Here is a 72,089-nt window from a genome sequence, read left to right on the forward strand (position 1 = left end):
GGAACGGGCAATAAGGCATTGGAATGGAAGCACACAGCACAGTGTCTTCCATCTGGCATTCTGACGATCGTTCCTCCCCAATGGGAGGGATTAAAACTTCACGTTGTGCGGATGCAAAACTCATCCTGGCTTGATCACAAAAACTTGAGGGTCCTCTCTGGTGCACATCTCTAGGAATTTTTGGACGCGCTCCCAAATTCCTATCTTCAGTTGAGGTAGCCTCCGGAACCGTCCTGGATGTCGATGTCGTCACGGATGGATATATCCCACTCGTGGCGTGCGCTGAATTAGTCGCAGACATCAGGGGGGCTTTGGGATGCGCAGCTCCTATTTGTTGAGCCGATGGTGCCTGCAAACCATCACCTAAAATGGTTGCCAAAGTCTCTATCACACTTGCAACCTTACGCTCAACATGAGAGTCTCTTAAATTTTTAGCAGAAGTCACTGATGTCATCAAGGGAGCTAAAGTCTTTATAGCCTGATCTATGATGGCTTCAACAGCAGGTGGCGCAATGTCAACTTGGCCATGCTGGTTTAACAAAGAAGCAGGAACATTTGAATCAGGCAGTCTGTTATCCCCCATTACCCACTTATGGTCTGAGGTGGGGGTTTTAGGAAAAGATTGAAAGTCTCTTACCGATCCGGTGTTTTGTAGGACTTCGATCTTCTTTCCTTTCACGGCTGAATTCTTTAATAATTCACTAGAATCAGCAGTCGGGTTCTGACTTACTGTGGGCAAACCTAAAAACTGAAGGATTGCCTTCCTAAACTCATCATCCACCTCTGTATTTGTTTTCAAGACCTGAAGTGGCGTTCTTCCAGTCTCTACCTCTTTTGGTGATGATGGTTTATTCACTATCTTAGGCCCTTCAGGAGTTGAGGCCTCTGCTCCAAAACTTATAGCTCCACTATTCTCTAAATCAATTAGAGTTTGGGGGTTTTCAGCCAAAACATTTTTGGCCTGAGCCCCAGACAGTCCAGTTTGTGACTTCATACTTTGTGCTGCTGCTGCTGCCCTAGTCAACATCTATTCAACTGCAGATATTCCAGTCTAGCGCGTTACCACATGAGCGTAAGTTCGTTAAACCATCCTCTGCTACCAACTGTGACGAAATGGGGTTGAGGGGTACCCCGGACCGTGAACCAGCTCATGAGTAAACACACTGAGACTGAAATGATTCTGACAGAGGCGTCTTGTGTAAAAATATAATTTACTTTAAAACATTTAAAAAGCACTATGTCTTTAAGAAAACACATTAAAAACAAAGTCTTATCTGGGTATGTGAAGCAAGGCTATCTCCCTAGATCCCTCTCCACAATACCGAAAACAGTTCACAAAAGAATAAAGCTAGCATGAAGGTAAGCAGCTTCGGCGTCGATACATCATCAAGGCCATCATGATGGGAGCAGCACGAGCTTCACAGCTGAAAGTCACCTGAAGTAAAAACAGTTCAAAAAGCAAACATTGCTTGAAGCTTGTGGGAGGAAGAAGGTCCAGCAACAGCAGTCCCGATGATAGCTTGCGTGCTACAAAACAGCAAAAGGCAAGCATCCGTGGGAGTCTCTCTGTAGCGGCGTCTGGAGTCCTTATCTGCATTCTTCTCCCATCTGCGGCGTTGCAACAAGCTTCCTGCAGGAGCTGTGCATTTAGGCCTAGATCAGACTAGGCCCGGGTAGCAAGCAAAAGGTCCTTGCTTATATAGGGAGTTAACCTGCAATTAACTAGGGCGGGGAAGGCTTGCAGGTAATTGCCAACAGCAGATGGCTTGATTAAAACCATACTGTTTGTGAGTAGGCAGATAGCCACAGCAATCCTGGAAACACTCGTGACACTCCTTTTGTTCGAGTTCAGGTGGACCCGGTTTCTCCCCTCCAGACCTTCCGGCTCTGGGGATCTGCAGAGGCCCCTTCCCCCTCCCTTCCTCCCGCAAACCTCTCAGACTGGCCGTCCCACTGGATCCTTTCTTCTTCAACTGTGGCAGGGACCTCGATCTGGCTGGGGATGATTGACAGTTCCAAGGTATTTTGGGTTGGTTTTGAGGTCGACTGTGGGTGGGGTTTGCTCTGCTGCATAAGAGTTGTGTAAGGGAACTTCACAAATATGCTGAGGACACCTGGTGGCAGGTGATGGGGGAGGAAAACGGCAGGTAAGGAAAAGACCGGATGGAGTGGGAAAGGGGGGGGGCAGAGAGAGAGAGAGCAAGGAATGGCCAGAAGACTTGGGGTCCCTTCTGAAGAGGGAAACCTTCTCCCTGGTTTGACCTCTGAAGCTTTGAGCAGGTCAGGCTGATTCCTCTTCAGTCCTTTGCAGTTCCAGACTCCCCCAAAGGGAAAGGAAGGGGAAGGGGTTTCTCTCCTCTCCCCCTCCTCTTTCCAGGCAGCAACCCAGACGGAATGCAAATTCCTCCTTCATTGGGATCGCCTGGACAGGAGGCCACCCAGAAGTGACTCCTTCTCTTCATTGATGGATGAGACTGACTGGACTCCCCTCTCATGCACAACATCCCTGGAGGGTCAATGCAGAAGAATAAAATATACAACAACCCAACAAAAGGACCCCCAAGTCTTCCCTGGCTATGGGAGGCGGCTCCCCTCTTCTCATCCAGCCCCACCCTCACCCCAACCTCTTCCCAGGGCAGAAACCCTCATCTGTGAAATAAAAGACGTGTGTGTGTGTGTGTGTGTGTGTGTGTGTGTGTGTGTGTGTGTGTCCAGCTGCTTCCAGCCCCAGAGGAGGAATCGGGGGTTCTAAATTGGGGGAGGAAGCTTTGATTTCGGACTTTGGAGGTGGGAAGGACAAGAATCAGAGGGAGCACCAATGGGAATTCTCCCTGCTTGAGCGTCATCAGTCTCCGGGCAGAGTCCTTTGTGGCTTCACCTGGAGGAGGAGGGAGTTCATAGCAGAGAGAGAAGCGGAGAAATGTGTGTGTGTGTATGTGGGGGGGGGATCTGTTCGGTATTTGGGGGGGAAGCAGCTCAAGGGGGTTCATGGCAGCCCTAGACGGGACCCTCCACTTTCTTTGCTCCCTTCAGGAGTCTCAGCCAGGGATTCCCGCTTCCCCCCTTCTTATCCCCCCCCCCAACATTGACATCCACAGCAGCGGTTCTTGAACCCAAAACCGAGCTCTTATTTGCGGTGGGTCCGAAACCCCCACAGACCCTCCGGCAGCCCCTTTGCCAGGAAGGGAGCGAAAGGCAGGAGCTTCCGGGAGGGGCAGGGAGGGACCCCCAGGGGTTGGGGGAGGGGCACTTCCAATCATAAAGTGTGTGTGTGTGTGAAGGCGCCCAAGGACTCCCCAGGCAGCCCTCTCAGAGACCCCCAAGGCCTCGCTGGCTGTGGGGCTGCGCCTCCCCTTCAGTCATCCACTCCACGCCGGATCGGGGGAGGGAGGGCAAAAGGAAGCCCACCCTCCCCTCCAGGGCTGGCATGAGCCCCCCTTGAGCTGCGGCCCCCAAGACTGAAAATATCCCCCTCCCCCTTCCTCCCCTTCCTCCTCAGGCTTCACCTGAACCCCTCCCCCTTTCTTCCCCCCTCCCTCCCCCTTTCTCCGCTCCTCTCACTGCGCCCAACTCTCTGCCCTCAGGTGAAGTCAAGGGAGACTCTGCCCGGAGACCGATGACGCCAAAGAAGGGAGAAATCTCATTGGTCCTTACGCTTTTCTGGGCACGTCCTAGGCAGAAATCTTCATCTGTCAAATGAAACGTGTACGTGTGTGTGTGTGTGTGTGTGTGTGTGTGTGTGTGTGTGTGTGTGTGTGTGTGTGTGTGTGTGTGCGCGCGTGTCCTGGCCAGATGCTTCCGGCCCCAGAGGAGGGATCGGGGGTCTGAACTGGGGGGAGGAAGCGTCGATCTCAGACTTTGAAGGTGGGAAGGGCCAGAACCAGCGGCTGCACCAATGAGAATTCTCCCTGCTTGAGCGTCATCGGTCTCCGGGCAGAGTCCTTTCTGGCTTCACCTGAACCCCTCCCCCTTTCTTCACCCCCTCCCTCCGATTCCGCCTGTGCGGCTGCGGGGCCCGTCGAGCTTCTGGCTCCTTTCCTTTCCTTGCCTTCCCTTCCCTTCCCTTCCCTTCCCTTTCCTTTCCTTTCCTTTCCTTTCCTTTCCTTTCCTTTCTGTCCTTCTTCTATCTGCATTTCCCTTTCCCCTTTCTTTACTACCTTTATTTTCTATTTTATGCCATGATAATCTGAATAAAAAATAATCAAAAGGAGCCTTTTCTTTTAAGAGCGCTTCTTGTTCCACAGCTGGAATATGCAAATTTCCCTTGGAAAACTGGCAAAATGTCTTCCTGACCCACAGAAAGGGGGGGGGGTTCCTTCACATTTGGGGCTGAGGGGCAGAGAATCCGCAAAGCACCATCCCTCTTTGGGGCATCTTCAGCGACATCCCAAAGGTGCTTTTCAAAAGACAGCTGGAATTTTTTGTTTTTTTTCCCCCTTGAATACGTTTCGCTTCTCATCCAAGAAGCTTCTTCGGTTCTGACTGAATGGTGGGGAATGGAAGGATCTCTCCTCCTTGCAGCCGTTTGGTGGTTAGCATTGTGAAGGTCAGCCGTGGGCTCTCTGAGAGGCCTTGAGGCCACCTGGGGGTTCATCTGCACCCTCAGGGTCCCCTGAATCAGAGGGCAAATGGGGGGGGGAACCTCCTTGGAATTGGGGAAAGGACCATGTTGCTGTCTTCGGAGAGAACAAAGTCCACCCTCTGGACAGAGGAGACCCCTGGTTGGAAAGAGGGTCAAAGAGGCCATGTATGTTAAAACAGAACAGCCCCCTCTCAACAGAGGGGGAGGGGGAGGACCCCACCTCTCTCCTGTCTACCAGACCTTCCTGAGGACGTGGGGTTTGGGGCGGCCCAGTCCGTGTGCAAGGAGTCAGCCGGGTCTCTGCAGGTTTCCAGAATTGAGAGGATTTCTCCCAGCCTGACCTGCTTTCTGCCTCCATCCTCCAATGCAGCAGGCAGGAAGAGTCCTTGGTGGGAGGAGGGGACCCCGGAGACCCCCTGGGCTCCTCTTTCCAGGACAAGCTTAACATTGGGGCCCTTTCACCCAATTCCTGCAATGCACAAGGGGCAGAACTCCTGGCTGACCCACAAGTACGACCACCTGGGATCGGTAAAGAGAGGTTTTACAGGAGTGATTGGAGGAAGTCCAGATTGTTCTCCCTGCAACACTGAGAAAATGCCCTGTTTTAACAAGACAAACTGACTGGCATTGATTAAAGACATTAATCCCGTTTATTGTGGCCCATGAAGAATTGTTTTCTCTTTTCAGAGACTTTTCATGGAGTCCCATTTTCTGAAGGAAATTGCAGGCCTTCACCAAATAGTGACAGTTGTCAGCCAGAAGACAAAGTAATAGAATTAATATTTTGTTTGGAAAATCAGAATTTAGGTTTCGAGAGAACCTACCGTATATTCCAGAACAGGACATAATATTATACATGTGTTTGTCTTCCAGTTCTTATAATCTCAATGATCCTTTAGGACAATTTAGGGAGGGCAAATTATAATTTAAAGGAATGGAGGAATAGTGACAATAATGGAAAATGCAATCGGCCAATTAAAATCCAAAGAATAAAATGTGTAGCTATTCCCAGCTTTCCCCCCAAAGTTTGGTCAGAAGAAGTCAAGGAGCAGCTGAGGTCTCCTTAGTGTTACCTGCTTCCATCCTCCAATTCCTCTGCCTTTCAGATGGGGATGGGCAACCAGAGTTTGACGGGCGTCCCCCAAGGTCTCTGCCACCTGATGTGGTTGCAAAGAGGGAAAGTCAAATGTAACTCAGACTTGGGGTGCTTAAAAGCAGAGGGCCAGTCTCTGCCAAAGCTTCTTTCCACGAAGGCTTCTGGGGCTACCGGAGCATTTTTAGGAAACACAGGCTGGGTGAGGGCATCTCAGGGCTTTCTCCAGAAGTGAGGCTTCCTGCTGAAAAAGGCAAAGGGCCAAAGGTGGAGGAGAAGTCATTGTGGGCAAGGAAAGATGAACTGGGACCTCTGTGGCTGTTGAATTTAATTTTAAATGTCTAGTAGGTGACCAGTGACCTGCTGGATCCCCTTTTCAGATCTGCTTCCTTCCCAGGATCTCCCTCAGCTCCTTCAATGAGGTTGGGGGGGGGGCTCCTGCTGTGTTGCTTCTCCTCAAACGCTGGGCAGACCCTCAGAGGGAGCCCTGATGGATGACCCCACGTAGCCCAGTCCACAATCAGCCCAGGAGAGGTTTCAGGACCTTTTGTGTGAAGTCACAATCTTGCATCCAGCTGTGGAGAGATGGGGGGGTGTCCCCTCAGAGACCCCCCAGGAACTGTGGGTCTTTCAAGATGGAGAGTCAGAAGCTGGAAGAGACATCCGGAGAGTCCCAGGAAAAGTCTGTGGAGGGAAAAGGAAAAACTGGGAGTGAAAGACCTTGGAAAGAGGAGCTGAATGACTTGGGGAGGGGGGAAGAGAGGGAGGGAGGGAGGGAGGGAGGGAGAAAGAGAGAGAGAGGAGGAAGGAGGGAAGAGAAAATACAGGGAAGGGAGGCTTAACTGCCTTTATGTCTTTGAACTGGGAAGACTGCAGGAGTTTCTTGCAGGCACTGGAGATAATCTTTGGATCTCTCTGTCAAAGGGAACAAGTGGATCACTCAGCTCCCTCACAACCCACCATCTCCCCTCCCTCTCCTCTCTATCCTGGGTCCTCTAGTTCTAGCCCATTTCTTTTCTTTATAGAACCAACTGGCTTCCCTCAATTTCCCTTTGAGATTTTGAGATTTTGAGGTGGGAGGTTTGGGGCAGCTGGGAAGGAGAGATGCTGTCCGGTAGAAGAATTGGAGGGAAGATCAGATTTCAAAATCTTTTTGGTCCAGAGCTGGAAAATCTCCTTCCCTGAAAGTGCCCAACAGATGGAAAGAGGTCCAGGGGTGAGGGAGGGGGCATTCTTTAAGGGGGGGCATCTGTGGCCCCTGCAGAGCTCCCCATTCCCTCCAATAGACCCCAACACCCTCTGTGGCCCTTTGGAATTTCCTCCCCCCAGAACCCAGATTGGCCCCTGAAGTAACAACTGCGCAAGACCATCCTTAGTTCAGGGGGTTGAATGAGAGATTTTGATCTCTTTTGCACACTCAGGAGATTCCAGAAGTTTAGAGTTCCTTCTGAGCTGACCTGCTTGTCTCTCACTTCTACTTGAAATTGGGGGGAGGGAGAAGAGAGAACCCCAAGATCGTTGAAATAAGCATCAGCTCCTCTTCATAGTTTCCCAGGCAATAACCAGGGTCTCCATGCAGCCAGGCTGGGCTGCCCCAGTTGAGGTGCCCTGGAAACAGGCAGGAGGTCCTGAGTCCAGACTGGGATGGAAGCCCCGAAGTTGCCGTTGACCTGGGAGCCTCTGGATGGAGTTTGGCGCTGGGTCCTCTGGAAATTGGCCGCCCTCTTCAGGTCTCTTGGTTGTCATCCTTAAGCAGATCCTGGCAGTTTAGGGGAGATTGGGGATCATCTTGCATAGGATGGAACCCCAATCTCTTGCTTTTTTAGGCTGGGTGTTTACATTTTTGTTTAATTCACTTGAATTAATACTCCTTATTCAGAATGGAGTACAACAGAACAGAACAGAACAGAACAGAACAGAGAAGAACAGAACAGAACAGGACCTTGGAGGTCCTCAAGACCAACCCCCTGTTCAAGCCGGAGATGCTAAAGGATTCTGTTGTGGAGATGAGAAATTAAGAAACATCCCAATTAGGGCAGACAGAATCAGTTTAATTATTTATTGCAATAAAGGATCAAACCTTTCAAGGGGAGGCTTGAACGCCATATGATTACCTACTCAGAACTTTTATACAGTTTTAAACAAAGGATTCTGTGGAGTCAGCAATTCATATGGTCCTATACATTTATCATTTTTAATTGACATTTCCTAATTACTGAGTTTGCAGAACAGTTATAATAATTCTTCTAAAAAGTTACTGAAGCATATTTTTCAAATTATCTTTTGTTGAAACAACAAAGTGGACATCTCTGTTACTTTGACCTTCAAGGTGTAAATCACGTAGACTGTTCTTATCTGTGACAACTGAGAGGCCTTGAAGTAAGCATCCTGGCAAAGGAATGTCCCTGCTTGTGTTCTGAATATAATTCAAGCAATTTCTCTCTTACAATATTACAAAGAGGGCCCTTCAGTGATTATCTAGCTGGACCCGTGTTTATTTATTATTTTATTTTATTTGTTACCTGTCCCACCATAATTCCAGAGAAAGGCTTGTCCAATCTCTTCTTGAAAACCTCCCTCAATGGAGCAGCCACAACTTCTGGGGTGCAAACTCTTCCCCTGATTATTAGTTCTCACTCCCAGGAAATCTCTCCTGACTTCTAGGTTGCATTTCTCTTCGCTGGGCTTCCACCCGTTGCTTCTCTTCCTGCCTTCAGGGGCTCCGGAGGATGAATGGAGCCCCTCTTCTCCCTGAGAGCCACCCAAGCATTGGGCGATGCTGTCCCATCCCCTGCAGCCCTTCCCTTCCTTAGACCCAACATTCCCCGTCCCTTCATCCGTCACCCCCTGGTTCAGCCTCCAGACCCCCCACCCTCTTTCTCACTCTGCTCTGCCCACTGAGGCCGAGGGGTTTTGGGGTGGGGGAGGGAAGAGGTGCAGGCTGCCCTTGCCCCCCACCTCCATCCTGCAGCCGGTTTAGGAGGAAGCCCGTCCAACCCACCCACCCCTTGCTGTGCTCTTTCTGCCCGGCAGCTGCTGGCTGAGAAGCGAATGGAGGGAGGGGCGAGGGGAGCTGTGCTCAAGGCCAGACCCCCCCTTTCCCCCCTTCCCCCTCTGCCTTTGTCAACGGGGGCTGGGCTGAGGCCTGAGGCCTCACCCCCCCCCACTGATCTTTATTGGGAAGCTGCAGATGGGGGGAGGGGTGATTGGGACAACTTGGCTCTTCTTCACTCCCACAACTGTAGACAGCAACATCTGGAGAAGGAGAGGCTTCCTCTGCCTTGGGGGAGGAGAGAAAAGAGGGCAGCTGCCCAGATTATTTTTTTTGGGGGGGGGAAATCTGCCTTTTGTTCGAGTTGAGGCGGACCCGGTTCCTCCCCCAAGACCTCCTCCCCGCAAATCTGGGGATTTGCAGAGGCCCCTTCACGAGGGCCCTTCAGTCCCAGGAGACCCTCCCTTCCTCTGCCAAACGGCTCAGGCTGGCTGTCCTGCTGGGTCCCTTCCTCTCCAACTGCGGCAGGGACCTCGGTCTGGCCGGGGATGATTGACAGCTCCTGGGTAGTTTGGGTTGGTTGTTGAGGCAGCCTGGCTGGGTGGGGTTTGCTCTGCTGCGTAAGAGCTGCGTAAGGGAACGTGAGAAATACGCTGCGGACACCTGGTGGCAGGTGAGGAGGGAGGAAAAGACGGGAGGGAGGGGGGAAGAGGGGGGAAGGAGGGAGGGAAATCAACCAATGCCCAGAAGCCCAGACAGCTGCATGCGGCCCCTTCTGAAGAGCCTTCGGATTACTTTGATCACTGAAGTTTTGAGCAGGTCAGGCTGATTCTTCTTCAGCTGTTTGTGGTTACAAAATCATTCTCCAGGATGGCCTGGATGAAGCCGTTGGACAGGAGATTAAAGAGAAATGCCACCTTCCCTTTATTGATTTAGGGGAGAGTTGGAGACTCAACCTAGTTTCAGACACACCCAGATGGATGGATGGACAGTAAGGCGCCTCCCTGCCCCCCCCTCTCGCCTTGCCCAAACATAGAGCCATGACGCCCGCCCCTTGCCTGTCCCCCTCCCTTTGCACCCGGGGAAAGTCGGAACAGGGCCCAGCAGCCACACAAAAGCTCCGCTGCCTTTGAAGTCTTTGTGCCGCGCTCACCAACCCCCTCCCCGCTCTTTGGAGAGGAGCCTTTGCCTGCGGTCGCCCCTTCAACCTCCCACCCGTGGAGGACGCATCACTCTGCACCACCAATCAACCGACTCCCATCCGATCAGGGCTCCGGTCTCTGAATAACGGGCGGGAGGGCTGCCATCTCTCTTCTCTCCCGCAATGCTGATGAAGCCTCACCTGGCCCAGATGTTGCCGCCTGTAGTGTGGGGATCGAAGAAGGGCTGAGCTTCCCCATCACCTCCGCAACTTCCCCATGAACAGAGTGTTAGATCAGGCGCAGGAAAAGAAGACGCGACGAGCTCAGGTCCATTCAGTACCTTTTATTCAATAAGAACAGACTGGCGCTGTGCTGCCGGAGCTCTCCTTATATTCGCTCCGGCAGTCGCACCGCCCCCTGACAGCTATTTGAATTTCCCGCCAGTGGATTTGGCCAATCCCCGGCGGATGTCCTTAAAAGGACATAACACTCCTCCCCCCCTAGTTCTTAGTCTGTCCATCAAGTCCATCTAGTACGTAGTCGCGCAGGTACGCAGGACGCCGAACAGTCCTAGATGACCTGCACAGTCCCAGTTGAGCTTCGCTGTCATCCTGGACAGGTGGGGCTCCTGTGTCCACCGGCTCCCTCCCTGGAACCAGACAGGATTCGGCCATCGAGTGTGCAGGCTCTGCCCCTGCACCTCCGGCCGGGTCTCGGACCTCTGTCTGCTGGCGATGCTGGTCTTCCTCCTGGCCTGGGTGATCGACTTCCTGTCGCCGACCGTCGTCGCTGACCGGTGGGGAACTGCTGAAACCCGGTAAGTCCCTGGTATTCCCCTTGATCTTTACCAGGTCGGTGGTGGTGGGATCCGATCGGGGTCTCGGGTCCCTCTGCCTTGGCTGGCTCTGATATGGGTGTCCCTCGGTTGAGGCCAATGACTTCCCTTGGTGACTGCCAGGTCGCGGTGTCACTTGTCTGACCTCGCCGGGGTGATGCAGGCCTCCCTCGCACGGGTGGCAGAGTCCCTCTCTTCTGGGATGGCATTGCCTGGTGAGTCGTTGCTGCATGTGGGTACAAAGATGCTGTTAGCCTCCCTCGCCGGGGTGGTGCAGGCCTCCCTCGCCAGGGTGGTGGAGGCTCTCTTCACAGGGGTGGTGGAGGCCCTCCTCGCAGGGGTGGTTTCGGCCTTCCTCGTCAGGTTGTTGTTTGTTGTTGTTGGGGTGCCGTGGGTCTGCTGTGCTGGGTTGGTGGAGGTCTCCCTCACCGGGGTGGCGTTGGCTGCCCTCGCCGGAATGTTGAGGGGTTCCCTCAGTGGCATGTCCCCGGTCTACCGTCTCGCTGTTGTTGTGTTGGTCTCTGCCCCTGGGGTGACACTGGGTGACCTTGTTGGGGTGCTGCAGGGTGTCTCCTCTGGATGGTCCCCGGTCTACCGCCACACCATTGTTGTTGTGTTGATCGCTGACTCTGGGGTGTCCAAGAGGATTCACCCATTACTCTTGCTACTCCATTAGTGGGGAGGGTTGTGTCTTGATCACAGGGGGGCAAAGGCTGACTGGGATCAGCGATTGGCCCAGAGCCCCCCAGCTGGTGGGATTTGAACCCAGAATCTCTCCGTTCCTAGGCTGCTCCTTGGACCACTAGGCCACCTCAGGCAGCCTCCATGCAGGGAGAGTGAGCAGCCCCCCCAAGCTCCAGGCATGGCTTCCCAGGAGGTCTGGCTCTGTCCGGGTAGGGAAGCGCCCAGGAGCAACCGCCGAGTCGGACCTGACTGCCTTCAACGCAGCGCAGAAGAATCAGACGGGAACGCCTTGAGTGGCAGAGACGGCCTGGACTCCCCGTGGGGGAAGATGGGGCCCAGGAGAGCCGACGTTGAAGACCGACTCACTCCAGAGGGAACTGTGGAGGGCAGCCAAGGGAGTGCAGCCCAGGGGCAAGAAAGGAGGGAGGGGCACTTCCACAGCCCCTGCAAGAAGGCCCCATCCCCTCAGGGGAAGACCAGGGAGGTCACAGCTTTTCTGGGCCACTTTGGCTTTGGTTGTGCTTCAGAGGGAACCCCGTGCCTAGCAAAGGCCCCAATTCCCCCCCCCCCCAGCAGCCTTGCTTGGCGGGCCTCTGGAAGCCAGTTAAGAAGACGGGGCTGCTCCTCCCCTCCCCCTCCTTTTTCTCTCCTTCCTACTTCTCTTTCTTTTGTCACTTTCGCTTTCGGGGCCCTCGTCCTCTCGGCTGGAGCCCCCTCCCCGCCCCTCCCACCTTGCCCCCCCCCAGGAGCCCAATAATTTTGCTCAAATTATAAGCTGTTCTTGGGAGCTGCAAAATATTAAATTCCTCTGAATGACTTTCACAGATTTCTCCTTAGTTAGATTTATTGGGATGAATAATGCAATAATTCCAGTCATTCAACCATTTCCCATTTCAAAATATACTATTTAAATTGGAATAATTACTGCCTTCTTTCAAATAAAAGGAACTTTCACCATTCTTTAAATATTCTAATAGATTACGTCTCATGTTTTTACATTGATTCTGCCTGTGAGCTGCTCCTTTGTGTTGAGGTCTGGCCTCAGAAGAATAATGTAGCACTTGGGGATGAAGATGCAGCCCAGCAGACCAGCACTGGAGGCCAGGATGGAGAAGACCTGCACAGCCACCATGGATTTCCCTTTGGTGCTCAGGTAGGTGGGCACAAAAGTCACCCAGACACTGCAGAAGACCAGCATGCTGAAGGTGATCAGCTTGGCTTCGTTGAAGGCCCCAGGCAGGTTCCTGGCCAGGAAAGCCACCGTGAAGCAGATGGCAGCCAGGAAGCCCATGTAGCTGAGGGTGACGTAGAACATGACAACGGCCCCTTCGTTGCATTGCAGGATGATCTCTCCAGGCTGGGAGTGGAGGTCAGAGTCAGGGAAGGGGGGAGAAACTCCCAGCCAGGTGGAGCAGATGATAATTTGGACAGCAGAAGAAGAAAGGATGATGGAGTTGGCCAAGCTCTTCCCCAACCATCTCTTCACTCGGTTTCCTGGTTTTGTGGCCAGGAAAGCCAGAACCACCGTGATGGTTTTGGCCAAGAGAGAAGAAACGGCAACTGAGAAGATGATGCTGAAAACTGTTTGCCGGAGAAGGCAGGTGGCTTTCCTTGGTTGACCAATGAAGAGAAGAGGAGACAAGAAGCAAAACAGGAGGGAGACCAGGAGGATGTAGGAGAGGTCCCGGTTGTTGGCTTTGACAAGGGGAGTTTCTCGGTATTTAATGAAGATGATCAAAACAAGGCCTGTGGTTAGGAAGAAGAGTAGGGCAAAAGAGACCAGGATGATGCCCAGAAGTTCTTCATAAGACAGGAAAGTTATAACTTTGGGGGTGCATTGGACTCTGTCCTCATTTGGATATTTATCATCTGGACACTTGGTGCATTTTTCTGTATCTGAGAAAAGGAAAAAGCAATATTTCCTCAATATTCTGTCCTTTACATTTCAAGAAATAACTTTTTTGGACAAAACCCGATTCCAGGAATATTTTCCAAGATATGTTGTTTAACCATTCCACAGGAAAAAAAAATGATAATATAATTTTCTAATACTTTTATAGCTAAGGAATATGAAATCAGAGGATTTCTAGTGCATTTTAAATAAACAAAAAAAGAGTTGAGCTTCAATGCATGTTTTAATTTGCACTTTCATCAAAATGCTCTGGATTAATCCATTTCCACCAGGCCTTCCTTTCCTCTGGTGTCACCCACCTTCCTGAGTGGAGAAGGTCCCCTCCGGACAAGGAAGGCAGTCATAGCAGCAAACTGGCTCTCCTTCTCGAGCCCTCTTGACAAATCCAGGATGACAACTTTCCACACATTTGGACTGAGGCAGGGACTGAGCAGAAAAACAAGGAATGCCAAAGAAAATATGTTAGGATCTCCATCCATGGAAAATGGGGGGAGAAATGGACATTAGACAAGTAGATTCTGGGCTTCACTGAGGTAAATATGAAATCTCTGACTCCTTCTAAACAGGTGTAGGAGATGTGACCCTGGAAGGTTCTTCCTTTAGTTCCTCCCTTTTGCTTCTGGCACAACACGTTGGAATAATAAAAGGCTTTTCTACTTAATAAAGTCTGGAAGGATGGAATTGAGAAAAGATTTAAGCATTGTGACAAACGTAAAGGTTCCCCCTCATGACTGTATTAAAATGCATTCCTCCACTCTTCATCTATCTATCTATGTTGATGATGATCATATTAAATTTTTAAATACAGTCATTGTCAAAGATTTATTAAATTATTTTATTTAATAAAGATTTATTTAAGTAGAGTAAAACGTTATTAAAAAGGAAACTTCTGACCAGTAGGGTCTGGAAAGGTTTCTTCTGGACTACAGAAAGCCTTGCAAAGCTGCTCCCCTTTGACACTAGTTCAAAACAGTCTCCCCGTTAAGAGACAAAGCAAAAATTCCTCATAAATTATAGCTGATGATGATACCTAGTTGGGTAATGAAACGCCTGGAAGAAAACAAGCAAGCTCAGAGAGCACCAAGGAGCCCTCATGTCAACCCTGAGCTACCAATATTCTCCTTTATTAAGACTGAAGGTTTCTGCATAGTTTCTAGAACTGTAGTGAGATTGAGGGGAGATCATGAGGTGTCCCTGAAAAAGGTTAAGTCGCAAATCTTTGGCTGCAACAGAGGGGACATGAGTGTGAGTCCTGGGTCAGAAGGAGATATTTCTGAGGCCCATCCAGTTATCCAAGAAAAAGTCCTTTGTGTTGAAGAACTCCAATTAGGAGACTCCAACTGGCATGGAAAGACTGACCCACATTTAATAGTAGTTGAATTTGGAGACTCCTTTTCAAGCAGAGGGACTGAAGATAGCTAACACTCAAGAGAAACAAGGCCATTCATTTTCAGATGAAGAGCCCTCTTAATTATCAAAGGCCAAATCTAAGTAGCATTTCCTGTCACAATCTGTCTCATTACTTCTGATATCAGGAAGACCTTTTCTTTGAACTAAAGTTGTGTTTCAGGTTTCTGGGACAAGGGATTCTCTCACTGGTCACTCTCATTTTACGTGAACTGAAAGCCTTGGACCTCCTTCCTAGGGGCAGAAGGCTAATTGCTCCCCCCCAGTTGGGTCGATAGTACTGAAGGCTCCCAAGTGGTCTATAGAAAGAAAACTATAAGGTTTCTACTGCCCATGTTCAATTCTCAGTGAAGGTCATGGACTCTGGAAACTGGGCTTAGTCCACATGAAATGGGTCCCAAATCTTTAGAAAAAAAGAGGAAAGACCCCAAAATTTCTCCCACCTGGTTGAGCAACTTTAGCTGTGAAAGACCTTTTCGATGGATAGTAAGTCTCTGTCTTTCCAAAGTCCCCATTTGAACTTCGATGGGATCCCCCTTGGGGAGAATCAACCAGCTCACAATAATCAGATCTGCTGCTACATCTCCATTTTGATCCAAGTAGAGTTCTCTCTCAGAAATATTGCAATACTCATTCTTCTGCAGGAAAGGATGGAACTAGAAGGGGAACATCCAGGAAGTTTAAAATCTGAAAGCTTTTTTAAAAAATCCCATTTAGCCTTTACACATTTGAATCTTTTTTCTACAGCTGTCTAACATCAAAATATTCTTATTTAGAAAAATAGGTGTTACTACCTTCATAAATAAAACAAAAGTTCAGCAAATTGCTCAACCATATATTGGCAAAATATATATTAACAAAATATAATTGATGCAATTAATAAGTTATAGGGGACATTCTAGAGCAGATGATAAATAAAATGAATCATAGGAAAAAAAAGATTATTCATAAATGCCTGGAAAACATCAGGTTGATTATGAAAAATGGTTCATTTAGTGACCATTTCAAAGTTACAACGGCACTGAAAAAAGTGCCATAGTAGTTTTTCCCAGGATCCTGGCAGCATCCCCAGGTGATCAGGATCTGAATTCTTGGAATCCACTTATGATAGTTGCAGAGTTTTAGGGTCGCCTGATCTCCTTTCGTGACTTCTGACAAGCAAAATCAACAGGGAAGCCAGATACACTTAACAACCATGTTACTGATTTAACAACTGCAGTGATTCACTTAACAAGAAAAGGCAAGAAAGCTCATAAAATAGGGCAAAACTTACTTAATGACCGTCTTGCTTAGCAACAGAAATGCTAAACTCAACTGTGGTCGTAAATCCCATTCTGCCTCTTCCAATAACTGGAAGAAGTTGCACAGAAGCTCCAGATCTCCTCCATGTTGCTCCAGAGGAAGGAGGGGAAATGGGGCAATGAGCTCAGTCAGAAGGGAGGAGATTCTGGCTGAAGGAGAGGAAAAAGACCCTGAAAAGAGGAGCCATTTCAGAGCTGAGCCCTCAAAGCAGAGAAGTTCAGCCTCCCCTTCACTGAGGTGGCAAAGACTGAGCAGCCGTCAGTCAGAGAAGCTTTGACTGGGACTCCTGCAGAGAGGAGAGGTTGGGCTAGATGGTCTCAAAGTGTCCTTCAAAGTTATAAAGGTAAAATTCAACTATGCTAATCACAAACCCATAAAGACATGAGTGTATTTAAAAATGCATACATCCTTTTAAAATTAACTGCGGTTAAAACCAAAATCTATCTGTGGTGGGGCCTGGTGCTTAGAAGATGATGTCTTCAGCAATCAGATTGGCCCAACCGTTAATCTTCTGAAGCCCAATGTGGTTGAGAAGGTTCCCCTCCTTCTCCTTTGGGTTCCTTCTCTGAAGGATCTAAGAGTGATGGATCCATATTGTTAGAAATAGGAAAGCAGCAATAAAGCAAGGAAGGCAATCTGGTACCCAAAAGGAGCAAAAGTTTATCAAATCATCTGCAATTAGCACAGCCCCCCAAACCCCCCAAAGCTGTGTGTTCTCCCCACTTCTCTTCTCTCCGTATACCAATGACTGCATCTCTAAGGATCCATCTGTTAAACTACTGAAGTTCGCAGGTGACACAACAGTGATCGGCCTCATTCGAGACAATGATGAATCCGCATACAGACGGGAGGTTGAACAACTAGCCTCGTGGTGCGACCGGAACAATCTGGAACTGAAGACACTCAAAACCATAGAAATGGTGGTAGACTTTAGGAGAAACCCTCCCATACTTCCACCTCTCACAATACTAGACAACACAGTATCCACAGTAGAGACCTTCAAATTTCTAGGTTCTACCATATCACAAGATCTAAAATCTTGTGTATCTTTGATGGTATCTTTGATACCATCGACCATGGTATCATGCTGCACCGGCTGGAAGAGTTGGGGGTGGGAGGCACCGTGTTGCGGTGGTTCTCCTCCTTTCTCTCCGACCGGTCGCAGTTTGTGTTGGCAGGGGGGCAGAGGTCGACCTCGAGGCCTCTCATTTGTGGAGTGCCGCAGGGATCGGTCCTCTCGCCCCTTCTGTTCAACATTTATGTGAAGCCGCTGGGTGAGATCATCCGTGGCTTTGGGGTGAGATACCACCAGTACGCTGATGACACCCAGCTGTACATCTCCACCCCAGGCCACCCCAACGATGCCCTTGAAGTGATGTCCCAGTGCCTGGAGGCTGTACGGGTCTGGATGGGGAGGAACAGGCTCAAGCTCAACCCTTCCAAGACTGAGTGGCTGTGGCTCCCGGCATCCCGATATAGTCAGTTGACTCCATCACTGACTATTGGGGGCGAGTCATTGGCCCCCACAGAGAGGGCTCGCAATCTGGGAGTCCTCCTGGATATGCAGCTGTCCTTGGAGGAACATCTGACGGCTGTAACCAGGGGGACCTTTTGTCAGGTTCGCCTGATTCGCCAGTTGCGGCCCTTTCTTGATCGGGATTCCCTGTGCACAGTCACTCATGCCCTCGTCACCTCTCGCCTTGACTACTGCAACGCTCTCTACATGGGGCTCCCCTTGAGGAGCACCCGGAGGCTCCAGCTGGTCCAGAACGCAGCAGCGCGGGTAGTGACGGGAGCAGCATGGCGCTCCCATGTAACACCGCTCCTGCGCGAGCTGCACTGGCTCCCAGTTGTCTTCCGGGTGCGCTTCAAGGTGTTGGTTATCACCTTTAAAGCGCTCCATGGCATAGGGCCTAGCTATCTGCGAGACCGCCTGCTGCTACCGACGACCTCCCAGCGACCCGTGCGCTCCCACAGAGAGGGCCTCCTCGGGGTGCCATCAGCCAAACAATGCAGGCTGGTGACCCCCAGGGGGAGGGCCTTCTCTGTGGGGGCACCCACCCTCTGGAATCAGCTCCCCCCAGAGATAAGGAGAATCCAAGACCTCAGTGCCTTCCGTCGCGCCCTTAAAACCCATTTATTTAAACAAGCCGGGCTGGCTTAAGATGAAATTTTTAACTGTTTTTAAATGTTTTAAACGTTTTTAATTGGTAAATGAGTTTTAATTGGGCCAAATTTATATATCTTTTAATTGTTTTTAATATTTGTTCTGCATGTTTTTTTTAATCTGGCTGTACACCGCCCTGAGTCCTTAGGGAGAAGGGCGGTATAGAAATCCAATATAAAATAAAATAAATAAAAATAAAATAAAATGGAGACCCAACATCAAAAACGTCATCAAAAAAGCTCAACAAAGAATGTTCTTTCTGTGCCAACTCAGAAAGCTCAAACTGCCCAAGGAGCTGCTGATCCAGTTCTACAGAGGAATGATTGAGTCTGTCATCTGCACCTCCATAACTGTCTGCTTTGGCTCTGCAACCCAACAAGACAGACACCGACTTCAGAGGATCATTAGAACTACAGCTTCAATTACAAAACAGTGTGTCGGTTGGTTACAAGTCTTTTGTGCATCTTCACCAAATTCATAGCTTAAAATTTACAGTTTACCTAAATTCTCATATCATTAACCTAATATATATATATATATATTTCTTACTTCTTCGTAGGGTTTATGTGTGTTTTTCTTCTAGCCAGGTTTTCCCTACGTAGCCAAGGTTTTTTTGTAGCTCCAGCTCAGTAGAGAGCTGTAGCTCTCACAGTGAGAGCTTGCTAGGTGTTAGAAAAGAAAAAAAGCCCAGAACCGAGTAGATGAGATTCTACTGAGCTGGAGCTACAAAAAAACCTTGGCTACGTAGGGAAAACCTGGCTAGAAGAAAAACATATATATATATATATATATGAAGACCCGAATAACCAAAGACCTACATACAAACACCCACGAAAACCTGAGAAAATATATATTCTTTTTCGTAGGCTTTTATGTGCATATTCTTTCTAGCCAGGTTTTACCTACGTAAACTTAGTTGTTTGTTAAACCTAGGGCTGTAGAACAACTTAGTTTACGTAGGTAAAACCTGGCTAGAAAGAATATGCATATATATATATATATATATATATATAATATACACATATATTATGTGTGTGTGTGTGTGTGTGTGTGTGTGTGTGTGTGTGTGTGTGTGTGTGTGTGTGTGTTTCCTCTAGCCAGGTTTTTCCTACGTAACCAAGGTTTTTTTGCAGCCCCAGCTCAGTAGAATCATATCCACTCGATTCTGGGCTTTTTTCTTTTCTAGCAGCCGGCAAGCTCTTCCTGCTAGGTGGGAGACCTATATAGATCTATTTCCAGCTCGTTTGCTTTCATCAGTAGGCCACACCCACATCTTATGTATCCTCCCTGTAAAGGTATAGTAGCTATTTTCCTACGTTTCCCTACGTTTTTTCTGCTGGCTGCTAGAAAGAAAAAAGCCCAGAATCTAGTGGATGTGATTCTACTGAGCTGGGGCTGCAGAAAAACCTTGGTTACGTAGGGAAAACCTGGCTAGAGGAAAAACACACATAAACCCTATGAAGAAGTGCGGCTAACAATGCCCTAAGTATATAGGTTATTATCCTCATTAATCATTTATTTGACTATGGCTATTTCTTCCCTCATTATTATTCAAAATATTCTAAGATTTGAGTTAATTTTCATTATAACATTCATTTCATCCTCCTAGATCTACCCAATAATAATACATCTTTATGTTATATTTCACATAATTCTACAATTCTTGTATTGTGAAGATCTCTACCATATTTCATTTCCATATTTTTTTTATCTAACCATTGATAAAATAGGTCCCATATCTTATAGTATTGTTTATCTTCTTGTTCTCTAATTTCAAATATCAATTTGCTCATTTCAGCACCGTCCATTATTTTCTTAATAACTTCATCCTGTGTTGGTATTTTCTCATTTTTCCAATTTTTAGCAAATACAATTCTAGCCACTGTTAATACATTCACAATCAGATATCTCAACTCTCTATTATATATTTCAGGTACAATCCCCAATAAAAAAAATCTCTGGTTTAAAACCTATGTATTTTTTTTTTTGTCATTTTTTCCAACCATGTGTGAATTTTAGCCAGTATCTTCTGGCTTCTACACATGTCCACCACATATGGTAATATGAACCTGGTATCTGATGACATTTCCAAGATTTTTCAGATTTATTCTTGAACATTCTAGCTATTCTCGTCGGGGGTAGATGCCACCCGTAAAACATCTTCTACAAATTTTCTTTATATGCAGTTGACATTGTCATTTTGTAATTTTGCGACCATAATTTTTGCCATTTCTCTAATTCAATTCCATGTCCAAAATTTTTCCCCCAAGCAATCATTGTTTCTTTTACTTGTTCTTCTTCCAACTTGACCTCTAATAAATATCCATATAATTTTTTAATTACGTTTTCAACAGTACCTGTTAAAATTTTATCTAAATTAGTCAAATTATTGTAAAAACCTTCTGTCTCAAAATCTTTATCATATCTAGAATGTATTTGCAAATAGGAAAACCAATTCATCTTTATACCTTGTTCTTCTAATTCTTGCATAGATTTAAGTTTATCCTTTTCATTCAGTAATTCACTATATCTAACAATTTGTTCCTTTCTAAATGTTATTGAATATGAGAATGCTTCAATAGTTGATAACCAGACTGGAATTTTTAAATAATGTTGTCTTTTGATCTTCTCCCAGTTTAATAGCAAGGCCTCAGGTATAAAATGTCTTCTAAAATACCCCTGCGTTTTTGTTCCCTTGTACCATAAAAAAGCGTGCCATCCCAACAACAAATCATGTCCTTCTAAAGTCAATAATCTAGTATTTCTTAACATTATCCATTCCTTGATCCACATCAGACTTGTTGCTTGATAGTATAATTCCCAATTAGGCAGGCCAAATCCTCCTCGTATTCTAGCATCTTGCAACAATGTTAGTTTTATCCTCGCTTTTTTGCCCTGCCAAATGTATATCAACACTATTTTATTTAAATCTTCAAAATACTTTTTCCCCAACTTAATTGGGATTGTCTGGAACAAATATAGGATCCTGGGTAATATATTCATCTTAATCTTTGATATTCTCCCTATTAGTGATAGTTGTAAATTTTCCCACTTTGCCAAGTCTGTCACTATTTGTTGTTTGAGTTTATTATAATTGTTCTCTTTGAGTGCACTACATCTTGCTGTCAAGTATATCCCCAAGTACTTAACCTTATTTGTGACCTGCATCTTCAATACTTCCGCCAGTCCTTTTTGTTTTATTGACATATTTTTGTCAAAATCTTCATTTTGTCTTTATTTACTTTCAAACCTGCTACTTTTCCATATTCTCCTATCTCGTCTATTTTGTAATTGAAGATGGTTTGTTTAAAAAAAAAATATTCAAAAAAAAAAAATTAGAATTGCAGAAAAAACAATGGCTACCAACTTGCCTTCCATTGAGGACCTGTATACTGCAGGAGTCAAAAAGAGGTCTGTGAAAATATCTACAGACCCCTCGCATCCTGGACATAAATTGTTTCAACTTCTACCCTCAAAACGAGGCTATAGAGCACTGCACACCAGAACAACTAGACACAAGGTCAGGTTTTTCCCAAACGCCATCACTCTGCTAAACAACTAATTCCCTCAACACTGTCAAACTATTTACTAAGTCTGCACTACTATTCATCTTCTCATCGTTCCCACCTCCCATCTCCTCCCACTTATGACTGCACGACTGTAACTTTGTTGCTGGTATCCTTACGATTTATATTGATATTGATTGTTTCCTGATTGCTTATTTGTACCCTATAGAATAGAATTGTTTATTGGCCATGTGTGATTGGACACACAAGGAATTTGTCTTGGTGCATTTGCTCTCAGTGTACCTAAAAGGAAAAGATACATTCACCAAGAATCATTAGGTAGAACACTTAATTATAGTCATAGGGTTATAATTATAGTCATTCAGTGTTGTACCTTATGATTCTTGATGAACGTATCTTTTCTTTTATGTACACTGAGAGCAGGGGTGAAATGCTCCCGGTTCGGATCGGCTCGGGCGAGTAGGTAGCAGTGGCGGTGGGCAGTTCAGAGAACCGGTAGCAAAAATCCCTGCCCCCGCCCCCCCATGCCCAACTGAGCTTCGTGATCATCAGAGCCTGAGCCAAGCTCTGAGGATCCAAACTCTGATGATCCCAGCTGAGTTGCCTGCTAATCAGGCAACTCAGCTTGGATTGTCAGACCCATTTAAAAGAAAAAAAGTTTCTTCCCCCCCCCTCCAACCCAGCCTCCAGCTTGCTTACCTTAGCTACTGGTCGCAAAGCCTACCTGCCTTGCTTCACTTGCTGTAATGCCTGCAATCCATTGCATCAGCAAGCAACTGAATCTCCCTGCCTGCAATCAAGCTCATCGGTGAGCAGCTCTATCTGCAACTTTAAGACTTGTGGACTTCAACTCCCAAAAAAGCTGGCTGAGGAATTCTGGGAGTTGAAGTCCACAAGTCTTAAAGTTGCCAAGGTTGGAGACCCCTGTTCTATTGGGTAAGTTTTTTTCCCCTTTGGGAGCTTTAAAAAAAATAATTAATTGGGGTTTTTTATAGTTGTTCTTTTTTTAGACCTAGCCATTTAAAGTTTAGGAAGTTTTACATTTAGCTGCTTTTATATAAAAATAAAAATAAATTAAAATAAAATAATATTTATGCAGCTTTCTGAGATTTAGTGTGTTTCTGTAGTGTTTCACTCTAACTATACAAACACACAAAATCTCACAAAGCTGTATGTGGAATTTTGTGTGTGTAAAGTGTGAAAGTTGGTTTTTTGGGCTTTTTGTGGCTGTATGAGGTTCCTGCTTGTTGCAGGGGCCATTTTGGGTCTAGCACAGCTGCTTTAACATTGTGGGTGAGCCAGTTGTGTTGTGTTGTGTTTTATAGGTTAAAAAAGGGCAAAGAAATGACATTGACTTGGCCACGCCCACCCAATCACCTTACCACCAAGCCCCACCCACTAATTAAGCCATGCCCACAGAACTGGTAGCAAAAAAAATTAGATTTCACCCCTGATTGAGAGCATTTGCACCAAGACAAATTCTTTGTGTGTCCAATCACACTTGGCCAACAAAAATTCTATTCTATTCAAATCCACCAGGTGGACCCGAATGAAAGCATGCAAGAGGTTTTATGCCCTTCCTCCTGTCACTCGACACTGTCCTGCTTCCCCATTGGCTGGGGACTAGCAAGTTCTCGACCTATCCGGAGCTCCTGTTCAACTCCTGGCCTTATTTTCCCCAGCAACCCACTGTCTCCATGGCCTGGTGTGATTCTGCATCACTAACTTTCCATTGTTCTTTTGCATAAATTGTTTATTTTTGAAATGTTTCTGTTAAGCTATTGGTCAGAAAGCCCCCCTCTTTTCTTTCTAGACTTTTCTGAACCACTTTGTTCACTGTAAGAACAATACCATTTTAACTAGTTTTTCAAAAAGTTCGTTAACTTTCTAGTTCTTTATTTTCTTTATTTATTATGCAGAAGTGGAAGCTGTAATGAAACATTATTTTAGAAGCAATTCTTCATATCTGACAATATCAGGACCCCCATACCTGCCACGGCTGCAGCCTTGGAGCCCCCAACCTCCCTTCGCCCTCCTTCCTTCCCCTACTCCATCTGGAGGAATAGGCAGCGTTCAAGACCTGGACCAGAGTCTGAATGAGACTGTACACAAGGGGATAATTTGTGATCTTTCTTCTGTTCCTTTTCTCCTGGGTCTCCAGTGGGGCTTTCTGGGTGCATCTTCTGCAGCCTTTGACAGAAAAGACATTCTTTGAAAGAGAACAGAGGAAATAATAATCTTGAAACTTTTCTTCCACAAAGAAATTCGGTTCAAAGGCATCATCCATTGGCCTTTCTTTTAACAGATAAGCAAAGTTCCAAATACTATGGATGTATTTGTAAAGTCTGTGCTTTGTCAAAATTAATCTTCCCAAAGCTGTATAAATCCAGACTTTCCCTTCAATGGATTCTGGCAAATGCATAAGTGTTAAATGGAAAGGAAGAATTCTGCCCCAAATGAACTCATATTCTATGAAGTGAACAAAGACGTTGACTTGTCTCCACTTAGAGAGGGAATCCCTGAGAGCTGCTGTGTATCCAGTTGTTGAGAACAGTTGTGATATAACCACACAAATTCCACTCCTGACAAGCACAGGAGGAAAAATCCTCATGAAATTCTCTCCCTTCTCTGTGTCTGAAGCAAAGAGGCCAATCAGGGTCCATCTGAAATGGAGGAGCACTTGGACAATTCCTGGGTACTGGATCCCTCCTTTGGGGAGAAACTGGTGGAAAAAGGGGAATTTCATTTTATCACTCAGAGCCTCTGAAACAAGGTTATTACTGATCTGAAAAAGCAATGAAGAAAGTTGTGTTATAATTGGGGGTCAGATAAAGTCCAAAACTTTAATTTTTTAATAAATTCATCTTGGTATTGATGAACAAATTAAATAGATCATTGTTGATTAGCAATTATGCCATATCAAGAAACAGAATATTAAGCACTGTTAACGACACTGTATATAAAAACGGAGCACAAGAAACAAATTAAAAAAGAATAAGAATAAAAAACATATTTCTGTATCACAACTTATTGCAATCAGACCCACATGTCTATGGAGATTCTCAGTCGTCCAGGTTCTTCAGCTCTGGATGAGAAGCAAAAGGTCTTCAAAGAAAAACCAGAAAGTCCAGTTGCCTCTTGAAAAAAGCACCTTTGGGACAATCAGATCCAGATGTGCAGGTGTCAAGTGAGAGTTTCGTTCCAATAAAGGGCTGTATTACATCTTTAATTCTGACTGAACAGCAAATGTGTTGCTTTAACACAAGTTTCCCAATAGGTTGTTTGTCTAATGTGCAGTCCAAGACTCTCATCTCTCTCTTTCTTATGCAGTTGACATTCAATATTCCAGATTCTTGGTGAAGCAATATTTGCTTATTTATTTATCTACCACCTTGATTATTTCTGGGCTTCTTCTCTAGTTACACAAGAGATAAGGAGACCACAGCTCCTAATATAATTTGTCAGATGCATAATCCAAAAGAGCTTTATTTGAAATTCTGCATCTTCTAACCCAGAGAACTTGGGGACTCTGTCAGGTTCTAGAGATTTAATTGTACACTAAGAAATTCATTATTGAATGTATTACTGAAATAAATGAACTTTTGCATGATATTCTAACTTTTCGAGTTTCACCTATATATAGGTGCTACTATTGCCAGCTTGAATACAACTGCATATGTCAGGCGTTATGTCTATGTGAAAATCAACATGCCAATAGTTTATCCACAAATAGGATATTTTTTGAATAGCTGAGTAGCTGGGAGAAAATCCTCTTCAATGACTTTATTGCTTTTCAGGTCTTGTATGAGAAATTTGAACAACAACATAAGAGAAAAAAACATAACTGACTTGTTTGCTAATATGGAGAAAAGCAACTCTTTAATTCCATGGAGAAGATATGGTTGCATCTATTGCTCACCCACCACTCACTTTACCAGATAGAGAAAAACACACACAAACCTGTGGGACTTTATAAGGTGCTGCTAATGTTGACATCTGGATGGAGATTTCCCTGTCAGCTGCCTCAAAAAGAGCCAGAAGGTTCTCCTTCCTTCCACAGCCGTAGTTGGGGACATTGGCTTCTCCAGTGGAGAGAATGTCCAGCAAGGCATCTGAAGTGCGTAAAGTGTTCAAATAGTTGTCATGGAGGTTGTAGCCCAGTGTGAGGTTGTGCAGGAGCTGGGAGTTCTTGTTGACCCCTTGAATGTTGAAAATGAATAGTAGGGTGTATATAAAACTAGAAGAAAATGTACTGTGGAAAAATGTTCAAGTTATTATCAACAGTAACAACAAACTTTTTAAAATAATTTATTCCTTTTTGCCTCCACAAACCTACTGAGTCTTAAGCCAATATTGATCCAAAACCAATAATCAGTTATAGAAACATGGGAATGGGCTGGGCAGAGGCAACTACAACTGTTTCAGTCCCTCCTTTACACAAAATGAATTCAAGTGATGAATTCAGGAGTGAACGGGGAGAACGGAAAATAATCTGCATTGCCTTCAGGTTTTTATAACCCCATCTTTGGATTTGAGTCTCTTCTTCAAAATAAAAAAGGAGGCAAATTACAGAAATCAAAATCATTCAGGAAATTAGACAAGTCCTATAATATAAAAGTAAGTGAAATAAGACAAAAAAGAAGGAGAGTGTTAGGACTGCAAATGGAGGGGATGCAACCATCACCGTGAATGACTTACGCATGAGAAGGTATAGAAGGAGCACTGTGGAAAGGCAACATTATAGGTGATACTTGTGTTTCAGTTAAAACTATACCAACGAGATGGTCTCCTGGTCTGTAAAAGCTCAATGGTGTATTTCCGTCCTGGTGCTCCAAACTCAGAGGGCATTTCCTTCTAAGCCTTCCAGAGACTGGATGGGACAAAAGCAGCATCAGAAGCAGAAGCAGGAGGTCCATAATTCATGGAGCTTTATTAATCCTCTTCCTGTTTCTAACACCCACAGCAGGAACAGTTGGGAGAATTCAAAGCACTCTCAGAAGATGGAAATGCCAGCGACTTTCCTGACATAAACAGAGAAACACTCAGCTTCACCTGGAAAGGAGAAAAAGGTACAATCAAGAGCACAGATCCTGCCTGTCCCAAAATTTGTTCCCACAGAGCTTGACAAAATTCTCCTTTTCTGATACAAGATCCTTTGCATATGGCTTCAATCTGCTCTCTCTATCACAGGTATGGAGATCTCCAAGGCCCAGATAATCATTATTAATTACAGGGAGAAGCAACTTCTCCTCTTGGGATCCTGAGCTTCTTCTGGGCTCCATGTGCAGAGGAGAAGATGGAGAAAAGCTTGTTTCTGAAAAGCCACAACTACACTCCTGGGGTCAATTCCTGTAGTGGTTGTGGTCCTTCCTGTCAGGACGTGTCAGGAAAGTGATGCTGGAGAAAGATTTTTTAATTTAATTTTAATTTTTTAATTTCCAATTTATATACCGCCCTTCTCCCTGAGGACTCAGGGCGGTGTACAGCCAAGATAAAAAACATAGGATACAAATATTAAAACATTTAAAAATATATATAAATTTTGGCCCGAAAGTTAAGAATCACAGACTAATTAAAAGAATTTAAAAATTTTAAAATTTTAAAAATTTCTTCTTAGGCCAACCCGGCTTGTTGAAAAAGATGGGTTTTCAGGGAACGACGGAAGGCATTGAGGTCCTGGATTCTTCTTATCTCCGGGGGCAACTGATTCCAGAGGGTGGGAGCCCCCACAGAGAAGGCCCTCCCCCTGGGGGCCACCAGCCTACATTGTTTGGCTGATGGCACCCTGAGGAGGCCCTCTCTGTGGGAGCGCACGGGTCGATGGGAGATCGTCGGTAGCAGCAGGCGGTCTCGAAGATAGCTAGGCCCTATGCCATGGAGCGCTTTAAAGGTGATAACCAACACCTTGAAGCGCACCCGGAAGACCACCGGGAGCCAGTGCAGCTCGCGCAGGAGCGGTGTTACATGGGAGCGCCAGGCTGCTCCCGTCACTACCCGCGCTGCTGCATTCTGGACCAGCTGGAGCCTCCGGGTGCTCTTCAAGGGGAGCCCCATGTAGAGAGCGTTGCAGTAGTCAAGGCGAGAGGTGACGAGGGCGTGAGTGACTGTGCACAGGGAATCCCGATCCAGAAAGGGCTGCAACTGGCGAATCAGGCGAACCTGATAAAAGGTCCCCCTGGTAACAGCCGTCAGATGTTCCTCCAAAGACAGCTGCCTATCCAGGAGGACTCCCAGATTGCGAGCCCTTTCAGTGGGGGCCAAAGACTCGCCCCCAATAGTCAGTGATGGAGTCAACTGACTATATCGGGATGCCGGGAGCCACAGCCACTCAGTCTTGGAAGGGTTGAGCCTGAGCCTGTTCCTCCCCATCCAGATCCGCACAGCCTCCAGGCACTGGGACATCACTTCAAGGGCATCCAATAACAAGGGAATTGACCTCTGCTGTCCTTCAACCGGGTCTCTTGTCTCCAGAGTCTGCTGGAGAAGGTCACCCAGAAGTATGGAGTTTGGTGCCACTCCAGGTTGGTGACCCTTAACTCTTGTGCTGCCTTTCTTCTTAATGCCAAGGAAGCAATCAGTCCCCTTAGATTCTGTCTAAGGTGAAGAGTGGGGCCTCTTTGGGCTTTTCTTTTATATCAGAACTTCATAAATTGGAGCTGATTTTAAAAAGTGGGACCCCTGTGACGTTCCCATCTCTGAGGCTGTAGGATGAAACCCCCTTCCCTGAAAAGCCTCCGAGTGCTTTGAAGCTGCTCTTGGGGCACCTGAGTCCCTGGTTCATTGGGATCCATTGTTCACAGATTGTGTCTCTTCTCTGAATGAGGAAGAGGGAGACGTCCCCCTTTGCCCAGAAGGGAGAACTAGGGAGGGGGCTGATCTGAAGGGAGAGGAGGGTCCCCATCCCAGGTTCTCCTCTCAGGGCCTGGCTAGGAGGTCCTGGGGGGCTCTGGGTGGAAGGCCAGGCAGAGGCCTGGGAAGGGGCTCCTCTCCTCCCGGAGGGTCTCTGCCATGTCTCCCTGGAGCTTGGAGGGGCCCAGAGTGGAGGGAGCCAAAGACGGGGGCCCAGGAGAGGCCCAGGGGAGGAGGGCAGGGGCGGCTGGGGCCGCTTTCCTCTCCGGGAGGCTAAGGGTATTCAGCTATTTCCTTACCTGGGTTGCTATCACTTCTGCTTAATAAAAGGAAGCTTTTGAACTATCACGTTTCAAGAGTCTTTACTTTCTTAAGTTGGAAGGAGAGGCAATCATCAGGCGAACCTTTTGTCAGGTTCACCTGATTCGCCAGTTGCGCCCCTTTCTTGATCGGGATTCCGAGTGCACAGTCACTCATGCCCTCGTCACCTCTCGCCTGGACTACTGCAACGCTCTCTACATGGGGCTCCCCTTGAGGAGCACCCGGAGGCTCCAACTGGTCCAGAATGCGGCCGCGCGAGTAATTATGGGAGCTGCATGGCGCTCCCGCATAACACCGCTCCTGTGCGAGCTGCGCTGGCTCCCAGTGGTCTTCCGGGTGCGCTTCAAGGTGTTGGTTACCACCTTTAAAGCGCTCCATGGCATAGGACCTAGTTATCTTCGAGACCGCCTTCTGCCACTGACGACCTCCCATCGACCTGTGCGCTCCCACAGAGAGGCCTCCTCAGGATGCCATCAGCCAAGCAATGCAGGCTGGCGACCCCCAGGGGGAGGGCCTTCTCTGTGGGGGCTCCCACCCTCTGGAATCAGCTGCCCCCAGAGATAAGGAGAATCCAAGACCTCCGTGCCTTCCGCCGTGCCCTTAAAACTTTCCTTTTCCAACAAGCCGGGCTGGCCTAACAAATCCTTTAAAATGATTTTAAATTCATTTGTCTTTTTAAATTTTGGGCCAATTGAGATATTCCTTTTAACTGTTCTTAATGTATGTATTATGTGTTTTTACTTGGTTGTACACCACCCTGAGTCCCCAGGGAGAAGGGCGGTATATAAATTTGAAATAAAATAAATAAATAAAATTACAGATGGAGAAGAGGCTGAAGAAGCCAAGCCAAAAGGGGGGGGGGTCAAATAAAGAGCAAAATTCAGAGCTTTGGGGGGATGAAAAAGAGGCAAAAGCTCCCAGAATTGCAGAGGGAGGGGGGCTTAAGCCCCTTCCCCAGAAAAGACTGCAATGAAGAGGGTCTCCTCAGATGGGGGCTCTGGAGGAGCCACAGGGGACCCCCATCTTCCTCAGAGTCACGGAGGGTCCCCTCCAGGGTGAGGCCAACACCCTTTTCCTCCTGGGCAATGTGGGATCCCCCTTGGAAGACCCAGCCCTGCATGGCTTCTCCCCACAGGAGCCTCTCCTGGAAAGACACGGAGCCCAAGTGAGGCTGGAGAATCCCCAGGGGCTGTGTTCCCCCAACATTCAACCCTGGGACCCATAAACCAGGTTAGTCTCTTCCCAGGAATGCCCCAGATCCCCTCCTCCTTCCTTGCCATCCTGGGCTTTCTCCGTGGGTCTGGGCTTTACTTTCCCCCCTGAGTGCCCCATGCATGGAAAGAGGTGGCTGAGCAACATGGGATATGATCTCCCCCGTTTCCAGGACTCAGAAGATGGAACCTGGAGGGGGATTTTGCAGATCTGCTTCCCTCCCCCACCATGAGGCTCCCCATCTTCCTTCTCCCAAGAGGGGCTCCCCACTCAGCCGGGCAGAGGCCTGTCTGGCATCCCTGCAAGAGCCCCCTTGCCTGGCCTCTGCATGGGAAAGGGTGGCAGGGGATCATGGGACATGGGATTCTGCATTCCCAGGTCTCTGAAGATGGAAGTTGGATTTTGAAGATCAGCTTTCCATCTGCAACACGAGGGGCCTGAGCTCCCCTTCCCTCCCTCCCCTCCCCACATGGAATGAGAGGAGGCCTTGATTTCTCCATTTCTTTTCACTTGGTTTTTTTCTAACATCCCCCCCGCCCTCTCTCTCTCTCTCTCTCTCTCTCTCTTTCTCTCTCTGATTTTTTTTAACTCTGCAAAGTTCGAAAAACTAGTTTTTCACTAAAGTTGGTTTTGTTCTAGGAGTCTGGTCACACTATTGCATCAGCCCTTTTGTGTGGTGCCCTTGAGCATTAGCTTTCAAAATAAGGTAAATTTTGGTTCCAACTCAGCTGGCAGCTATTTCAGATCTGTGACATGTTCTGGCATTAACTGGCCCCTGGGATTTTCTTTCATCACTATGCAAACAAATATCAGATTTATTTGTTATTTCAGCCACAGGTGCCATGTATTGCCTGCATGGAGCTCCCAAAACTCTGAATTCTAGATGACCAATTTAATTCCATCTCTGCTCCTGTTATTTTGAATCACATGGGGATTATTTCCCTTTCATTTCCCTCCAGAGAATTTCCCAACAATCTCTGACTGCAAGAACTACTTGAATTATCCAGGGATCCCTCCTGAGAGGGAGAATTATGGTAAAAGTTTCAGCTCTGCTGTTTGGCCGAATCCTCCAGGGGAGACTTTGGGCAGAGAAATATGGAGTTTTGGGACAGGCAGAGTCTGTGCTCTTGAATGTATGTCTCTCTCCTTTCCAGGTGAAGCTGAGTGTTTCTTTGTGTTGAGAAAAAGCAACTGGTTCATATTCCACCTTGTAAGAGTTTTTTGATTCTTCACCTTCTTCTTTAGAAACAGGAAAGGGATTCATTGATTCACGCCATGAATTATGGACCTCCTGCTTCTGCCTCTGATGCTGATTTTGTCCCATCCAGTCTCTGGGAAGCTGAGAAGGAAATGCCCGCTGAGTTTCAAACAGGAGGATGGAAAACAGCCACAGAGCTTTTACAGCCCAGGAGATCATCTCATTGGTTTAGTCATCACTGGAAATGAAATATTGCATACAAAGTTGCTTTTCAATGTAGCTCCTTCTCTTCAGTTTGTTTTCAATGATCCGTAAGTCATTCAGGGTGATGGAGTTGTACTCCCTCCATATTAACATTCTCCTTCTTTTCAGTTTTTTATTTTTCATTTATTCCTATATTGGGTGATATGTCTAATTTCCTGAATGATTTTGATTTCCATGGCTTCTCTGTTTTGTCTGATTTTGTGAAAGAGACTCAAAAAGGGGTCTGAAAAAAAGCTGAAAGGCCTGCAGATTATTTTCCTCCTTCAGTTCAATCCTTAATTTATCACTTGGATAATGAGTTTTATTTAAAGTAGTAGTGGAATCAGTTGTAGTTGCCATACCTCAGCCCATTTCTATATTTGTGTAACTGATCTTTGCTTTTGGATCAATGTTGGCTTAAGGCTCAGTAGGCTTGTGGAGGATTATGTATTAAAAACAGTATTTATTGTTGCTTTTGATTATAATAACATGTTTTTACAATAGGAATTCTTATGATTTTTCATATGGTTTACGATTCATTTTCAACATTCAAATGTTCAACAAGAATTCCCAGCTCCTGCACAACCTCACACTTGGCTACAAGATCCATGATAACTATTTGAGCACTTTCCACACTTCAGATGCCTTGATGGACACTCTCTCCACTGGAGAAGCCAATGTCCCCAACTACGGCTGTGGAAGGAAGGAGAACCTTCTGGCTCTTCTTGATGGAGCTGAAAGGGCCATCTCCATCCAGACTTCAACATTAGGAGGCACCTACAAAGTCCCTCAGGTTTGTGTGTGTTTTTCTCCCTCTGGTAAAGTGAGGGGTGGGTGGTGGTGGGTGAGCAATAAATGCAATCATGTCTTCTGCATGGAATTCAAGAGCTGCTTTTCTCCATATTAGCAAAAATGTCAATATTTTACCCCATTATGTTCATGTTGAGATTAATCATAAAAGGCCTGAAATGCAAGCAATACATTCCCTGGAGAAGATATTCTACCAACTATTTAACTGATCAAAAAATATCCCTGGTTGTTGGGGCCTCTATTGGCATCTTCATTTTCAGACATAAATAATGCCTGCCCTATTCACTCAGATTGAAGTTGCCAATAGTAGCATTTTATCTATCTAAAATGTGGAAAAAAAATTACTCTAGCAATTATAGGCCAATTAGACTAACAGATATTGTGGCTAAAATTTATGCCATGATCCTCTTAGTTACACTTGAGAAAAATTCATTCATTGCAGAAGAACCAGAAGGTTTTAGGTAGAGTTAAATACTATATAGATTTTATAAGGAATAATGCACAAGTTAACAATCTAATATTGGCAACAAATTTGTCTTGAAATATCTCATCTATATCAGCCAAGTAAAACTAGATGTTAGTGCAGCATTTGACTCAATAAATAGGGAAATATGATGGAGAAAATGTTTTGCCCTCAAAATGGAGCTCAGCCTGTTGGCCCTGATCCAAGCCCTTGTTTGAGAGGGAGGTTTGGGCTCAATGGAGCCATGAGAAGAAGGATCCATGCTTACAAGGGGGAAGGGAAAGGTGCATATTTGAACCCTTGTTATTCAGTCTAGATATGAATAACTTACTAGGAGTAATGAAGGATTAAAAAAAACCAGATCATAAATAAATGTTATTTCATTTTTTGAGAAAAATGACTAAATTAGTGGACCAGTGAAATGCAGTGCATGTAATATATAGTACTTGGATTTCAGAAAGGCTTTGACAAAGTCTTCCACAACCTATTTCTTGGTAAACTAAAAATATGTGGGATGGACAGCATCAGCCCCAGATGGGCTCAGCCTGTGGTCCTCAATCGAACTACGTCTGCATGGAGGAAAACAAGCAGTGGGGGACCCCAAGGTTCCATTTTAGGCCCAGTACTCTTCAACATCTTCATGAATGATTTGGATGAGGGGAGAAATGGGGAAATCATCAAATTTGCACATGACACTAAAGTGGCAGGAATAGCCAACATCAAAATAGGCTCAATAATCCAGATAGATCTAGATAGACTTGAATCCTGGGCCTATTTAATTAAGTGAATTTCATTGTAGAGAAAAGTCATGTTTTACACTTAGGCTAGAAAAACCAAATGTACACTTACAGATTAGGTGAAACCTGGCTCCATAACAGTAACTGTGAAAGGGATCTTGGAGTCCTAGTGGACAATCACGTAAATATGAACCAGCAATATGTGGCTGTAGAAAATCAGAGGCCAGGCATTTGTTCTGATCAAAGATGTCTCTCCTGCTCTTGCAGAGAGCTTTATTTTTTATACAGTTTTACACAGGCAGATAAAAGGCAGGACAGCAACAGCGTTCTAATTGGAAAATCCTCCTCCCTGTTCCCCCACTCAGAAGGAAGGTCAGATAACACAGACCAGAGCCAGAGCCTTGAGATCATCCAGGAAGAAGATACATGACACCAGAAACAGAAGCAGTTTGCTGCATTCTGCCCGAATTAATTCTTCCATCCCTACATCTCACTCTTTTTTATCTTGTTTGTGAAGCCATCCTCTTACAAGGGCCAGAAAAAGGGGGTTATTATCAGGAGAGGAATATCCTTGAAGTTATACATATGTTACAAAAGAAAGAAATACACTGAACAAAACAGCATCCTCCAATTAAAATAGCACAAATGATAGGCCAAATTATACAAAATTTTAAGTTGATGCTGAATGTTTCTTCACTCATCTAAAATGTTAAAGCAACAAAGTTACATTTTCAAGAACTGAAACAAATCAATTGCGTTCGGGGGTGAATAATATACAGCTTCCCCCCAACAAGCTATATTCTTATAGTCAAAGTTCCCTTCGAACAAATACTCACTCAAATTAGTAAAGTTTTGAATTACTACATACAGGGATTAAACATGTAGAAAGCAAATTTTCCATATCATAAACTTCAGACAAACAAAAGGCATCCATTTTGGTTTTTTTTAATTTTTTTTAATTTTTAAACAAAACATAAAACATCCATCATCAATCATCAGTGTGTCGGTTGGTTACAAGTCTTTTGTGCCTCTTCATCATCTTCATAGCTTATTGATTATCTAATTTCTCATATTATCAATCTAATATGTATCTTTGTATTATTATCCTCATTAATCATTTATTTAACAATGGCTATTTCTTCGTAGAAAATATTTTCAAATTTAAGTTAATTTATATTATAACAGTCATTTCCTCTTCCTAGACCAGTCCAATAATCATACATCATTATATTGTATATTATATATTTCTACAATTCTTATGTTATAAAGGTCTCAATCATATTTCATTTCCATGTTTTTTTTATCTAGCCATTGATAAAACAGATCCCATATCTTGTAATATTGTTTATCTTCTTGTTCTCTATTTCAAATGTCAATTTACTCATTTCAGCACATTCCATGATTTTCTTAATAACTTCCTCTTGCGTTGGTATTTTCTCATTTTTTCAATTTTTAGCAAACAATTCACAATCAAATATTTCAATTCTCTATTGTATATTTCAGGTACAATCCCCAATAAAAAGATCTCTGGTTTAAAGTCTATGTGGTTTTTTTTTTGTCATTTTTTCCAACCATGTGTGGATTTTAGTCCAGTATTTTTTAGCTTCAGCACAAGTCCACCACATATGGTAATATGAGCCTGGTATCTGATGACATTTCCAACATTTTTCAGATTTGTCCTTGAACATCCTGGCTATCCTCGTCGGGGGTAGATGCCACCTGTAAAACATCTTATACAAATTTTCTTTATATGCTGTTGACATTGTCATTTGATAATTTTGCAACCACAGTTTTTGCCATTTCCCTAAGTCAATTCCATGTCCAAAATTTCCCCCCATGCAATCATTGTTTCTTTGACTTGTTCTTCCTCCAATTTAACCTCTAATAAATATCGGTACAATTTTTTAATTACATTGTCATCTGCACCTGTTAAAATTTTATCCAAATTAGTCAAATTATTATAAAAGCCTTCTGTCTTAGAATCTTTATCATATCTAGAATGTATTTGCATATATGAAAACCAGTTCATCTTTATACCTTGTTCTTCTAATTCTTGCAGAGATTTAAGTTCACCCTTTTCATTCAGTAATTCACTATATCTAACAATTTGTTTCTTTCTAAATGTTATTGAATATGAGAATGCTTCAATAGTTGATAACCAGATTGGAATTTTTAAATAATGTTGTTTTTTAATCTTCTCCCAGTTTAATAACAGAGCCTCTCGTATATAGTGTCTTCTAAAGTACCCCTGTGTTTTTGTTCCCTTATACCATAAAAAAGCATGCCATCCCAACAACAAGTCATGTCCTTCTAAAGTCAATAATTTAATATTTCTTAACATTATCCATTCTTTAATCCACATCAAATTTGTCGCTTGATAATATAGTTCCCAATTGGGCAAACCAAAACCTCCTCTTATTCTAGCATCTTGCAACAATTTTAATTTTATCCTCACCTTTTTACTCTTGTCTGATTCTAATGGATCTTCAAGAATAAAAACCAGGTCATCTGCAAATGCTTGCAATTTGTATTCTTCCTGTTGAATTTTCATTCCTTTTATATCTTTTCCTTCTCTAATATTCCTGTTTAGCACTTCTAATGTTAGCACAAACAACAGAGGTGACAGTGGACAATCTTGTCTCGTTCCTTTTTTTATTTCAATAGGCTCTGTCAATTCTCCATTTATCATTACTCTTGCTGTTTGTTTATGGTATATGGCTTCTATAGCTTGAATAAATTTTCTACCAAAGCCCATCTGTTCCAGTTGTAATGACATAAATCACCAATTCGCGTTATCAAAGGCTCTCTGTGCATCTAGAAATATCAAAGACATTTGATTTTCAGGGTGTGCCTCATAATATTCCAAAGTGTTCAGAATTATCTTCATATTGTCTCTAATCTGTCTTTTTGGCAGGAATCCATTTTGATCAGCGTGTATAAAATTATTTAAATATCTTTTCAGTCTTTCTGCCAATATTGAAGTGAAGATTTTATAGTCTGAATTTAGCAGGGATATAGGCCTATAATTCTTGATTTGTTGTGGGTCGGTATCCTCCTTTGGAACAAGTGTAATATATGCTTCTGACCATGACTTGGGAATTTTCATCTTTGACATAACTTCATTCATGACTTCTAGCAATGGGAGATTCAACGATTCCTGTAATATCTTATAATATTCCACTGGCAGTCCATCCGGGCCTGGTGCCTTCCCATTCTTTTGTTTTTTTAAGTGCTTCATTAATTCCATCATTGTTATATTTCCTTCTAGCATCATTTCAGTATCCTTGGAAATCTGGGGTAGATTTGCCTTCGGTAAATATCTTTTAACATTTTCCTCATCTATATCCTCTTGTTCGTACAGTTTTCTATAATAATCTTGTATAATTTTTTTCTTCTCTTTATTCCCAAATCTAATTTGTCCTTGGTCATCCACTAGCTGTGTTATTTTTCTTGATTCTCTCTCTTTTTTCAGTTTATATGCTAGCCATCTACCTGGTTTGTTAGCATCTTCAAAATAATTCTGTTTAGTACTTCTAATTTTTTGTGCTAAATCTTCTTTTTCTATCAATCCCATTTTATGTTTAATTGTATCCATTTTTATTTTAATATCCTTTTTTTGGTGGAGATTTCTGTAATTCTTTTTCCAGTTTCTTGTAATCGTCCTATAATGTTTTATAAGCTTGTCTTTTCTTAATATTCCTTTTCCTTGTATAGTCTATTATCAAACCTCTAGCATAAGCTTTCATTGTATCCCAAAGATTTTGCATTGATGTATCCTCGTTTCTATTTTCTTTAAAAAAGAAAGACAATTAATTCTCCATTTTTTGTACAAAGTCCTTTTCTTTTAGTACTGGACTTATTTAGAGTCCATCTAGACCACTGGTTCTCAACCTGGGGGTCACAACCTCTTTGGGGGTCAAACAGCCATTTCACAGGGGTCGCCAAAGCCCTCTCTCACCCTCACCCTCTGCCTCTGTTGGATCACCGGTCGCCATTTGCTTACCCCGCCTACTCCCAATCTATTGCTGCCTCCTGAGTCCCAGCTGATGGCTAGAGGGAAACAAACCGTTTAAATTCTTGCCGCGGGGCTTCAAAGGGCCGCCCTACAGCTGATCAGTGTTAAAAGAAAACAAATGAGAAGATCGGTCCCTGCAAAAATAGAAAAAAACAGCCCCTTTCAGCTTCAGCATAGGTTAATTACCATAAGTTGATTTGATCAGCCTCTGGACTCTCAGCTGATTTGCTCTCAGCTGTTTTGCGGAGGGCTCTGTGGCTAGCTGCAAAGAGAGGAGCAGATTTTTTTCCCCCTAGCTATGCTGAAAAACGAAACTGAAAGTAAAGGAGGGTCTTTGCTGCAACGTGACAAAATGAGGCAGAGAGAGATTTCTTTTTCTTTTTCCTCACCAAAAAAGGTAGGTGCAAAACTGCAAACAATGGGAAATTTAGGGCAAAAGAGGAGGTTCAAGATTTTAAAACACAAAAGAAAAAAGTTCTTATTTAACTAGGGAATTGTAATAATTGAGATACTATTAATTGTATATTGTTATACAATGGTTAAGTTGTGGTTTGGAGGAATATATGGGGGAAATTATTTGGTTTATTATTATTGGTAAACATAATTAATTGATTTGTAAGAAATTGGATTGCATGGAATTAATTGGAATATTCATGTTCATATTGATTAATATACAAAAAAGATAGTTATATAACTAATTGATTTATATTAAAATGTTGAATTTGTATTAAACAACTGTATTACATAATTACATAATTAACCAATGTGAGGATGGATATAAAAATAGATGACAATGGGAAGAGGTATAATATAGAATAGAAGGGAAAAATTGAATTTGATTAAGATTAGAGATGAGGATGAACGGTAATATTGGTTTTTTAAAAAAATAGATGAGGAATAAATATGGCAAAAAGGAAATATAGAAATTGTAAATTTAATTGAAATGACTAAACACTGGTTAAATTTGTGACCCGGCCAAATACTCTGGTCAAAGAAAATACATTGTATGTTTGTATGTGTGTTTCTAATTATTGCTATTTATACATATTTGTTCTCTTTTATTCTTTAAAGTTTAACAATTCATTCTTTATCTTAATATCTTTATATTTGTTTGGGATTGGTTTTCTTCCCTTTCATCTTTTTTATTGTACAGCAATCTTTCTCCTCAAACCTACCACCTCTCTCTTTTCTTTCCTTCTTACTTTCTCTTCCCCCCCTTCTTCTCTTCCTACTTCCTCTTCCTTTCTCCTTCTCCTCCTCTCTTCCTACCTCTCTTACCTTCCCTCCTACTCTAATTTCCCTTCCCTTCCTTCATCCCTCTCTATTGCTGTATCCTTTTATGCATATGGACTACTCAGAGGGCTGAAAAAGTTATTTTTGACTGGTCCTCGCACTTTTGACCAGTCCTCGAACTTACGACTGTCCTCACATTTTACGTTTTTTGCCCTATCTTATCACCATGGTGAAGAGAAGCAGTTGTGAAATGAGTGACACGGTTGTTAAGAATGCTATAATGATCATAAATGATGACCAGTCATAAGTGCGAAGACCGGTCAAAAGTGCGAGGATCTGTCAGAAATCACTTTTTTCAGCCCTCTGGGTAGTCCTTTTGTGCACATGAACTACTAGGAGGGCTGAAAAAGTTAATTTTTGATTGGTCCTCGCACTTTTGACCAGTCCTCGAATTTACGACTGTCCTCACATTTTACGTTTTTTGCCCTATCTTATCACCATGGTGAAGAGAAGCAGTTGTGAAATGAGTGACATGGTTGTTAAGAATGCTGCACGGGCATAAATGTGAAGATGGTCATAAGTGTGAGGACCAGTCAAAAATGCGAGGATCTGTCAGAAATGACTTTTTTCAGCCCTCTGAGTAGTCCCTATACACATAGCCATGGCCACCCGGTCACATGACCAGCTAGCCACACCCACCCAGTCACATGACCTCCAAGCCACGCCCACAAAATAAGCCACGCCCACAGAACCGATAGTAAAAAAATTTAGAACCCACCCCTGGTTGGGGGTCACCACAACATGAGGAACTGTCTTAAAGGGTCACGGCATTAGGAAGGTTGAGATTCTAGACTTCTCCTTTGTCCTTTCCATTTCACTGTCATTGGATTGTGATCTGCCCAGGTATTTGCTTCTATATCAATTTCTTCTATGTTGAAGTCAATTCCATTGTCGTCCAAATCATATCTATTCTGGACCATGATGAATGTCTATTGGAATAAAAAGTATATTGTCTACTTTTTACATTTCTTTCTCTCCATGCATCTTTTAAATTGATTTCCTCTGTCATTTTGAAAAAAGATTTCAGAAGAGTCTTTCTACTTTGCTTTATTGCCTTCTGTGTATTATAATCTAATTTCTCATCTACTATACCACTGAAGTCTCCCATCATGCAAATATTATCATAGTCCAGTTCAATTATTTTCATATGTAATTTTCTATAAAATGTTCTTCTTATTTATTTATTTTTTAATTGAAAAAGTTTTTCAAATACAGATTTTCCCCCCCTTTCCCCCCCTCCTCCCTAACCCCCCCTCCCCCTCCCCTCCCCCTGTGGCTTCTTCAGAATACAACCCAAATTCATAACAGATTATATAATACTTTACCATCCCCTTACTCCATCCCCCATACGCTGACCCTTTCTTTCTAATAGTATTATTATATCCCCCTTATACTATACATTTTGAAATAACATTCTACTATAACATTATATAATAACTCCTAATTTAGCATAGTAATATTATTATATCCCCCAATTTAACAATTTCTACTCATGATCTACTCTTTTACTCCTCCCCAATACATATATCTCTTAAATCAAATCTTTTTTGTATATTAATATGACATTTCAAAGCAACCTTCCACTATAAAACTATATAATAAATCCTAATTTAACATTTATTCAACTCATAGTCTGCTCATTTCCTTCACCCCCATTGTTATATCTCTTAACTCAAATCTTTTACATATATTCATATCTAAACATAATATCCCTTTTCTTCAACTAAACAATCAATAAGCTAACCTATCTCCACCCACTTTCCTACAGAACTACCATACACAATAGTTCTTGATATCTTTATTCTTCTGCCCACACCACTAAGAAGTACTCCCTTATATAAATAAAATCCTCAAATGACTTTAAGCTTGTAATCCATATAATATCTTCTGTAGTGTCTTTCAGATGGATTGTTAACTCCATCACCCATATTAGGGTAACATCACATCCTAATTCCAACAGTATGTTCGGTATCTTCAATTACCATCTGCCCCCGTCAACAATAGATGTCTTGATATATAAAAGACAACCACCCGAGTGACTTTATATTTGTATTTCATATAGTGTCTATAGTAGTATCTTTCATCTAAATTATTAATTCCAACCACCATAATAGGGTAACAACCAGATCTTCTGCGTGCCCCAATCCCATAACTCTCTTGCCTTGTAGCTCAACATAAACGTAATACATTTATCAAAGAATCCAAAATAGATAATTCCAATCCATTCAGTTTAAGGCCCTTTTCACATCCCAAAAGTAGAGCACTGCAGAGGTCTGTCACTGTCCTCAGGATAATATAAATCAATACTTTGCCTCAGCTATCTTTTCATATATTCAATCATCTCTTAGATAACTGGCATTGCACTGTTGTTTAGTTTAAAAGTTTTTATTTTTGTAAGACCTGCTTCTTCTTTTCTTGACTTTTTGTGGGTTAGATCTCCATCCTGATTTCCTTTCTATAAATTGTGTATCAACTATTTGGTTTTCATGCTGATCTATAACTTGATCTTGTTGGTTTTGCTTTTGTGGCTTAGGTCTCCATTCTGGTTTCTTTTCTTTGAGTTGTATGTCAACTGATTGATTTCTATGCTGGTCTGTAACTTGATGAGCCATCACATTAGAATCCAAAGCCGCCTCTCTTGTATTTATAAATAGTCCAGCTGTAACCTCTGAAGAAGAATCCAGAAGCTGCTCATCTACAAAGTCCTCTGTAACTTGTTGTTTTTCCATTACTTCCATCTCTTTCTGCTTATCCTGAATTTCTATCTCTTGTTGATTTTGCTTTTCTTTATTCCACTCATGTATTATACATGAAGATGTTGAACCCATTTTAAGAACCATATAGTAAAATTCTTCCGCTTTTTCAACAGAATTTAGTTGGTATCTTTCTCCTTGATATCTCAATATTATGCCAACTGGGACATCCCACCTGAATGAGATGTTTTGTTTGTTTAGCTCAGTCACCAAAAATCCAAATTTCTTTCTATCTTTTAATATCTTGGGCGGCAACTCTTTATATATCCAAATCTTTCTTCCATACAATTGTAGAGTAGAATTAAAAGATTTTTGCACAATATCATTTCTTATTTCTTTATTTCTTTATCTGTAAAATAAATCACCACATCTTCTTATTTATTTATTATTTATTTATTAATTTTATTTCTATACCGCCCTTCTCCCAAAGGACTCAGGGCGGTGTACAGCCTGATTAAAAGCACAAAGACAGACAAAATTTAAAAATAATTAAAATTATTAAATGATAGGCCCAATTATAAAACCCCAAATGTAAAATCCCATATTTAAAATCAATTAAAATCTTTACATTGATAGCCCAGCCTGGCGGAACAACAAGGTTTTGAGGGCACAGCGAAATACACAGAGATCAGAGATTTTACGAATCTCTGGGGGCAGTTCATTCCAAAGGGCAGGGGCTCCCACAGAGAAGGCCCTCCCCCTGGGTGTCGCCAGTCAACATAATTTGGCCGATGGCATCCTGAGGAGACTCTCTCTGTGGGAGCGAACTGGCCGGTGGGAGGCTACTGGTGGCAGAAGACGGTCTCGAAGGTATCCAGGTCCAATGCCATGGAGCGCTTTAAAGGTGGTAACCAACACCTTGAATCACATCCGGAAGACCACTGGGAGCCAGTGCAGCTCACGCAGGAGGGGTGTCACATGGGCACAATGACTTGCGCCCATAACCACCTGCGCGGCCGCATTCTGGACCAGTTGGAGCCTCCGGGGGCTTTTCAAGGGAGCCCCATGTAGAGAGCATTGCAGTAGTCCAGTCGGGAGGTGACAAGGGCGTGAGTGACTGTGCGCAAGGCGTCGCAATCCAGAAAGGGCTGCAACTGGCAGATCAGGTGAACCTGATAAAAAGACCCCCTGGCCACGGCCATCATATGTTCTTCTAAAGACAGCCGTGCATCCAGGAGGACGCCCAGATTGCGAGCCCTCTCTGTGGGGGGTAAAAACTCACCCCCAATAGTCAGCGATGGCACCAGCTGACTATATCGCAACGCCGGGAACCACAGCCACTCGGTCTTGGAGGAGTTGAGTCTGAGCCTATGTCTCCCCATCCAGACCCGCACAGCCTCCAGTCAGCGAGACATCACATCAAGGGCATCGTTGGGGTGGTCTGGGGTGGAGATGTACAGCTGAGTATCATCAGCGTACAGATGGACTCTCACCCCAAAACCACGGATGATCTCACCCAGCGGCTTCACATAAATGTTGAACAGAAGGGGCGAGAGGACCGACCCCTGCGGCACTCCCCATGCAAGGCGCCTCAAAGTCGACCTCTGCACCCCTGTCAACATGAACTGCAAGTGGTCCTAGAGGAAGGAGGAGAACCACCACAAAATGGTGCCCCCTATTCCTAACCCCCTCAACCGCTGCAGCATGATACCATGGTCGATGGTATCAAAAGCCGCTGAGAGATCTAACAGGACCAGGACAGAGGAGCAACCCCTGTCCCGAGCCCTCCAGAAATCATCCACCAACGCGACCAATGCTGTTTCTGTGCTGTACCCCTGTCTGAAGCCTGACTGGTATGGATCCAGATAGATAGCTTCATCCAGGTGCCGGGGAAGTTGTCGTGCCACCACGCTCTCAACAACCTTCGCCACAAAACGAAGGTTGGAGACCGGACGGTAGTTGGCTAATTCATCCGGGTCCAGGGAAGGCTTCTTGAGGAGGGGCCTCACCACCGCCTCTTTCAAGGCAGCGGGAAAGGCACCCTCACTCAAAGAAGCACTTATAATCCCTTGGAGCCAGCCTCGTGTAATCTTCTGGGAGGCCAGTACCAACCAGGAGGGACACGGGTCCAATAAACATGTGGTGGTACTAATCCTACCCAGAACCCTGTCCACATCCTCGGGAGCCACAGGATCAAACTCCTCCCAGATAATGTTCTCAAGACCTACCCTCGTCTCCTCTCCTGGACTCACCCAGTCGGAGTCCAAGCCTTCCCGAATCCAAGCGACTTTATCATGCAGGAATTACACAAAATTCTCAGCTCGACCCTGCAAGAGATCTTCCCGCACTCCCCCCGAAGAAGGGAGTGGGTCACCCTAAACAAGGCGGCTGGGCGGTTCTCTGCAGATGCGATAAGAACGGAAAAATAGTTAGATTTTGCCGCTTTTATCGCCACTAGATAGGTCTTGATATAAGACCTCACCAGTGTCCAGTCGGAATTGGATTGACTAGTCCTCCAAATGCTCTCTAAGCGTCTTTTCCGACGCTTCATCTCTCTCAGCTCCTCAGAGAACCAAGGAGCCAATTGAGGTCGGCATCAGGTCAGAGGCTGCAAAGGCACGACGCGGTCCAAAGCCCCGGCAGCCGCTCTCTCCCAGGCGGCCACCAGGTCTTCAGTCGAGTCGTGTGCCAGGGTCTCAGGAAATGGCCCAAGCTCCGTCAGGAACCTTTCGGGATCCATCAGATGCTGGGACGGAACCATTTAATCGGCTCCATCTCCCTGCGGCGGGGGGAAGTGGCAGGAAAGTCCAAGCAAAGAAGAGAATGATCTGTCTATGACAAGGGTTTAATGTCTAAATCCCCTCTACCAAGATCATTCAACCACTAACCAGAGACGAAAATCAAGTCCAGAGTGTGTCCCCCTGTGTGAGTGGGGCCCTGAACTAATTGGGTCAGGTCCATGGCCACCATGGAAGCCATGAACTCCTGAGCCACCTCTGACGCCTCACCTGCAGATGGCAGGTTGAAATCCCCCATGACAATAAGTCTGGGGGTATCAACCGCCACCCCGGCAATAACGTCGAGCAGCTCGGGCAGGGTCGCTGCCATGTGGCAGGGAGCCAGGTACGTAGTCAGCAAACCCATCTGCCTCCCACGGCCCCACTTCACGAGGAGGGACTCACATCCGGCTATCTGAGGAACAGTGGTCTCCCTCGGACTAAGACTTTCCCTAATAATCGCCGCCACTCCCCCACCCCTCCCCTGAGCCCTTGGCTGGTGAAATGCACAGAAACCTGGTGGGCACATTTCAACGAGGGGAAACCCCCCTCGTGGCCCAACCAGGTCTCCGTAATACCTGCCAGGTCTGCACTCCCCTCCAAAATAAGATCACAAATGAGGGGGGCTTTGTTAGCAACTGACCTGGCATTACATAACATCAGCCACGGACCCAGGGCCTGAGGCTCTGTGCAACCCAGGACCTGAATCGCGCATTGGGGGCCGGAGTGTGCAATCGCTCATAGACAGCATATGCACACCCCCAGAACATGATGTGGTCCCCTGTGCCCATCATATCTGCCCCTCCCACTCACTATTTCAATTTCACTGCCCTTCCCGACACCCCGCTGTTCCCTAGACAAATTTTCTTCCGTGATCCCTCTGCTGCGCCCAAGCAACCCATCATCCGCCCAGTGGCTATATGAACTCTCCCAGGTCCATCTCTACAACCCCCTCCCCTCCTCCCAGGTCCCCTTAAAATTTTCCTTAAAAATCCCGATAAAAAACCCCTCAACCCCCTCTTCGCTGCATGCCATCTCTCGGGGTTCCAAAGCCCGTCATTAAAATAGGCCCTCGATAACGTGGAGGGCCAGGCCTGCGAGAGGGGGGAGTCTCGCAGCGCAAGAAGGTCGGCTTTTTGGAGTATCAACCGAAACAAGGACGGGAAAGGAAGGCCAGTCCGGGAGTCTATCATAGTCCAAAGGGATAACTGAGCATAAAAGGTCACAAAATATCCATTTGTAGGGCTGGGCTCCACTGTCCTCTCATGACAGGGAGAAGGTCCAATGTTCTTTTTCTCCAACGGAGGCTAATGACCAACCATCCTCTCACGACGGCTGGTCCCGTTACAGGTGGTTATTTGGAATGATGTTCCTGTTATAGGTACACATGTTTAGCCTGCTAAATTCCTATTGGAATACACTGATTTATGTATTATCATAATGTGATATTATCATACTTACATATTGGATTGTATAGACTTGGATTGTTTTGTCTTAATAATTATCTGATAATTAATAAATCAAGTTCAAAAGTGATGGTCTTTAGAAAACATAAATGCCTATTTGAGGGTAATCCAGTAGAGCAAGTAACACCTTTCCTTACCTGGGGTTGTTTTCTCTGAGCCTGAATCTTGGCTCCCTCATCATCCAAGGAGCTCAGTTAGAGAAAGGGCAGGAGTGAAAGTGGTGCTTAAATGAAAACCTCATAGCTCTCCAGCTTCCTCAGCCCCAATTATTAAAGTATACGAGGCCCAGTTTTCCCCCATGTTCTTACATCTGTTAGGAAATGGCTATTGTCTAACTAGTTGGTCAGGCGATATATAAACCAACAATGTATGTTTGAAGTTAAAAGGTATTATATTGCTTTAAGACTGTATTGCATCACATTACAGAAGATATTATATGGATTACAAGCTTAAAGTTTTTTTAAGAGGATTTTATTTATATAAGGGAATATTTTTTAGTGGAGTGGGCAGAAGAATAAAGATATTAAGAATTATTAAGTATGGTAGTCTTGTAGGAAAGTGGGTGGAGACAGGTTAGTTTATTGATTGTTTAGTCTAAGAAAAGGGATATTATGTTTAGATATGAATATATGTAAAAGATTTGAGTTAAGAGATATAATGATGGGGGGAAGGAAATGGGTACACTATGTACTGAATAAATGTTAAATTAGGTTTTATTATATAGTTTTATAGCAGAAGGTTGCTTTGAATGTTATATTAATATACATAAAAGATTTGACTTAAGAGATATATGTATGGGGGGTAGAAAAGGGTAGATTATGAGCAGAAATAGCTAAACTGGGAGATATAATAATATCATTATGCTAAATTAGGAGTTATTATATAATGTTATAGTAGAATGTCATTTTGAAATGTATAGTATAAGGGGGATATGATAATCTTATTAGAAAGAAAGGGTCAGCATATGGGGATGGAGTAAGGGGATGGTAAAGTATTATATAATCTGTTATGAATTTGGGTTTTATTATGAAGAAGTCACAGGGGGAGGGGAGGGGGAGGGGGGGTTAGGGAGGAGGGGGGAAAAGGGGGAAAAATTTGTATTTGAAAAACTTTTTCAATTAAAAAAAAGAAAAAAGACTGTATTGCATCATCCTGTATCCTGATTGGCTAAACTCTGTAGCCAATGTACTTAAGGGAAGCCTGAATCATGGCTTGTGTTGACACTACACCATTTTACCCGCTTATGTGCTGTTACTCTCTACCTGATCTCTCTGCATGATCACTGTTTAATCATTGCTACATGTTGCTTTCTACTATTTATTGAATGTTTTAATATTGAACTTCTTCCTGTTTAAAACTCAAGAACTGTTTTATTGTGTATGATTACAACTGGTAAGAAGACTTTGTTCAAATTGACTTTGAAATATCCCTGGATTGATCTTTTAACTCTCGCCTTATATGTGTATGACTTGGATTGGTTTTTGGACTTTGCTTTACTTTTTCCTAAAAGTAAAAAACTATCACAACTCAGTGTGTTTGTGTATTAACTGTGATTGTTCACAACCACTCCCAGTCGCTTTCATGCGTATACTCAAGGGGTACTCTGCTCAATAACTCATAACATTATGAGCCAAGAATATCCTCAACATCATCTATCTGATTTTTGGGGCTTCAGAGAGAAACCACCAGCAGAACTAATCTCAGCCTCTGAGGAGGATCTTGGGTTTGGTAAAAGGACTCCAGCTGCTGCCCTCAGAGCTGATTTGGGAATTTACACAACTTCTGCTTTGTCTAAATTCAGAAAATATGGGCATTGGCATAAAATTTAATCTATGGAAACTGACAGACTCTGAAAATTGTGGCTGTTGGAACAGACAAAACTTCAATTAAAGACCAAACTTGGAATATGCAACTGACAAATCTTATTAGGCTTTGAGGTCTGCCTGTTTCTTGTGTAACTGAAGAAAGAAGTTAAAACATTTCCTCCAGAAAGAATCTGGGATAGAGAAGCAAAAAAAAAAAAAGATGCAGCAATTAAAAGATGCACCTCAAGACTTCCGGCGGTGACGTCATCGTGTTAGGGACGAAAGGAACAGTTCTCCGTTCTCCAAGTCCCTAATATCGCCGATTTAGGAGCCGATTTAGGCACTATTGACCTCGGATAGGTCAATAGAAAAAAGGGGAAACTCCGAGGACCTCGGGGAGGACAGCAATCCCCCCGAAGGTTCAGGAAACCCCCCTTAATCCTGATCGGGGAAAAACCAGCCACCCGGCTGGCCAGAAACATTGACAGCTGACTAAGAGGGAAGCGAAAATCAAATAAAGAAGACTTCGGTGGAAAGATCGGGAAAGAAAAAAGCTCAAAAGGTATATTTACAACCCATAACGTGAAAATCGAAGGCGGAAGAAGTTAAAACTCCAACTAAGAAGCTAGATAGCGGCGACTGAGAAATAAGCGGAGACAGCTTCCATTTTGACAGTGACAGCGCACAATTTAGCAGCCGGCGAAAGCGGAGGAAACCCAGGAGGAGAAAGCGAGCCTAGACGAGCTTGGTTTTTGAATATACAGCCACAGAGGAGAGACGGAATTTAAGGAGAGAAAGGGGGTTAACTTGACAGACTTTGTGGAGGCGATAACGAGACATTTAACAAACATTCGATACCGGAAGAGAGAGCGCCAGGAAAACTTCGTTTAAAGTGGAGACCAGTGACTTTTGGAGCTAAATTAAATTAACTTAAGCGGAATATTTTTCTTGGGACTCTTGGACTTTTGGACTTTGGAGATTTGGAGGTTTGGACCTAAACTTCGGGATTTGGATTATTCTACCCCCTACTCCTTTTCTCTCTGTGTTGAAAGGTGGACACTTGGGAGTTTTGAAGCTTTGGTGGACATTGGACACTTAATCTAAAAATATTTGGACATTGGACTTAGAACTTTGGACTTTGAACAATAAATAAGAAAGATACAAATATGGGAAGAAGAGAAGGAAAAGGAAAAAAAAGAGAGAGAGAAGAGAGTGATCCAGAAGAAGAAGAAGAAGAAGAAGAAGAATCAACTGTAAAGTATAATTAATTGTATTAAAAGCTGATAACAAATTAGTGATTAAGAACTATAGAAGGCATTAATATTAAATGTATTGTTTGTGAAATCTATATAATCCTATATACTATATACTATATACTATATATATAACTGTTAATTTAATTTCATATTTACTCTTAATATATAACTATATTTAACTTAGTGCTATATTTTATCTTGGTAGTTAAATATTATATCTTTTTGCATGTCTAGCTTTGAAAACTATATTAGACAGATTAATTGTTTTTAGGATTGAAATTAAGGTAATTGATTTGACAAATACTAATTAATAGTACTTAATAATTAATTTAAATAAGATAGTAAATAACTAAATATAAGGATAGTTAACTGATGAATTGCTGAAGTTTTAGACTTTTCCCTCGCTTCCCCCCACCCTTATATTCTACCCCTATGTTTAGAGAGTAATACAGACCAGATAGTTATTATGAATTGAAGATCTCTGTAAAATATCGAAAAAGGGAAAATAGAACTTATAGATAAATTTACATATAGATAGTGATAGTGTGACAAGGGAACTTATCCTAGTTGCTTATTTTCTTGGGATTACCGGGACTATTGAAAGCCACTAACCATACAAAAATCCCAAAAGAAATAGAATAACCTAAATAGAAATCAGTATATGAGATTCTGGGAGAAGATATTAAAAGAAATACAAATGGCAACTACAAGCTCAACAACAATCTCTAAGTTAAGTAAGAAAATACCATCAAGCCAGATGATACTCATGGCCTCCCCAGTACAACAAAAAACAGCTGAAACCACGGAAAAGGATAAAGCAGTTCCCACCCTTAGTATGCAAAACATTCATTCCATATTAACGACGATCCAGGAAGGAATGAATAAAATGCAAGAGACCATGGCCTACAACCATGAGGAGACAAGGAAAAACCACGAGGAACTAAGGATGGATGTGGGAGAGATAAAGGATAATATTAGGAACATGGACGAGAAGATAGGAAAGATACAACATAAAATGGAGGAAAATGAACAGAGGATTTGTAAGGTGGAGGAGAGAATAGAATATACAAATAAGAAAATGGAGAGGATGGAATATGACCAAGCAGCTACAAATAAGGATCTAGAGGACACAGTATCATATCTTGAGATGGAGAAGGCATCCTTCTACTTAAGGTTCCAGAATGTAGAAGAGCAAAAGGAGGAGGACTTAGGGGAAATCATGACTGAGATACTCTCTGAAGTGACCCAGAGGAACAAGGAAGAGATTCGAAGTGGAATAGACGAAATCTATAGAGTCCACACGAACTACGCCCGGAGAAATAAACTGCCAAAGGAAATACATATCAGATTTACAAAAAAATCCTTAAAAGAAGAGATCTATAGGAAGATGAGAGAGGATAGAGCTATGTATAAGGGAAGAGAAATTTTAACCCTCAAACAGATACCAAAAAGGACGAGGGACCAAAGAAGGAACTACAACTTCCTAACGGCACAATTAAATAAATTTAAAATAAAGTTCCGCTGGCTAATACCGGAGGGTCTACTAATTTCCTGGGAAGACAAAAAATACAGAATTGATAACGTAGGAAAAGCACAGGACTTCTTTGATCAACACTTCGGGTTGGAGGAGGAGCAAGAGAGTAGAAAAGAAGAGGGTCCTAAGAGGCAAGAGGAACGGCGGACAGAGAAAGAAGAAAGAGACCAAGAAGAGGGGAGAAGATTGGAAAGAGAAAGAATGGAGAGAGAGGGAGCGAGGGAAAAGACGCAAATGATACTCAGAAACAACAAAAGACTGCAATCAACGGATAAATAAATAAAGAGAGATGGAAAAAGAGCTAAAACTCATTTCAATCAACATAAACGGACTTAATTCACCAGCAAAAAGAAAACACACATTTACAAAACTTCAAAAACTAGAAATGGATATTATAACACTCCAAGAGGTACATATTAAAAGACAGCATCAAAAATTATTGGATAATCAAAGATTAGGAAGACTATATGCAGCGCTTGGAGACCAAAAAAAGAGAGGAGTCGTAATATATGTGAAGAAATACCTAAAAACAAAACAAATATATGCAGACACAGAAGGACGTTTCTTAATAATAGAAATACAAACAGAATCCAAAACAATACTATTAATATCTATATATGCACCCAACGCAAATCAAAATGATTTTTTCAAAAAACTACACAATATAATTAAAGACCTGGAGTACGAAGCTATCTGTATGGTAGGAGACTTCAACGCAATCACGGACATAGAAAAAGATTACCGGAGTACCAAACAAAGTAAAACCAGAAAGAAAACTCTACCGGAACCCTTCAAGGATATGATCAATGAACTACACCTACATGACGTATGGAGAGAGGCAAACATGCAAACGAAACAATATACATATTATTCAAACCCACATCAGTCATGGTCCAGGATCGACATGGCCTGGATGACTTCAGACCTCAGAGAGGAGGTAAAAGATATCGAAATAGCAGTGAACACCTGGGCAGATCATAACCCCATTAGAATAATATGGAAGGGACATCGAAAGCAAAGGAGGTGGATGATGGACACGGGAATAATAAAGGATAAGGAATATATACAGATGATCGAGAAAGAGGTTAAAATGTTCCTACAAATAAACACTAAAGAACAGACATCACTTCAAAATCTTTGGGACACAATTAAAGCATATATAAGAGGTCTTACAATCGCGTATATGGCAAAAAAAAAATAAAGAGAAACAACAGTCAAGGAATAAGTTGTTAGAAGAACTCAGAACATATGAATTAGAATTGCAGAAGGACCCCCAAAACAAAACAATAAAAGCAAAATTAAACCTTACTAAACACAGAATCAATCTGACTACCCAGACAGAAATCGCACAGAAAATTAAATTAGCAAAGCAGAAACACTTTGAGCATGCAAACAAAACGGGGCGCTGGTTAGCGTATAAATTGAAAAAAGAAAAAGAAAGGAGAACAATATTTCAATTGCAAGACGAAACAGGACAAATATATCATACTAACCTAGACAAAAAACGTATAGTTAAAGATTTCTTTCAAAGTCTCTACAAGGGAGAAGAGATTCGGGAGGAAGACATTAAGGAATACCTATGTAAAACAAACATCACAAAATTAGAGAAGTCCCACAGAGAAGCATTAAATAGACCAATTACGATGTCCGAGCTGGTGGAAGCAAGGAAAAAGCAAAAAAACAACAAAGTTCCAGGCCCGGACGGTATACCAACGGAGTTTTATAAGAACTGTCAAAATGCAATGGATGAACTGTTACTCCTGGTTCTCAACGATGCATTATTAGAGGCAGAAATTCCCAAATCCTGGACTGAAACCATCATTACACTTATCCCTAAAGAAGACACAGACCCCACACAAATTAAAAATTATAGGCCGATTTCACTGCTCAATGTAGATTATAAACTCTTCATGTTGGTCATAACGCAAAGACTGAAAACAATTATTCATAAATACATACATACGGATCAGAACGGTTTTATTCCAAGAAGACAGATCAAAAATAACATAAGAACAATTATTAATGTCCTGGAATATTACGAGAAAAGAAACGATAAACAAGCAGCCTTACTCTTCTTAGACGCACAAAAGGCCTTTGATAATTTAAACTGGAACTTCCTCATATCGCAATTAGAAATTATGGACTTTGGTGCTAAATTTTTACAAATGATTAGAAGAGTATATTCCCTCCAAACGGCCAAAATTATGATCAATGGAGATATGACTGAAAACTTAGATATACAAAAAGGAGTGAGACAAGGCTGCCCCTTATCCCCACTATTGTTCATAATCTCTTTGGAAATATTATTAAATGAAGTCAGGAAAGACCCCGAAATAAAAGGTTTGAGAACACGGAAAGAGGAGTACAAATTGCAAGCCTTTGCTGATGACGTGGTGTTTATAATGGAGCAACCGGAAACAACAGGAGCCAAACTTTTAGCGAGGATAGAGGAATATGGAAGAGTCGCAGGGCTTAAAATTAACAAACAAAAAACTAAAGTGTTAACAAAGAACTTGACAAAAGTACAAGAGATACAACTAGAAGACAAATTAGGAATACAAATTGTAAAGAGAATAAAGTATTTAGGAATCTGGCTTATTGCCAAAGCAATAACAATCAGAGAAGACAATTACAATAAATTAATGAAACAAATTAGAAAAGACCTGGAAACGTGGAATAAATTACAACTGTCATTCCTAGGGAAAATTGCATCCATAAAAATGAATATACTCCCTAGATTACTTTACCTTTTTCAAGTAGCCCCAATCTGGCCAGGAAAGAATTTCTTTAAGGACCTTACTAAAATAACAACAAAATTTATTTGGAATGGGAAAAGGGCCAGAATTAAAATAAAATGTATGCAAGATACCCGGGAAAAAGGAGGCCTAGGCCTACCGGACTGGGAGCTATATTATAAAGCAGCGTCGCTAAACTGGATAAGGGACTGGATAGATCTTAAGAATAAAAGAATGTTATCACTAGAAGGCTTTGATCTACATCGCGGATGGCATGCCTTTCTCTGGGAGGGAAAGGATAAGCACCATGGGTATTTTCAGCAACATATCATTAGAGAAGCATTGTACAAATCATGGCAAGAGGTTAGGAAACATTACACCAAGATCCCACGATGGCTATCGACAATGGAAGCACAAATATATCCCAATGCTATGGACATAGCGAAAATGAGGACTTATAAAGAACTACTGAACAGTGAAGGAGAATTACAAACAAGACAAGAATTACAAAATCAGGGTATAGACATTGATTGGTGGCCATACATGCAAATAGAATCAAGATACAAAACTGATCGGGCACAATTCGGATTCCAAAATGAACCAAATGAATTGGATAAAATATTACAAAGTGCAGATGAGAAAATGATTACCAAAATTTATAAGTACCTATTACAATACAAATTGGAAGAGGAGGTTGTCAAAGAAAGCATGATAACATGGGCCAAAAACATAGGATATACTATTGAATTGGATAAATGGGAGAATTTGTGGAAGATAAACTATAAGATGACACTGTCCATACCCTACAAAGAAAACCTTTACAAAATGTTCTACCGATGGCACCTCCCACCGGCGCGTCTAGCCAAGATGTTCCCAAATACATCTCCGATGTGCTGGAAATGTAAATCACAGAAAGGGACATATTACCATCTCTGGTGGCTATGCCGAAGGGCAAAACAATACTGGCAACAAATCAAAACAATGATTGAAGAAATTACGAAACAAAAACTTGAAATGAGACCGGAAACCTTTTTATTGGGAATCATCACAGCAAATTATACCAAAGAAATAAAATATCTAATCATTCATATCCTCACAGCAGCACGTATACCCTTTGCCCAACATTGGAAATCTGAACAGTTACCTACAGAAGACAAAATAATAGCTAAAATTACAGAATGCGCAGAATTGGATAAGCTTACAAAAGAAATACAAGAGAAAGATGATACTGATTACTATTTAGTATGGCAAAGATGGTACGGCTGGCTGGAGGCAAAAATAGGAATACAAAGATAATTTATGACTAATCAATAGAAATGTATAGTAGTAAATAAGGAATCAATTATATATATATATATAACCATGTAAACAGATGATTATAGACATTGACATAAATAGAAAAATGGAAAATACCCCACCGTTATAGTAACTTCTAAGAGTCAGTCATTGGACTGAATCGATGTATGTTAGTTTTGTATGTCATTTTATGTATTTATGTTGGTTTTGTTTTTTCTTTTTATTATTAATAAAAATTTATATAAAAAAAAAAAAGATGCACCTCAAAAATTATAATAGGCCCTTTATTGGAATAGAATACTCCAGTTGGCATTTGCACGTGTTAATCTAATTGTGATCAATTGTAGGGGTGATACAGTAATATGATATACATTTTTATTGTTTTTTAATTTGCTTATTATTTTCCATTATTATGATACAATCTTGCTAATATTCTGTCTTTAATATTTTAAACAAAATATTTACTTATTTTGGGATTTATTAAAATCTAATATTTTGGACTTGATCTGATCCCAAATGTAACAGCATTCTTCATTGCTTTTTTAGATGAATCTTGAAATTGCTTCAGAGGCTCTGAGTGATAAAAGTCAATTCCCCTTTTTCCACCAGTTTCTCCCCAAAGAAGGATTCCACTACCCAGCAATTGTCCACCTGCTCCTCCATTTCAGATGGACCCTGATTGGCCTCTTTGCTTCAGACACAGAGAAGGGAGAGGATTTCATGAGGATTTTTCCTCCTGTGCTTGTCAGGAGTGGAATTTGTGTGGTTATATCACAACTGTTCTCAACAACTGGACATACAACAGAATCCCTCAGGGATTCCTTCTCTAAGTGGAAACAAGTAAACGTCTTTGTTCACTTCATAGAATATGAGTCCATTTGGGAGAGAATCCTTCCTTTCCATTTAACATTTATGCGTCTGCCAGGACCCATTGAAGGGAAAGTCTGGATCCTCACAAATTTTGCAGGGTATCCAATGAACAAGCGTAGACTTCTGAAATACATCCATAGTGTTTGGAACTTTGGTTATCTGCCAAAAGAAAGGCCAATGGATGATGCCTTTAAACCCCATTTCTTTGTGGAAGTAAAGTTTCAAGATTATTATTTCCGCTGTTCTCTTTCAAAGAACGTCTTTTCTGTCAAAGGCCGCAGAAGATGCACACAGAAAGCCCCACTGGAGACCCAGAAGAAATGGAACAGGATCTGGGCCCCAAATGACTATCAATATTACAGTCTCATTCAGACTCTGGCCCAGGCCTTGAATGCTGCTTATTCCTCCAGATCGAGGAGGAGGAGAAGGAAGGAGGGAGAAAAGAGTTTGGGGTCTCCAAGGCTGCAGCCGTGGCAGGTATGGGGGTCCCTATATGGATCCATTGATCTTAGATCCTTTGGAGAAGGAATCTAGAGGAGAAGGAGGAGAACCAACTCAACAGATCTCAACAGATCTGGCCAACAGCTAATAGTTCCAAAGAGTAGATACCATGGCATTTTAATATTAAACTCTGCTCATTTGAAAATGCTGTATTCTTTCTTAAATGAATTCCTGTATTTGTGGGTATGTGATTAGCACGGTGGAATTTCCCCTTTGTTCCGTCCCCACTGCAGGTGGGTCTGTGTGCAGCTCAACAGGCAACTAAACCCCCCTCTTCTCCTCCAGTGAAAGGGAGCCTGGGGTGGATCTGGGTGTTTCATTGGGAGAAAAGGGCACGGAGAAACTGAGGAAGTGCAAAGAGTCAGAATATAAATAGGAGATAGGCAGCATTAACTATCAGCCAACAAAGGAGCAGCTGGAACCTCTCCAGTGATGCTCCGTGTGAGGGACGGAGGCCTCCGGATGACCATGTGTCTCGGTCAAACCGGCTGCTTCCGTCTCCTCCAAAGGCTGAGAGAAAAGGGAGTCTGGCTTCAGACCATACAGTTAGGCTTATCTGCCCCCGGCCACTAGGTGGGGCTAGAGCAACAACTGCACAATAGATACATGTTGTGGCATGACAACCTTTATCAATTTGGAGGAGACCCTGAGACCATCTAGCCCAACCCCTCCTCTCTGCATTAATCCCAGTTAAAGCTTCTCTGACTGATGGCTGCTTAGTCTTTGCATTCAGACAATCCATGAAGAGGAGACTGAACTTCTCTGCTTCACTGGCTCAGCTCTAAAACAGCTCATCCTTTTATCATATTTTTTTCTCTCCTTCAGCTAAAATCTCCTCTCTTGTAACTGAATTCCTTTTTTCTGTGTCTGACACTCTGGAATAACAGTGAGCAGATCTTACACTCGTGTGTAACATGTGTCAGTGATTGGAAGAGGGCTGCATCCTCCCTTCTCCAACCGAGAGATTGTGTCAGTTGGAAAAGGGGCTCCCAGACTCCTCCTGATCTTCAGCTCTTCTCCTTGTTCTCTTTCCTCAAGGCTAAGAGCAGCTCCTTTGATCTCTTCCTTGGCTTCACTGTCCTTCCCTGAAGTTCACGTAGATTTTGTGCAAATTCTCCTCCAAACTTGGTGCCTGCAAGGGGACCTGGTCCTTGAGTTGGGGTCTCCCCAAACCACAACATTCACTTCCTGAGATTCTTATGGCTGCATTTGCCTTCTTTCCATGAACATCTCCCTGCTGACTCAGATTCTGTTTCCAGTTAAGTATGATTTTGAGATCATTTCCACAAACATGCATATCAAGTTTGGTATCCCTCATCTTTCTTCGATTCCACCATTAATGTTTTTATATGAGACTCTGTTGTTAGTCAAGTCCTAGTTGCTGAAACTCAGATTTTTTTCTATTGCTTTTTATTCATGTACCCTTCTCTATGTCCTAATCATAAATATTGTTTCTGGAAACTTGATATTCCTCTTATTAAATTTTACTTTATTCAAAAAGGTAAAATACAAGTTTAGGAAAATAAAACTATTACAAAGACAAAACAAAACTAGACAAAACATTTTTCAAAAATTGTGCATTAGAAATGGACAAAAACATGCATATTGTCCCCCCCAGTTGAATACAGTACAGCAATAATAGTTTCTCCCCCTTGCAAAATAGGCTCCAAAAATATAAACTACAAATCTATTTGCAAATACTTGACTTGTCATCTATCTGCTGTATATAAAAAACGTAGTTAACAGGCAATCCAACAATAAAATTAAATTTGAAGACTTCAAAATGGTCTATTATCTGCTATTCTATTTAACTCAGAGAAAATTTACAGGGGCTTCTTATCTACCACACACCACCACAATCATCATCTCTGATCCATCCAGAATCTGTCCAGGGTTAAACATCTTTGTTTGAGTCTTATTATCTTATTTTATGATTATCTTAATGATAATGCATTTCCTTAAAATTTTAATTAGGATCTTTCCCAACAACTGCTTTCCATCCCCCAAAGTAATAGGGCCTCCTGTAAATTGAAACTCAATGACTCTTAAGACTTGTTTTCCAGTTAAATATGACAAGTCCATTCCCCAATCTCCCTCAATCTTCTTGAAAGAATCCATTTCTTCAGTCATCCGTTCTGTCCACTTTGAGTCTTCAGGGTCCATGGCCTCTCCAGCCATCTCCAAGCAGCCTGCCTTCAAACCAGACTCCTCCTTCAGGGATGCCAGCAGCAAATTAAGTGCCACTCCATCCATCCAATCCATCCGATTCAACAATTGTTGCTTGTTTCTGATTATCGCCTTTAAGTTGATTTAAAACCACTGTTATTTTCTCAAACTTTTTCATTCACTTCTGAAGATGATGACAGTATTTGTATCCTAATTAAGCATATTTGCAGATCAGACAATTGTGGAAGAAAGATTCAATGTGTGATAAGAAACAAAGTTCTCTGTTTTTCAAATTTCTGGATGTTCCCATTCTAGTTTCATCCCTTTCTGGAGAAGAACGAATTTTGGAATATTTCTGAGAGGAAACTGTACTTGGACCAAAATGGAGAGATAACAGCACATCTGGCCATTCATGGCTTCCTGGTTCTCCCCAAGGAGGATGTCAGGAGAGAGATTCTGGCGTATTTTAAAAGACAGAGATTTTCTATCAACCAAGATGCTCTTTCACGGCTAAAGTTGCTCAATAAGGTGAGAGAAATTTTGGTGTCTTTTCTCTGTTTTCCAAAGACTGAGGTCCCATTTCAAGTGGGCAAAGCCTAGAGTCTCCAGGGTGGTTGGCCTCCCGTGCCAGGTGGTGTCATCTCATGGAAGTTCTTCAACAGACGGGACCTAAGTGGAGTGGCTTTGCCATGTTTTATGGAAACCTTTCAAGATCTTACTGGTCAGAGGTCTCTTTCTTCATCACTGTTTAATTTCATATTAAAAAACCTAATAGAATAAAATTTCCTAAATCTTTTACAGTAAACTTTGTTATCAGTTTTAATAAGAATATATCATCATACTTTAAAAAAAATCAATTCCATCTCTCTAGATTTTATTAAATAGAAAAGTCCTTTATTGTAATGTTAAATTCCAAAAACAAAAGGGGGGAACTAAACGAAGAATCTGCCAGTTGTTTTACCTCCTGCATCTGTTTAGAAGTAGTCAGAGGTTTCATATTTACCCCAATGAAGACCAGAGCCTACTTGTCTCCATCAATTTCTCCCTCCATTTTCCATGGACGGAGAGCCTTAACACATTTTCTTTGCCATTCCTTGTTTTTCTGCTCAGTCTCTGCCTCAGTCCAAATGTGTGGAAAGTTGTCATCCTGGATTTGTCAAGAGGGCTCGAGAAGGAGAGCCAGTTTGCTGCTATGACTGCCTTCCTTGTCCGGAGGGGACCTTCTCCACTCAGGAAGGTGGGTCACACTGAGGAAAATGGGAGGCTTTCTGGAACTGGATCCAAATTAAAAAACAGATTGAAGCTCACCTGGTTTTTTATTTTTAACCTGCACAATTTCTTATCTAAATGGAAGTAAATCAAAAAGACTTGGAAGGAGGGGCTGGGAAAGAGATGGGAGGAGGGGGTGGCAGACTGGGCAAGCTTTACTAACAGCAGAGGAAATATCTCTTCTGCTTTTTAGTTTGGATATGTGCTGCTAAGTTTACCTTTCTAGGAACATCAGAGTTCTTTGAAACTAGATGAATTGTTTCAGGTCCACCTTCTGAAAGACCTTGCAATTCATTGTTTATTGGCCTCCCTTGAGGATCACTGAGAAGGTGTCACTGGACCATAATATGGTGCTGTGGATGGTTGTGGGGGGAATTCATTACACAAAGAGTTAGCCATACAGATCAATCAATCAATCAGAATAGAGTAGAAGGAACTTTGGAGGTCTTCTAGTCCAGCCCCCTGTTCAAGCAGGAGACCCTAAACCATTTCAGACAATTGACTCTTCAGTCTCTTCTTAAAAACCTCCAATGTTGAAGCACCCACAACTTCTGGAGGCCAGCTGTTCCACTGGTTAATTGCTCTCACTGATAGGAAGTTTCTCCTTAATTCCAGGTTGCTTCCAGAGGTTACAAGATACTGTAGGAATCCTCCAAGTCCAGGATATTAACTGCCATGTGGCAGGACTCAGGATGTTTGCCTAAAAAGATTATATGATTCATTATTAACCTCTAATAGTATAGGTTCCTATGAAGATTCTACACATTACACAGGAAATAATTAACATCCATTAAATTTCGCTCAATTTAATATATCTGGCTACATTTTTAAAAAAAATTCTTCTTATACTCTTTTTAATGAAATCTTTAATAAATCCCGGATCTGCGCACCTTCCGTCGTGCGCTTAAGACTCTTCTATTCTGGCCTAAACCTTTCCCCTTTTTAAATGTGGAAATTTTAAATTTGTTTAATGATAGGGTTATGGGTAAGGCGTTTTAAATTGGGGAGCCATTTTGGATTTAATTTTTTTAAAATGTATTTTAATGTTTATATTATATATTTTTTAATCTTGGCTGTTCACCGCCCCGAGTCCTTCGGGAGAGGGGGCGGTATAAAAATTTAATAAATAAATAAATAAAAAATAAATACTTCTTGGAAAATGTCTGTGGTATCAGCTGTTATCCAAAGAAGGTTTTTCTTGCAAGAGAAAAGGACAGAATATTAAAGAAATATTGCTTTTTTGCTTTCTCAGATACAGAAAAATGCACCAAGTGTCCAGATGATAAATACCCAAATGAGGACAGAGTCCAATGTATCCCCAAAGTCATAACCTTCCTGTCTTATGAAGAACATCTGGGCATTATCCTGGTTTCTTTTGCTCTACTCTTGTTCCTAAACTCAGGCTTTATTTTAATCATCTTCATTACATACAGAGAAACTCCCCTTGTCAAAGCCAACAACCGGGACCTCTCCTACATCCTCTTGGTCTCCCTCCTGCTTTCCTTCTTGTCTTCTTCTCTCTTCATTGGTCAACCAAGGAAAGCCACCTGCCTTCTCCGACAAACGGTTTTCAGCATCATCTTCTCAGTTGCCATTTCTTCTCTCTTGGCCAAAACCATCACGGTGGTGCTGGCCTTCCTGGCCACAAAACCAGGAAACCGAGTGAAGAGATGGTTGGGGAAGAGCTTGGCCAACTCCATCATCCTTTCTTGTTCTGCTGCCCAAATTGTCATCTGCTCCATCTGGCTGGGAGTTTCTCCCCCCTTCCCTGACTCTGACCTCCACTCCCAGCCTGGAGAGATCATCCTGCAATGCAACGAAGGGGCCGTTGTCATGTTCTACGTCACCCTCAGCTACATGGGCTTCCTGGCTGCCATCTGCTTCACGGTGGCTTTCCTGGCCAGGAATCTGCCTGGGGCCTTCAACGAAGCCAAGCTGATCACCTTCAGCATGCTGGTCTTCTGCAGTGTCTGGGTGACTTTTGTGCCCACCTACCTGAGCACCAAAGGGAAATCCATGGTGGCTGTGCAGGTCTTCTCCATCCTGGCCTCCAGTGCTGGTCTGCTGGGCTGCATCTTCATCCCCAAGTGCTACATTATCCTTCTGAGGCCAGACCTCAACACAAAGGAGCAGCTCACAGGCAGAACAAATGTAAAAGCATGAGATATAACACCATTGTGATATTGGAAGAATTGTTAAAAGTTTATTTTATTTGAAAGGAGATATTCTTTCCATTTAGATTGTATGCAGGAGTCAAAGAAAATCATATGTATATGTTTCAAATTTGGAAATTATTGAATTCTTCACAAAGGAGCATCTTACAGCCAGAAGAAATGTGTAAATGTGAGACTGAGGAGTTTCAACTTTTAACATTTTCCACAGTCCGAACATAGAAAATGGTCCAAGCTCTTCTCCATGCATGAGTGGGCCAACTATTTTTCTTGAAATAAATAAAGGGTGTGTGGAAGATTGTGAGGAGACAAATTTCTTGGAGAAATGGGAGCATGTTAGCAAGACAGAAATATAGAAGGAATGTATGGAGCAACGTTGATGCCGTCATTTCTCAGTACATTTCACCCAAACTGCCAGAGCCTCGCTTCCTGGGAAAAGGCGATTCGGTGATTGTAGCCGGCATTTCTCTGCCCCTCCGGTGTTTCTCAGGCATCACGTCGCCTGAAGCCCCATTCTGGGCTCTCCAGCCTTTCTGCGCTTCCTTCGCTTGGCCGGGAATCCCACTGCGTGAGCCAAAGGGATCCCCGGACCTTCAGACTTTGGTTTTTCATCCTTACTTATTCCACTCCACTCCTTTCCTTTCCCTTTCTGTCCTTCTTCTATCTTCCTTTCCTTTCCTTTCCTTTCCTTTCCTTTCCTTTCCTTTCCTTTCCTTTCCTTTCCTTTCCTTTCCTTTCCTTTCCTTTCCTTTCCTTTCCTTTCCTTTCCCTTCCTTTCCTTTCCTTTCCTTTCCTTTCTTTTTCTTTTTCTTTCCTTTCCTTTCCTTTTTCCTTTTCTTTTTTCTTCCCCTTTCTTTCCCTTTCCCATTTCTTTACTACCTTTATTTTCTATTTTATGTCATGGTAATATTAATAAAAAATAATAAAAAGGAGCCTTTTCTTATAAGAGCGCTTCTTGTTCCACAGCTGGAATATGCAAATTTCCCTTGGAGGAAAACTGGCAAAATGTCTTCCTGACCCACAGAAAGAGGGGGGGGGTTCCTTCACATTTGGGGTTGAGGGGCAGAGAATCAGAAGGAGCCACTTCGTCCAGATGTCCTGAACAAGAGAGACACGGGTGTCAGCGTTCCAAATTAGGCTTTCTTCCAGCGCTGACATAACAAGATGAACTTTTACCTAGTTTTGTATGTACAGATAGTGTTTCCTGGGAGACGAGGGTGGGGGCTACATTCCTGTGAAAAGAACGTGCCGGGAGGTAGAGATGGATCTGCATGATGGCCAATGGGACATTGGGGTTGGAGAGCGGAAGAGGAGGGGGTTGGAAGGAGGGGCCAGTTTGGCTGCAATTAGAATCAGGAATGTCGGCTTTTTATGTTCTTAAATAAAAATGATTCATTAGAGACTCTGTGCTTGAAAATGAAACTTATTCAAGATAGCACCGAAACCTGACAGACAGCCAAACTCTCCTCCAAATCCAGGCTGGCTGAGTTTAAATCATCCCGTTCCCTCCTAGACATCTGGTCGGACGGACTATGGCTGAAGCCAAGCTCTCGGAGGAAAGCCTGCTTCAAGAAACGGGAGGAGCAGAAGCGGTTGTGATTCCAGCCAACTTGGAAAATACAAAGGTTCAACTTTCTCCGCCTTCCCTCCCCGCAGAACTTCAAGCAAAGAAACGTGAGGCAGATAAGTACCCGGGGACTGTGCCAAAAGCCTTAGAGGTGGAATTTCCTTTTGCAAATGTAAAAGATAAAGAAAAACCCCTAAGTGAATTGGGAAGGGCGAGCTGGGCATGGGAATGGCAGCGAAGCCCAGACAAGGCAGCACCTCCCCACCCCAGGATGAGAGACGGGGCAGAAAGACTGAATGCTATGATAGAACAGTATTTAAGATGCTACGTCGACTACCAGCAGTCCAATTGGGCAGACCTCCTATCTTTTGTGGAGGTTGCATATAACAATGCAGCACGGGGCTAACCCCGTTCAAAATAGTGAGTGGCATGGATTTTGTTCCCATGCCAGAATACCCGAGGGAGCCCCCTTCCTCAGTCAGTTTGACCGACTGGATGGCAATGTTGAGACAAACTTGGGAAAATGTTAAGAGGGCGCTGGCAAAGGCGGCTCAATCTTATAAGGACCAAGCAGACAAGCACCGAACTCCCCAAAGACCATTTCAGCTGGGAGAGAAAGTTTACCTCTCCACCAAGTACTTGAGACTTAGACTCCCGAGCAGGAAATTGGGCCCAAAATTTATAGGACCATTTCCTATAATAAAAATAATCAACCCCGTTACAGTGCAATTGCAGTTGCCACGGCTTTGGGGGAAAATTCACCCCGTTTTTCACAGTAGCCTTCTAAAACCTGTAGTGGGGTCTACTTTAAGGCCAACTCCACGTGAACCCCCTGGGCCCCTGGTTGTTGGGGGCCAAACGCACTACGAGGTGCAGCGGATTCTTGATTGAAGATGGCACAGGGGGCGCCTTCAGTACTTAATTAAATGGAAGGGTTACCCATTGTCAGAGGCTTCCTGGGTGAAGAGCGCAAACATCCAAGCTGATCGCCTTATAGCAAAATTCCATGCAGACCACCCGGGAAAGCCGGGAGGGGGGAGTGCACAGCCGGGGAGGGGCTGATGAGACTAATCTTGTTGTGTTTTCCCTATGGGATAGGTGATGTCGCAGAAGTGAAGGGAGAGGGGCCGGATGTCAGCGTTCCAAATTAGGCTCTCTTCCAGCGCTGACATAACAAGATGAACTTTTACCTAGTTTTGTATGTACAGATAGTGTTTCCTGGGAGATGAGGGTGGGGGCTACATTCCTGTGAAAAGAACGTGCCGGGAGGTAGAGATGGATCTGCATGATGGCCAATGGGACATTAGGGTTGGAGAGCGGAAGAGGAGGGGGTTGGAAGGAGGGGCCAGTTTGGCTGCAATTAGAATCAGGAATGTCGGCTTTTTATGTTCTTAAATAAAAATGATTCATTAGAGACTCTGCGCTTGAAAATGAAACTTATTTAAGATAGCACCGAAACCTGACAATGGGTTTCAAGGAAGGAAATCGGTTTTTTGTCCTGTAAAGCAAAGCAAAGCTGCTTTGGAAAGTACATTGCCCCCCCTTCTTTCTGGCAGCCCCTCAAAAGCCTGTTTTGTGACCTGCCTATCACACTCTTGGGCAAAGCATGTGAGCCATTTCCTCCTTTCAGTGGTCCATAAAAGTATATCTATAATATGTAGATGCAGATAATAAAGTCGAAAAAAGTGAACAACATTTTACAGAACTATAGATACGTTGAGGTCGGGGGTGACTGGGCAAAGCGCCCTTTGACATGAGTGATGTTGAGTTGGCCACGCCCACCCAGTCACATTACTACCTGGCCACGCCCACCCAGTCACATGACCACCGGCCACGCCCACCCGGCCACGCCCCACCAAGTTACACCCACAGAACCGGTTGTTAAAACATTTGAATCCCACCACTGGATTTGGGGTGGGTGAGGACATCTCTGGGCTTCCTCTAGAAGGGAGACTTCCTGCTGCCTTCCATCCTCTCCGCCCCCCCACCCAAAAAGCAAGGCAAAGGGCCAATGGTGGAGGAGAAGACATTCTGGGCAAGGGAGGATGGACTTGGATCTCTGCTGTTGTTAATCTTCATTTTAAATTGCTCCCTTGCTCAGTTTCTCTTCCAAACCTTTGCAGAGTTCCTCCTTTTCTGCAGTGAGTTGGATATTGTTCACTGTAAACTCCTTGTTCTTCAGCTGGAGAGCTCCTCTTTTTCTGACCTCAGCCTTGAAATTTCCATGGTCTTCCTGTAAATTAGGAAGCACAGAGAGAAATTGGCCTCCTTGCTTTTTTCTCTTGAAACGTGAAACTTTTTCTTAAATTAAAAAAATATGAAACATAACTGTGTGTTTTGTGTCTGTGTGTTTAGCAATTCAGTTTTTGTATTTCTGCTGTAACCATCAGCAGTTTCTCCTTAAGAAAACGATGTTTCAACCATTTATGGGGTATATTAGAAAGAGTAAAAGTGAGAAATGAGTAAATTTTCATGGACTTGAGCTGACCCTGGACACTTCCACAGTATTCTACTTATGGTCGTATTTCCCATCCCTAAAAGATTTCAGATTGCAGGATCCAATCTGGGTCGGTCACCGGGATCAGAGTTTCCGAGTTTCCTTCCGAGGGTTAACTCATCCTCAGGGAACGTCTCTCTACCTGAATCTCTGCTCTGGCCTCTCCCATTCATAGTATTTATGTGGTGCCTGGTTGCATGTGGCTTTTCATTGGTTGATTCGGGTGTTGATGGCCAACTATTAAGTCGTTGGCTGCTGATTCCTTAGTTCCTAAGTACCTGATAAACTGGTGGTAAATCAGCACTCCTGTTGACTGACAAAGGGCCCGTTTCCCAGGCTTCAATCATTTCCCTGGCTATTTTTGTACTTACTCCACCAACAATCTTAGTAGCTGCGGAATTGAATGCATGTTCTCATTCATTGCAAAGTGAGGCTACCATTGAGTTCAGTCTCCTCATCTGACTGCTTCCTTGGTGTACTTGCAATTTTGGTGGTTAGCTTCCTCCCCGTCTCTCCTGCGTGCCACAGGGGCAATTCATGCAGCGGATCCGGTAGATTAATTAGAAGTGTCTCCCAGCTGCAAGCAGACTTTGCAATGCATGATTTGTCCTCACATGGTAGCCTCTAGATGGTGTGTGATGCCCACTTGCAGATCTCGGAAGCTGCGTGTCAACTCTGAAGCGAGCCTGGCTGAAGCCATCTTTTGCTGCCTCATAGTTGCCACAAACTCTGAAAGGGGGAAGGGAAGGGGAAGTAGATCAACTGCCTGCAATCAAAACGAAAAGTTTTCTTGTGGGAACCAAGGTCATCCTAACCGGTGGCAGTTGAAGGAGGGGAGGAGTGACCAAGCAGCCTGCCAGCTACTTACATTGGACAATGTGACTGGTGGCATCTGGGGAGGGAAACATTTGTTCCTTTAATTAGGCAAAAATCCCCAGCAACATTTAGAGTTGGTTTTCACTGGCTGTGCCGAAAGGATGTATCCAATAAACATGTTCTTTGAGGAAGCTACCTGCCTTGAATTTCTGCTTTTGGCAGATGAATTACTCGGAATGCTGACATTAAAGTGTCCTGGCAGGAAGGACCACAACTACCGTAGAACAGAGTCCCCAGCAGTTTATCTGTGACTTTCGCTCCCATGCTTTTCTCCAGCCTCTCTTCTCCCAGACGAAGCTCAGGATCCCAAATGGAGAAGTTGCTTCTCCCCATAATTGTCACCGCCTGTGTTTTTGAGATCTCTTCTGCTCAGTCTCTTAGTTTGATAAGGTCTCAACATACACAAGGACTTGATGGAGCATCAGGAAAGAATATCACGCAGCATTTCTCATAATTAGCCATGCTATGCTTACAGCTTTTTTTATTATCATATCTGTTTCTTTACATCACCTGCCATATTCCAGGTGGCCAGCAGGTGGCAGGCCATTTCCATTCCATAAGACTTTTAAAGCAAAGGGTTTCATTTACCTTGATGGGCTTTGCACCCCGTTTTGCCTCCAGTGAGATAAGAGGGTTCGGAGCCCAACTCCATCTCCCGTTTCCCCCTTCTGTACCCCCATTCTTTTTACTTACCTTAAACTTAAAGCCTGCCACATTCCAAGTGGCCACGAGAGGGCAGGCTATTATTGCTATGCAGGTTCCCATAGGCTTTTAAAAATGGAGCCCCCTCTCCCCCCCTTGAGAAAACGATCTGTCTCAAGCTCCTGTACATCCTTTTGGCTCAGGCAGTGGAACTTCCCGCCGGTTCCCCCTCTCTGCAAAGCGAAGGGATCGCAGAAAGGCTGCCTAGCCCAGAATGGGGCTGCCTCCAACTTCAGAATTGGGAGGATCCAGAAAGAACAGGGGGACCAATGGGAATTCTCCCTTCTTGAGAGTCATCGGTCTCCGGGCAGACTTTCCCTTGACTTCACCCAATGCAGGAGAGAGTTCCATGCGGTTCCTCAGGCCAAAATCCCCTCTCCCACTTTCTCCGCTTCTCTCTCCCCTCCTTCAGGTGAAGCCCCCAAGGACTCTGCCCGGAGACCGATGACGCTCAAGCAGGGAGAATTCCCATTGGTGCTGCCACTGGTTCTGGCCCTTCCAACCCCCAAAGTCCGAGATCAACGCTTCCTCCCCACAATGCAGAACCGGGGATTCCTCCTCTGGGGCTGGAAGCAGTGGTGAAATTCATTTTTTTTTACTACCGGTTCTGTGGGCGTGGGTCGGTGGGCGTGGTATGGCTCGGTGGGCGCAGCAGGGGAAGGATACTGCAAAATCTCCATTCCCACCCCACTCCTGGGGAAAGGATACTGCAAAATCCCCATTCCCTCCCCACTCTGGGGCCAGGCAGAGGTGGACTTTGCCGGTTCTCCAAACTGCTCCAAATTCCCATTTCCCCCCTGGCTGGAAGCCTCTGACACAGACGCCCATTTCATTCTCCAGGTGAAGATGCTGCCGAAGGAAGAGTTCCTGCACTGGATCCCAAGGGGGGAGGGGAAGCCCCACAGCTAGCGAGGACTTGGGGGTCACAGACACCCCCCAATCCAAAAGGAAGCTAAATCAGGAAGAGGCGGAGAGGATCTGCAGGGATCCCTCCTACCGTCTCCCCAGGCTCACCCCACTTTCCCGGGGAAATCCTCCGCTCGGCTCTCTCGGGAAAGGCGCAGCTTCACTTTATGGGAGAAAAAACACGATTTCCTTCCTTGAAACTCGCATCTCTCTTGCTTGGAATGACTGTACGACCCGGCTCCTTCCAATTCTCCGCCCCTCAACCCCAAATGTGAAGGAACCGCCCTCCATCATCTCTCATAGGAAGAGGAAGACTGCCTCTTCCTATGGAAGCTCAGCTAAGCTAGAGAACTGAGCAAGACTCACTGATGCAACTCTTGCTCAGCCTCCAGTTTGATTCCCTTTGTGTTGAGATGCTGGGGGGGCGGGTTGTGTGTGTGTTGCTGTTGTTGTGGAAACATCCCTCTGTCAGCTCCCTATGTTTTTGCTGCTCAGGTCCAGACCTGAGCAGCAGTCTCGTTTGATGGTATTTAAGGGCAGAGAAAGGGGAGAAATTCTCTGCCTGGGTTTTTAAATGCAGACACCATTTCTAATAGCTTAATGGGGCTTTTTCAAGGCTTGTGATTGGTTGAGGCCCTGTGTGGTCCCAGAGTATCAATTACAGGGATTTGCCTGCAGTTCCTCAGTTCCAGTTTTAAGTCAATAGATGCTGTTGTATTATAAATGCTGGTCTGTTTCTTGCCTACTGAAGCCCATTATAGAATAAAAACTCTCATAAATTGGCTCTGCTTCGACTCCATGACTGCCATGACTGAGTCACGGCATCTCCATTCTGTCTATTGTATAGTTATCTGCTTGTCTTTTCCCTTGTTTTAAAACGTTCCTGTTTATTGCCTCTTTCCTCTTTCTCTCTTCAAAGATAATCCATTCCCATTTGAAAAAGAAAGATTTTCAAAGTTTTGTAGCTTTCCAAAAAAAACACCCGATCATTCCAAATTGGTAATAGCAATGATTCATTAATCGGTCTTTTCCTTCTGTAAAGTATCTTACTAAATCTTCTTGCCCCGATAGTCTATAGCCGCTAATTAAGGCTAGGGGCACACTTGTAAATATCCATTATTTAAGCGCTGTTCCCACCTGGGTTGGGTCTCACTTACCCGGCTTCTGAACACTTCACTCTTTCTCTTCCTTCTTCCTCCAGCACGATGCTTCTCCAGTTGGCCCCGGCTTCAAGGCATCCGCCACGGCTGCCATTCCCTCATCACTGACTCAGAGGGCTGCCTCCGGCCCCGAGGAACCTGCCCGTTCCTCTCGGCCATCCAAGGGGTCCCTCTCTTTCCCCCTGTCTCTACAGGACAGGGTCAGTCCACAGACCTGTCTGCGGCGGCTCGACAGTCGGGGTTTTTGCGGGGTTCGTGAGAGCCCCGCCATTTCCCCAACTGAATCGCCGTGGCATCAACCGGAAATCCTTGTCTGTCTGTGTGTTTTCTCAACTATGCAAAGTTCTGATAACTACTTTTTCATTAAAGTTTAATCTCTTCATCTCTTTTCACTTGTTTTTTTTCTAGTTAGGTTTTTTTTTTTTTTTACTAAAGTTCTTGGAGTCTGGCCACACTATTACATCAGCCCTTTTGTGCGATACCCTTGAGCATTAGCTTTCAAAATAAAGTAAATTTTGGTTCCAACTCAGCTGGCAGCTATTTCAGATCTGTGGAAGGCTCCAGCATTAACTGGCCCCTGGAGTTTTGTCTTTCATCACTATGCAAACAAATATCAGATTTATTTGTTTCTTCAGCCGCAGGTGTCGTATATTCCCTCTGGGGCCAATTTGAAGCATGGATCCCAAACCTCTCAATTCTAGATGACCGATTTAATTCCATCTCTGCTCCTGTTATTTTGAATCACATGGGGATTATTTCCCTTTCATTTCCCTCCAGAGAATTTCCCAACAATCTCCAAGTCCAAGAACTAGCTGAATTATCCAGGATTCCTCCTGAGAGGGAGAATTATGGTAAAAGTTTCAGCTCTGTTCTTTGGCCGAATCCTCCAGGGGAGACTTTGGGCACAGAAATATGGAGTTTTGGTACAGGCAGAGTCTGTGCTCTTGAATGTATGTCTCTCTCCTTTCCAGGTGAAGCTGAGTGTTTCTCTGTGTTTGAATCAGGAAAGCATCTGGATGTTCCACCTTGTGAGAGTCCTTTAAATTCTTCTAATTCTTCTTTAGAAACAGGAAACAGATTGATTGATTCACCCCATGAATTATGGACCTCCTGCTTCTGCCTCTGATGCTGCTTTTGTCCCATTCAGTCTCTGGGAAGCTGAGAATGAAATGCCCGCTGAGTTTGGAGAACCAGAATGGAAAACAACCACAGAGCTACTACAGACCAGGAGACCATCTCATTGGTATATTCACCAGTGAAAGGGAAAGATTACATACAAAGTTGCTTTTCAATGTGGCTCCTTCTGTTCAATTTGTTTTCCATGATCCGTAAGTCATTCAGGGTGATGGAGTTGCACTCCCTCCATTCTAACACTCTCCTTCTTTTCTGTTTTTTATTTTTCATTTATTCCTACATTGGGGAATATGTCTAATTTCCTGAATGATTTTGATTTCCATGGCTTCTCTCTTTTGTCTGATTTTGTGAAAGAGACTCAAAAGGGGTCTGAAAAAAAGATGAAAGGGCTGCAGGTTATTTTCCTCCCTCAGTTCAATCCTTAATTTATCACTTGAATAATGGATTTTATTTAAAGTAGTGGTGGAATCAGTTGTAGTTGCCGTATCTCAGCCTATTTCCTTATTTGTGTAACTGATCATTGCTTTTGGATCAATGCTGGTTTAAGGCTTAGTAGGCTTGTGGAGGATTATATATATTATATATAACAAAAGTATTTTTTTTAATTTAATTTGATTTATATGCCGCCCTTCTCTGGAGACTCAGGGCGGCTTACAATGCGTTAAGCAATAGCCTTCATACTTTTGTATATTTATGCAAAGTCAGCTTATTGCCCCCACAACTGGGTCCTCAATTTCCCTACCTTAGAAAGGATGGAAGGCTGAGTCAACCTTGAGCCTTGGCGAGATTTGAACCTGCAGTAATTGCAGGAAGCTGGTCTTAATAACCAGCTTAATAACAGGGTGCCTTAGACCACTGTACTACCAAGGCTCTTTTTTGTTGTGGCTGTTGATTATAATAACTTTTTTTTCAATAGGACTTCTTACAAATTTTTTTCTTGCTTACTATTCATTTTCAACATTCAACTGGCCAACAAGAATTCCCATCTCTTGCACAATCTCACACTTGGCTACAACATCCATAACAACTATGGGAGCACTTTCCACACTTCAGGGGCCTTGCTGGACATGCTCTCCACTGGAGAAGCCAATGTCCCCAACTACAGGTGTGGAAGGAAGGAGAACCTCCTGGCTCTTCTTGATGGAGAGAAGAGGGAGATCTCCATCCAAACGTCAACATTAAGAGGCACCTACAAAGTCCCACAGGTTTGTGTGTGTGTTTCTCCTTCTGGTAAAGTGAGGGGTGAGTGGTGGTGGATGAGCAATAGATGCAATCATGTCTTCTCTGTGGAATTCAAGAGCTGCTTTTCTCCATATCAGCAAAAATCTCAATATTTTACCCCATTATGTTCATGTTGAGATTAATCATAAAAGGCCTGAAATGCAAGCAATACATTCCCTGAAGAAGACATTCTAACAACTATTTAACTGATGAAAAAAGGTTCCATTTTAGGCCCAGTTCTCTTCAACATCTTCATCAATGATTTGGATGAGGGGAGAAATGGAGAAATCATCAAATTTGAAGACAACACTAAAGTGGCAGGAATAGCCAACACCCCAGAAGATAGGCTCAAGAAGATCCAGATAGATCTAGATAGACTTGAACCCTGGGCCTATCTAACAAAATGAAATTTCATTGTAGAGAAAAGTAAGGTTTTATACTTAGGCTAGAAAAACCAAATGTATATTTACAGATGAGGTGAAACCTGGCTCAATAAGTGTAACTGTGAGAGGCATCTTGGAGTCCTAGTGGACAATCACTTAAACATGAGCCAGCATCAAATAAAAAAGTTAATTAAGTCCTAGGCTGCGTTAACAGAGGGATAAAATCAAGATCACATGAAGGATTGGTACTGCTTTATAATGCTTTATATAGAGCCTTGGTAGTACAGTGGTCTGTTATTAAGACCAGCTGCCTGCAATTA

The sequence above is a fragment of the Pantherophis guttatus genome, chromosome 15, assembly GCF_059756535.1.
Source record: "Pantherophis guttatus breed Tessera chromosome 15, ASM5975653v1, whole genome shotgun sequence".
Classification (NCBI taxonomy): Eukaryota; Metazoa; Chordata; class Lepidosauria; order Squamata; family Colubridae; genus Pantherophis; species Pantherophis guttatus.